Source organism: Aegilops tauschii, chromosome 5 (genome assembly GCF_002575655.3).
Source record: "Aegilops tauschii subsp. strangulata cultivar AL8/78 chromosome 5, Aet v6.0, whole genome shotgun sequence".
Taxonomy (NCBI): domain Eukaryota; kingdom Viridiplantae; phylum Streptophyta; class Magnoliopsida; order Poales; family Poaceae; genus Aegilops; species Aegilops tauschii.
The window spans coordinates 455,482,419-455,543,623 of NC_053039.3; the positions used below are offsets into that span (position 1 = coordinate 455,482,419).

Here is a 61,205-nt window from a genome sequence, read left to right on the forward strand (position 1 = left end):
CTTCATATTCATGCGCTTGTCCTCTCTCACTGCTCAACAGTTTCAAAAGATGTGACGTGGCAAATACACAAGGTTAGGAAATTTTTTTGTTGTACTCCCTCCATCTTACAATAGTAAGAATATTTTTCAAGCTATGTTAGCTTAAAAACTAATTTATATTATACAATGGAGGAAGTAATTTACAACTATCTATTGGTACTATATGAATAAAATTAGGCTGGCATTTTGCAAACGTAGCACCAGAAAAAAAAATCAATTATTGTTTGTTTAAATGTTGACTTGCAATCTAAATTCATATAAAATCTAACTTCTGACAAGGCAAAGCATAGAGCCGTCGCCACGAGGCTTGAGACCTAGCTTACCACTAGTACTATATAGTCTCACATTTTTTCGGAAAATGCTATACACTCTCTACATTCCAATAAACAAGACGAGTACACTTTTCTAAATTCTATTTTGACAATAATTATATCAATAATATATATTTTATGACTTAAAAATTATATCATTGAAAATTTCTTTCGAATATAAATTCAAGGGTATAACTTTTATCACATATAACATGTATTTGGTCATTCTATTTTTTTTGTCAAAAGGGAGCGAGTATACCTCTTTTAACCGCACGAGATTAGATCACTGTTGTAAATCCCAAAGTTTATAATATCTCTCGATATAAAATCTTGTGTCATGTTATGGTGATTTGATCTTCTTTTGTTTTTTCATTGCTTGTCGTATCTCTGATATTAAATACGAAAAATGGTCACCGCAGATTGACGATATGCCCCCGCAGGTGTTCCAGGTATGACATGCATCCGCAGATGTTTCTAGGTACAACATGCCCCCGCAGGTGTTCCTGGTACAATATGATGAGAATGCACCAGTAGATATTTCGTATACAAATTTGGTTGTGCCATGCGCGGAACAACCCTCACAGTAGCGTGGTGCCCCGTCCAAGGTGCAGCATGCCCCTGCAGGTATTCCAGGTATAACATGCGCCCGCAGGTGTTCCAGGTACAACATGATGGGAATGCACCAGTAGATGTTCCGAGAACTAATTTGGTTGTGTTGTGCCCGGAACAGCCCTCACAGTAGTGTCCGACAATCATCCCAGGTACAACATGCCCTTGCAGGTGTTCTAGGTACAACAAGCGCCCGCAGGTGTTCCAGGTACACCATGATGAGAATGCACCCGTAGATGTTTCGGGTACAAGTGTGTTTGTGTCGTGCCCAGAACAACCCTCACAGTAGCGTGCACCCCATCCCAGGTACAACATGCCCCTGCAGGTGTTATAGGTACAACGTGCCGCCACAGGTGTTCCAGGTACAACATCTACTATATAGTCACGAGGCTTGAGACTAGTGGAGCGGTACAGATCAGTTTCGACCTACCTCACCACTACTATATAGTTTCACATTTTTTCCGGGAAATGCTATACACTCCCTCCATTCCAATAAACAAGGCGCACACACTTTTCTAAATTCTATTTTGACCATAAATTATATCAATAATATATATTTTTGTGACTTACAAATTATATCTTTGAAAAGTTCTTTCGAATATGAATTCAACGGTATAACTTTTATCACATATAACATTTATTTGGTTGGTCTACTTTTTTGTCGAAAGGGAGCGAGTATACCTCTTTTAAGTCACCGCACGGGATTCGATCAATGTTGTAAATCCCAAAGTTTATAATATCTCCCGATATAAAATCTTGTGTCATGTTGTGGTGATTTGATCTTCATTTTTTTATTGATTGCCGTATCTCCGATATTAAATACGAAAAACGGTCACCATAGATTCACAATATGCCCCCGTAGGTGTTCCAGGTACAATATGCCTCCGCAGATGTTTCTAGGTACAACATGCCCCCGTAGGTGTTCCTGGTACAATCTGATGAGAATGACCAGTAGATATTTCGGATACAAATTTAGTTGTGCCATGCGTAGAAGAACCCTCACAGTAGCGTGGCGCCCCATCCCAGGTACAACATACCCCTGCATGTGTTCCATGAGAATACACCAGTAGATGTTCCGGGTACAAATTTGGTTGTGTCGTGCCCGGAACAGCCCTCACAGTAGCGTGGACACTCGTCCCAGGTACAGCATGCCCTTGCTGGTGTTCCAGGTACAAGAAGCGCCCGCAGGTGTTCCAGGTACACCATGATGAGAATGCACCTGTAGATGTTCCGGGTACAAGTGTGGTTATGCCGTGCCCGGAACAGCCCACAGTAGCGTGGCAGCCCGTCCCATGTACAACATGCACTTGTAGGTGTTCCATGTACATGATGCCCCCGCAAGTGTTCGAGGTACAACATGATGAGAGTGCACTAGTATATGTTCCGGGTACATGTGTGGCTGTGTCATGTCCGGAACAGCCCTTATAGTAGCCTGGCAGCCCGTCCCAGGTACAACATGCCCCCGCAGGTGTTCCAGGTACAACATGATGAGAATGCACCCGTAGATGTTCCGGGTACAAGTGTGTTTCTGTCGTGCCCAGAACAACCCTCACAGTAGCGTGCACCCCGTCCCAGGTACAACATGCCAAAATTTATGTACTAGTGCACTCCGTAGGTGTTCCAGGTACAATATGCCTCCGCAGATGTTTCCGGGTACAACATGCCCCCGTAGGTGTTCCTGGTACAATCTGATGAGAATGACCAATAGATATTTCGGATACAAATTTAGTTGTGCCATGCGCAGAAGAACCCTCACAATAGCGTGGCGCCCCGTCCCAGGTACAACATACCCCTGCATGTGTTCCATGAGAATACACCAGTAGATGTTCCGGGTACAAATTTGGTTGTGTCGTGCCCGGAACAGCCCTCACAGTAGCATGGACACTCGTCCCAGGTACAGCATGCCCTTGCAGGTGTTCCAGGTACAAGAAGCGCCCGCAGGTGTTCCAGGTACACCATGATGAGAATGCACCTGTAGATGTTCCGGGTACAAGTGTGATTATGCCGTGCCCGGAACAGCCCACAGTAGCGTGGCAGCCCGTCCCATGTACAACATGCACTTGTAGGTGTTCCATGTACATGATGCCCCCGCAAGTGTTCGAGGTACAACATGATGAGAGTGCACTAGTATATGTTCCAGGTACATGTGTGGCTGTGTCATGCCCGGAACAGCCCTTATAGTAGCGTGGCAGCCCGTCCCAGGTACAACATGCCCCCGCAGGTGTTCCAGGTACAACATGATGAGAATGCACCCGTAGATGTTCCAGGTACAAGTGTGTTTGTGTCGTGCCCAGAACAACCCTCACAGTAGCGTGCACCCCGTCCCAGGTACAACATGCCCCTGCATGTGTTATAGGTACAACGTGCCGTCGCAAGTGTTCAAGGTACAACGTCTACTATATAGTCACGAGGCTTGAGACTACTGGAGCGGTACGGATCAGTTTCGACCTAGCCCACTACTACTATATAGTCCCACATTTTTCCGGGAAATGCTATACACTCCCTTCATTCCAATAAACAAGGCACGCACACTTTTCTAAATTCTATTTCGACCATAAATTATATCAATAATATATATTTTTGTGACTTAAAATTTATATTATTGAAAAGTTCTTTCGAATATGAATTCAACGGTATAACTTTTTATCACATATAACATGTATTTGGTTGTTTTTTTTTATCAAAGTGGAATTTTAAAAAGCCTCCACGCCTTATTCATGAAAGGAAGCATGTATACCTCTTTTAAGTCACAACACGGGATTAGATCATTGTTATAAATCCCCCGCAGGTGTTCCAGGTACAACATGATGAGAGTGCACTACTATATGTTCCCAATACAAGTGTGCTTGTGCCAAGCCGGAACAACCCTCTTAATAGCGTGGTCACCCGTCCTAGGTACAGCATGCCCCCGCAGGTGTTCCAGGTACAACTAGCGCCCGCAGGTGTTCCAGGTACACCATGAGTAGAATGCACCCGTAGATGTTCCGGGTACAAGTTTGATTGTGCCGTGCCCGGAACAGCCCTCTCAGTAGCGTGGCGGCCCGTCCCATGTACAACATGCCCTTGTAGATGTTCCAGGTACAACATGCCCCCACAGGTGTTTGAGATACAACATGATGAGACACTGATGTCCAGCGTCTTTGAGGATACGTGACCGTTCTACGTTTTCATGCCTTCGTGTAAATAAATGCGTCTAGAGAGCAAACTGTGGCAGAAGTAATATAATGTGAGAAATTAGCCATTGATCCAAACTGGGTTCACTAGTAGAAAACAGGGCTTTCGTTTGGGCCTGGCCAGCCCATTAGTCCCGGTTCTGCACGAATCGGGACCCATGGGGTCCATTAGTCCCGGTTTGTGAGCTCAGGGGGCCGGCCGGGGCCTCGTTGGCATTGGTCCCAGTTCGTTTCGACCCATTTGTCCTGATTCTAGGCACGAACCGGGACCAATGGGCCTCGCTCCTGGCCCACAGCCATTGGTCCCGGTTCGTGGCTCGAACCGGGGCAGAAGGGGGAGCTTTAGTCCCGGTTCTAGCCACGAACCGGGACAAATGAGTTGCCTATATATACCCCATCGCCGCAGCAGAGCACTCCACAGTGCTCTGTTTTTTGCTGGCCGACGAGGGGGAGGGCATTGGGTGGTCTAGCTCACCTCCTATGCACATAAGGTGTTCGATGAAATGCCCGAGCCACACTAGTTAAGCTTTCTCCTCTCGAAGCTCGACCTCCGAGCTCCATTTTTCCCGAGATTTGTCTAGGTTTATATTAGCGGTCCGTCACGCCCCGTCCCCGTCTTCACCGCTGTCGATGGCCCGCGCCGATCTCGTCGCCGGCACCACCGTGGTGAGCCTCTTGTTCTTATCTTCTTTCTGAAAGAAAAAGATTCATACTTTACATAGATACTTGTCTAATTTTCTTACTTTTGACACACATAATTATATATAATGCACGCAGATGAACCGGCAATGGATGTACGGTGATAGACACACCTCCGAGTATATTAAGGGCGTGCATGATGCGAGCATGAAGAGTTATTATTATGATGATGATTCCACCTCCGAGTAGAAGTTGTATGATGATGATTAGTAGGACTTATTATTATGATGATGCATGATGCAGGCATGAAGAGTTATTATATATCAGTGGATGAAATGAATATGGATTGGATTGAAGTGAAGGCAACAAGCATGTGGTGCATGTCGAAAGTAGTACTGATCCAAACTTTATCAAGTTAGGATTAGTATTACTTTCGACATGCACCACATGTTGCCTTCACTTTAATCTAAGCTATGTTTAGGCATATCAGTAGCGTTGGTAAATCAAGCATGGAAATAAGAGAGGACACTTCTCTCTATTAGCTAGCTAACACACCCTAAATTACCCCCTAAACCACCCCTTTTCAGAAAAAAAACAAAAACCTCAGCTCCTGCCAGCTGCTGACGCGTTGATGCCTATTGGTCCCGGTTGGTGCCACCAACCGGGACTAAAGGCCCTGCTGCCTGGGCTCGCTGCACCGGCCACGTGGAGGCCCATCTGTCCTGGTTTGTGTAAGAACCACGACTAAAGGCTTAGGGCATTAGTAACGACCCTTTAGTCTCGGTTTAAAAACCAGGACAAAATGGGCCTTATGAACCGGGACAATAGGCCATTTTTCTACTAGTGGTTGTAGTCATGGTCAATGCATAATTTTATTCTTAGTATTTAAGAGAAATGCTGGTACACACTGATTGAAATTAGAGTCCCCGGACAAAGTCATGGATCACACACTTTCCCTAGACCAGACGACTAGACGCGTATAGACTATAGACTAAGGCATGGATGCTGCTTTCAGAAGAAGAAAAATGCACAGCAGGGGCATCTATTTGGTTGAACGATGCGGCGCCTTGCTCTATGCACACGCCCGCCAGCTAATTGGATTCTGCGTGACACGAGGCATCCACGTGACCTTGTTTCATTTCTCTGCATTGCATGCATGCGGGTCATGTGCAGTCATGTCGGGTTGCCGAGAATCTATTTTACAAAGCAGACCGGGACAAAAGGAGACAGACGACGGCTGATAGCTAAGACTTTTTTCTCTTGGTAAACTTGTCGATTTACATTTACCAACGGCGACGCCACGCTGTGCTGTCAAGGTACTCGCTCGCCTCACACTCATGTTCCAGGAACAGCTGTAGTTCCTGTCCCATGTATAGCATGCATCACACTTCTGTTCCTGGCACAACTCCCGTTTCTGTTCCATGTACATCATATTCCTATTTCGCGGGAAGTGTACATCATATTCCTTGAACAAGAATAATCCTCTCCTCGTCCCTACCTGTTCCAGGCACACCACACCCATATTGTTCCGGGTACAGTACTTGGGCAAGATATTCTCGGATCAGGTCGTCATGAGGCCAGGACAAGACATGCCAGCCTGGCGATCCTTTTTATTTTTGAGTAGGAGTATATCTGTTTTTCTTATATAAGTGTAGGATTTTTTTTGAAACTCAAGTGTAGGATTTTTTTGATAAGAGTAAAAGTATATCTTTTAGTACGTGCACGTCTGCTTGCGCTGGAAGAGGAGGATTCCACTTCCACTTCTCTTCGAGGGTAAACGTGCCATGGCCAGTACGCCTTTGCCACGCTCGAGCCAGAGGCGAGTTACTAGCGTTTCGACAAGGGTTAGATATTGAAAAAAAATTGAACTAGGGTAAAATCATGCTTTTATTAATATGTACCTCGGCGGCGGATGGATTCCTGTAGCGGTGGCGCGCGCCGGGAGGAAGGCTGGGCAGCAGCGCGGACAAGGCGATGCTCTCTGCCTGATTTGGTTGGGCTCGGTGGTGCTCCTCGAGGCTGGCGCTACCTCTACATGCTCACAACGGGAGGAGGTGTGGGCGGGGCCTCCCTGGCGAGGTTCCACCCAGATCCCGCGCATGGGCTAGTCTGATTGTGCGCATCCCCGGCCCGATCTTGAGCGCGGCGGTGCGGGCCTGCCTTATTTGGCGTGTTCCCGTCCGGTTCCAGCGATCGACATTGTGGACCGGTTAGATTTCGGCACGGTCCCAGTGAGATCCAGCGTGCGGCGGTGCGTGATGTTTTCCGCCCAATGCCTGTCTGCGGCGACGCGGGTCTGTTAGATCCGGCGGGCTCCCAGCTTGTCCTGCGCGCGGCGGTGCGGACAGCCAGTCGGCGTGGCTTCCGCCCAACTCCGTCATTCAGTTCGGTCTCGGTGGTGCGTGTTCATCCTCCTTTTTGCTCGGTGACATTTGGGTGTCCCCAAAGGTTGAGATGGTCTGTTAGAAGCTCGACTTCGGATGAAAATCTCGCATCGACCTTGTCGACACCAGCGGCAATGGCATATGTGGATGTCGTTATCCTTCTTGAAGGGGTTGCTGTGGATCTTGATGTACCTCGACATCTCGTGTCTGATGGTCTTCAGGTGAAAACCTAAGAGTTGGCTATGCCGGATCGGGTGACGGTGGTGTCTGCAACATCGCTTCCTCCTTGGAGGCGTCACTTTGGAGACCTCGACGACGGCCTTCGAGGGTGTGCGTGGCTGTCGGTGGAGCTTGGGTTCGTGTGGTTGTCGGGAGAGTTGCTTGTAGCTTGTCACTGGCCGGTGGTTGCGATTTGTGGTGCTCTTGACCTAGTTTAGCTAGCGTTTTGCCCGTTTGTTAGGGTTTTAGCTCGGTTTTCTTTTAATTAACTGAGCGGTCTCTTTGTACCATTTCTCTTTGATCAATGAATATAGCAACTCTACTATTATCATTCAAAAAAAAAAAAGAGTTCCAACAGATAAACAGATGGCCTTCGGTCCTAGCTGGGCATCTAGTTCTAAATGTTGATGCTTCCTTTTCTGTTGGAACAAACTCCGGCGCTTGTGGAGCAATTATCAGAGATTATAAAGGGCATTTCATTAATGCTTCTACAGCTAGGCTTGAGCATGTGGATGCACTAAATCTCAATGAAGGCCATTCGATGACGGCATCGCCAGTGTTGGATGATTGCAGGAGTATATTGTGTGATTTTGGAAAGGTTACATTTGAGCATTGTTTTAGAGAGTCCAATGTAGTAGCTCATGAATTAGCTAAATGGGGATGTGTGAACGACCCTTCTGTTTGGGACGAGGCACCTCCTGGCTTCCTTGTTAAATTCTTAGCTGATGATGTAACCGTTATTTGAGTTAATAAAGTAATCTTTCCGTAAAAAAATAGAGTTCCAACACTTGCACGGCGATCGCTCATGTCAATGCCTGCTACGTAGAGACTAGGCGGGAATCTAAGTAGGCATGCTCGCGCGTTTCGTCTAAAAACATCACAACTTATAGGGATACTAAGGTACACGATTGTCACACGCAAGCACATTTGTTGACATCTAATGATAACATAGTTATAGATCTGCATACCACGTCCTAGTGTTTGCAAAAGACAAGGTGCCTGAATATAGTACAGCATTAATGTGCACATAACCGGCTGCTATGGCGTCCTCAGAAAGCCAGGAGCTTTCGAGCTTTCTGAAACAAAATACAGCTTTCTAATACGCCATATGATATACCATTCAGTTCAGAACCCGCGTTTCTTGCACGATGACCTATTATGACCTTCTCCCTTACATCTGCTACATTTGATAACCCTCTTGTATTGGGATATCAAATCATTATGATGGTCGCTAGAGGTGTTGTCTCTTCCGATTTCTGACAGAAAGTTTGGTTGATTGTAAACACTATCAACCTTCTTGCTCTTTTGCTGGAAGAGTGATACATAATCCATCCTTGATTTCATCCTTACAGTTGCTGTCCTACCTTTGGATTTCACTCGCTTTGGCGGATGCAACTGCTCACATGACGTGATGGCAATGAAATTATCTGCATCACACCGTCCTTCACCCGGCTCATTATGGCTTTCCTCCTCCAGCAATCGCATATGTCTAGCTTCGGTCCTCAGTTCCTGAAAAACTTTTAGTGTCTTGTCAAGCATGCCCTTGCAAAGGGAGGTCTCCTTCACCGTTTCTAGAGCGGCAATGTACAGGATATTTTGCCGGTATGAAGCATCGTCTGGCTGAATCGATGCATGAGGCAGAGCAAGGTTTGAAGGCTGCACTTCCTTTGCCATTTTGGTCCACCTCTTCACGATGTTCTTACTCGGGATTTTGAGTATGTCGTTTCGTATCAGAACCTGCTTGATCAATCAGGAAAAAGAACATTGATCAGCAACAAGCTGATAGAAACCTGCATAGGAAGAAAAAAATACCAAGGACACTAACCTTGATAGAGTGACAGCACAACATCCCACTATGCTGAAAGTATCCACAATCAGTCTATGAAATCACCACCATCTCTGATAGCAACCTTGTACCTCCTCATCTCGTATTCAGGCAAGTAATCCGGTCGGGCACGTGTGACCTCAAATTCCATATTGCTTATGCAATTAGATATAATAAACGATGCAGCTTGATAAAGCTCCTCTTCAAATTTAATGAACACACCCTTAGTATATATCTTGGCTGCATCAGCTTCCAAGGGGAACCCTCCGTTGAGTCTTCGACGTTTCTGCAAACAAACATACACACACAGAAAGCAGCTTGATTATACTAAGTTCAATCTTGCAACAAATTTTATGCTAAGCAAATGGTGCAAAAGCTTGTGAGGCATTACACTTTTTGTGTGTGGATTGAACAATCTAAGCTACAGGTTTGATGCATTTCGGGTTTGTATATCTTATGAATATTGATCTAGCGGTATATATATCAACTAAATAGACACATCAAAATATGCATATTTGGGCTTCTCACCATCTTTGTCATGTGTTGCTGCCTGCCCTCATCCGATGTGCGTGATTGGAGTAGCTTGTTGTACTGCTTGACAAATAGGTGCATAGGTGATGAACGAGGTATGTACTGTTTCAGCAGGTGGTTTGCGCTCTCGCTGCGTTGAGTACTTGTCATCCCAGCACAGAACACACTGGAGAAGTATGGTTTAGCCCACATGGTCCGCTTGCTATATAGATTCTCAAGATAAGGATTATCCTTCAGATTGTACTTATCTATAAGTTCAGCCCACTTTCCCTCAAATTCTGTGACACAAATAATATCATTTATAATTTTGTGGAACTCATGTTTGAATCCACTCTTCTTGCTGTATACAGGGCCAAGCTTCTCCTTTGCGCACCTCAATACATGCCACTTACACCACCTATGCTTCGTATTTGGCAATATGTTTTCTATTGCTCCTTCCATCACCTTGCACTGATCTGCACATAATGATTTTCATGTTAACATGGAAAAGATGCCAAGCATACATTATGGAAATTATCAAATTATTCGTGATATCTTACCAGTCAATATTGTGACTGGATGCTTTCCATTCATCGTGTCGACGAAAGTTTTGAAAGCCCACTCGAACCCCTCAGTAGTTTCATGACGCATCAGCACTCCACCGATATGACAGATTGGTAGTGGTTGTTCACACCAACAAATATACCAAAGGGCATATTGTACAGATTAGTTCGGTAAGTCGTGTCAAAGGTGACAACATCTCCGAAATATGCATAGTCTTCACAGTTCTTTCCAGTGCACCACAATATTGACTGAACGGAGCCTCCTTTGTCAACGTTGACATATACCTGAAGGTTAGGGTCAGCAGTTTTCATTTGATGCAAGAGATCAATAGTCTTATGTATGTCATCATTGATTGATTCTTGCGCAAGCCGTGAGCACAAATACTTCAGGTTCTGCTTACGGTATGGCACGCCTCCATTTTGACCATGTGTAGCGCAGAGGATGTTTTAAACCTTGCTGAGGCTGATATTGTTCTCTCGGAGATTCCGGATGAAGTCCGTCATCAAAGGATCTATGTAACTATGAGAATTCCATTGACGCGTCTCCTCATGCCCAGCTGATAGCGGGTGGTTGTGTACATTGTCAAACATAGTGACGTACCACCCATGGTCTCTAGTGCGCAGTAGACGAATCCTCGCTTTGCATCCTGTTCTGCATGTTTCGGAATTCTCTTTCTCACTCTTGCCCTGAACATATACACACCCAACGGATATTATTATAAATCTAAATGATGTCCAACATGATACCAAGTATACGAAATGAATCAGCTAAAAGTCAGTTGAAAAAGCTACGAATAATACGTACATGGCATTGGCATACTATCTCATGCATAGTTTTGTACTTCGCCTCATTTATCCTGGTCTTGCCATGCCGGATCCCAAAACCGTTCTCCCATGAAAAAATATTGTACATCTCATATGCTTCTTTACACGAGTCAAATGTAAAACCTTTAACCGGGGCAAATAGATTGTTATTGCTGTTATCGGTTGCTCTTGCGATACAGACTTGCAGATAGTTGCTTTTGCTCGGTATAATCCTTTCATCAGGTCCAGACACGCCTCTGAATCTGCATTTTACAGTAGATTCAGTTATGTCGCTATATGCATGTAACAGTAGATGGCCTTGACCAATACAATGTGGAGTGGATGGTTAACTGAATTTCAATTAATTTCTTGAATTGTCTCATTATCAGATTCTATCTATGGTTGAATCCTAACAGTAGCGTCAGTGTGACAAGGTGCAGAACTCCTGACGAGGTTTCAATGTCAACATAATCACAATCAAACATGAATATTGCTATGAATCAAAATATAACAGATGCCCAGACAAAACATTTATCCACATGAGTTGTCAGGCGTGTATGCATATATATAAACATATATGAGATTATACATGGAAACTTCCTGTGTCGATGTCACACCTCACAACAAATATTGGAAAATTGACCACAACGAATGCATAGTGTTATTTTCATTGTGCGATCCAACACTCTAGGCATCATATTCCAGCCGATTTATGGATAAAAAAACAGTGAAACGGCAGAATGAAACTACATGGAAGTCCACCAGATGGTTCCGCAAAAAAATCCAGCCTAAGTTAGGTGTTCGCTGGATCTGCAGAGACAACATTCGTACCTCTTCTTCCAATTCCTGACGACGGCCGTGGGTTGCTTTGCTGAGATAGCCGGGGTCTGGATGGCTCCGTCCGCTAACAGCCCGGGTCTGGATGGCTCCGTCCGCTCTGCCCGTTGAGATGGTCGGGGTCTGAATGGCTCCGTCGTCTGAGACGGCCAGGATCTGGATGGCTCCGTCCGCACTACAACCGCTGGCGGAATCTGATACAGCGGTGGTGGCGGCACAGCTCCTGGGAACGGGAAAATGAGAAATTTGTCAGGCACCACAACGTTTAGGCTTGGAATAAAACCGAAATTCGTCTCCCTAAAGATGAATCGGCCATGGATTGAGCTGACTGCATACCTTGATGCTGGCACATGTGTACCATTTCCCTCTCCACCTGGCCAAACTACAAGCTCGAACAGATCGATATATCGAGCGCTAGGGATCTGGTCGCCGTGCGGCTCTGCTACGGGCTTGATGCAGAAATCATCTGCTCCCCCATCCATCATCGCCCGGGAAGCAAGGTAGCTGGGCTCGGCTTCCATGGATTCTGCTCACATGGAAGACTAAGAATAGAGAGAGGGGACGGGGTGTGATGTGTGAAGGGAGCACTCACTGACGGCTTGGATATTGGGTGCACACAATTGAACGGGCTGGTTTGGCATCGCTGCTTTTGATGGACAGGGCCGACAGCTAGCAGTACATGTAAGGTCACATCAGTCAGACCGTGACGGTGAACAGTGAGCTATTTCAGCCCAGAACAATTTGAATCGGCCGTCTCTCCCGCGCGGGATTACTGTTCACGTACAGGATTAATTGTTTACTCGTTTGACTGTACTGGACGCATCTCGAGGTGAGGAAACACTCACAGACGGCTTGGATATTGGGTGCACCGTGGGTGCATTCATCTTGGGTATAGAAAAACCACACTCTATGTTATTTCAATATAATTCCGAGAATTTTCAAGTGCGTTTAAACATTTCAAATTCATTTAAATATTATTTCAACATGATTCTAAAAATTTGAAATGCATTTCAGTTTGTTCCGGTTATGCATTGCAATAGGAGTAAATTACAGTCTTAGTTCAATAACATTTTGATATTGAATGAATTTGAAATGTATTTCAGTCATGATTTAGTCAAAAATCCAAATATTCATTCCAAGTAATTTCAATCATGATTCAATTATTACTGTTTTAATTACGAGTGTGATTTAGTTAAATGGTTTTTTTTTTCAAATGCATTTCAATATTTCGATGCATTTGATGTACATTTCGGTCATGGCTCGATATAGTTTCAAATGCATTTTGGCCAAAATGTCTTATAATACAGAATCAGGACTAAAATGTATTTCAAAAATTGAAGTGGAATTATAAAAAATGGTGCATTGCATTTAAAAAAGATTGGGAAACCCAAGGATGACCAGAATGCATTTCAAAATGCTGAACTGTATTTCACACATGTTGTGAAGTGTATTGTTGAAATATTATTAAATCACATTTTGGGTAAACGATCATGATCAGGTGGGCCACGCATCACACCAGTCGTGTGCGAGCTATTTGATCGGAAGTGACCAGACGCTCCCGCTTGCGCCAAGTGCGCCTACCTTATCTCCAAATGAAGTGTTGTCATACACTCGTTCCACCCTCGTGCCACCCCCCCCCCCCCCCCCCCGCGCGCAATGCTACATCAACGGACATTTACGGGCGTTTTATGGGGTGAGGATTAGTTGGCAATCTCTGTAACTGGATCAAGGGGGGAGGGAGAGGGCAACTTTAGTTGGTTGGGAGGGTCCGTTGATTCCCTGTATAAGTCCGTCAATCTACCATTTTTGCTCCCCCCCACCCTCCCCACAAACACACACCTCTCATAATTTTCTCCTCCTTCCCGTCGCTCTTGGCCGTTGACCTCTATCCTTCCGAAAAGCAAATCCGTCATGGATTTCCCAAGCTTATATCCACCATGGATTCCCAAAACTCATACACACTCCTCCTGGATGCTTCCCACCCCCCCTGCTGCAAATCGATTGCCACAGCTGCCACATGTAGCCATGGCACCGCACAAGTCATGACGTCCGATGTAGTCGGTTGTTGTAGAGGAGAGGAGGCCGGGAACTGCGACGGGCGCATGCAGCTCAGGAGGATGTCATGGCCGCTGAGGCCAGGAGCTACAACCTGCGTGGAGGAACAACGATGGGGGAGCAAGATGTGCGTGAAGATTGCTATGACTGGCGACTCCATGATGTTGGGATGGACGACTCGCGGTGTTGGGACCGATGATGGCCCATGTCGCAACCGTGTCGCGCAGATGCTGGAACAGCGAGGGTGGCATAGCTACAACCAACAAAGATGCTGGAACCAGTAGGAACCACTTGAACCGGCAACCATAGGCGCTGGAGACGGTGGTCACCGGCGCTTCAATTGTCACAACATTGAGCTACAACCGATGAGTTTTTTGCTAGGGCTGGCACCGGCAAGCCATTTTTGCTGGACCGGTGAGCATTTTTGTTGGGGCCAGCGAGCATTTTTGTTGCAATGGGCAACTACTAGAGCTGCGAGGGGGTGATTCGTGGTGCTACGACCAGCGACTGCAGCCAACTACTGGAGTTTTCTAGGACTGGCGACACCCAGTGCTGGCACCGGTGGCGGGATGAACTACAAACTATGGTGATGAAAGCTTCCACCAGCACGTCGGCGAGCTGCATTGACCTACAGAAGAAGTTGCAAAGGCATGCAGACCACGAGGTGTTGGGACCATAGCCCGCAGTGTTGCGGTCAACATACGGTGACACCAGGACCGCCCGACAAGGATGCTGAAAACGTAAGATGAGGATGTTGCGGTGCTTGATGCTAACGGGGACAACCCAATTGGTGTCGCGGCGAGCCGACGATGGTGACCGCGTGTCGTGGGATGGTGGAGCTGCAGGCAGTGATTTCTCGTGCTAGAAACAGCTGACGGCAAAGCCACGATCGCCGATCGGCTTCCTCGGTGCTTTCTAGCGGCCATGGCCACCATAATTGAGGGAAGGGGGGACGTGGAGGGGACGGCCTATTACAAGCGATGTGATGTCGTGCGATGAGCTGGCGGAGGCAGCACAAACGCGAGGGTGGGAACGCGAAGGCGATATTGGTGGGGCATTTTTTGAGAAAGAAGCGTGAGAAAGAAGATGCGAGGAAAAAAATTGTTGATGTACAACAGACTAGACGACTGACGCCTAGCTCTGAGCTATGTTGTGTGAATTGTTTTGAAATATTACTAAAACTAAGTGAAATTCATTTTGAAAATAACTAAATATTGTACTCATGAAAATTCAAATCAAACAATTGAAAAGATCTTTTCCAAAATATGTATATCTTTTAAAATATTAACCTTCAATTATAATTTTATCTGTGCGCACGTATGTATTTTTTTATGTCTCCTGCATCCCTTTAAATACTATAAAAGTATTGTAGTGCATTCAATAAACGGGAATACACCGCACCAATCTCAAAGCTTGCACAAAATGACTGTCAAGTAGCACGCAAGCTAGAAAATCAGCACTCCAACGAGTATGACATTCGACATCTCGTACTAAAATCTAAATCATATTTTGATTCCTTAAAATAAGAATTTGAACAACCACTCAGTGAATAGATGCCATGTTACTCGCAAAAAACAAATATATCCATTGGGGTGTAAAATTGATGCCACCATATTTATAAAGAAATGAAAACATAAATATATAAATAAAATTATGTTGTTCAAGGTTTGCCCGGCTCCGGTGAGGGAGGGGCGATGACAGCGGCGCGCCTTCGGCTCGCTTCAGTGTTTGTAGTCGTTACTAGGTAGTCTACGGATCTGGATGTAATTTTTATTATTTCTAGAGTTCGTTGTACTACCATGATTGAAGATGAATAGATTGAAAGTTTTTCCGAAAAAGTTGATCAAGTTATATTTTTTTTTCTTGATAGGGAAAGGGAAACCGAAGAAACTCACTAAAAAGAAGAAAGAAGAGGAAACTGCCGCCGGGCCGCGGCCAGCTCGGCCCGGCACAGCCGCTTCCCTTTCTCCGCCCTCGGCTACACCACAGCTCTAGCGCGACCACTTTTCTCTCTGAAACTTGTCTAAAAAAACTGTTCTCTCTGAAACTAAAGCAGTGTGTCCGTCCCGTGAGCAGTGCGTCCGTCCCATGCGTGACGGTTAGGGTTTGCGTCTGGCGATCGTGAGGCAATTCGTCCTCGTCCCCAGAACCACGTCGCTGCTAGGGTCTCTCCTGCAGATTTCCAAACCCACCTCGATCCTCATCACCATCGTCCTTGCGTGGGAAGGATCGCGGCACCCCTCGCCCTCCGTTTCCTGCACACCCAAACCTATCCACCAGAAGCCTTCCGGGTGTGCTAGGGCACCCGGTCGTAAAACACCCAACCTAGATCGTCTCTGTTTGGTTTCTCTCGGCAGAAGATCAGAGGAGGAGAATGGAGGGAGTGGAAGGAAAGATGAAGAGGATGAATCTGTCGGAAGCGGAAAGAAAGGGAGTAAAGATTGGATGGAGGAAGGCTATACAGAAGCACAAGGAAGGGGCGGCAGTTAAGGCAATGGGGAAACTGATGTCAGATCGGCCAGGGTATACGGCAGGGATGGAGATCGCACTGGGAAAGGCTTGGTGCCCGATGCACAGATTGGAGGTAAAGGACATGGGGGGGAACAGATTCCTCTTTATTTTTCAGCACGAGGCAGGAAAGAGGAAGGCAGTGGAGAATGGACCATGGACTTTTGGGAAAGAGCTCTTGGTTGTGGAGGAATTTGATCCAGCAAAAACAATTGATGAATACTTGTTTGAGAAGGTTCCTATCTGGGTGCGTATCTACAACGTGCCACTAGGTATGATGTGCAAGGAACTAGCTGAGGATATGGGCGAGCAAATTGGCGAGCTAGTTGAAGTGGATACTGGTGGAGATGGTACTGCTTTAGGTCAATGCCTCAGGGTGAAAGTGAGAATCAAGGTAGTTGAGCCGTTGATGAGAGGAATGTTTCTTGACGATGATGAGGATGAAGATGGGGATACTATTGTGAAGGAGCCGGGGAAGAAGAAAGAAGAAGAGGCGAAGAATTGGTGCTACTTCCAGTATGAGTTTCTACCAGATTTCTGCTTCACTTGTGGCATAATGGGACACACAGACCGGGAATGTAAGAAGAAATTGAAGAAAGGTGAGGTAGCTGAATATGGGAGGTGGCTGAGGTACCTACCTAAGGGTAACCAAAGCTATGAGGATAGGAGGAGAGGGGGGACGGAGTATGGGAGAGGGTCTACAAGGAGAAGATATGGATGGCCCAGCAATGGCAGTAAGTCAGGAAGTGATGGTCCTTCTTGGAGAAAGCAGGGACAACAGGGTTCAGATGTATCAGAGAAGGGGAAGAGTGGGGAGGAAGGTGAGGTCACTAGTCCCTTGAAACTGAAGCAGATAGGGGAGAGGGAACTGAACGACAAGGCCGATGGAGGAGGAAGGAAGAAAGCCTTGTTCATCAATGGTGAGGGGGCGACACAATCCGAGGGAGTGCACACAACCACTAATGGAGGAAGGAAGGGTAAGGGGGTGATACAAGGGCCACAGTGGATGATAAGCAGAACTCGGGTAAGGTGGAGAACCGAAGGGGTGGTGAAGGGGGAAAAGACAAGGGGGTGCAGGTGGAGGCGGACGACAAAACCTGTAATGCTAACATACATGGGGACGGGGAGGCTAGCAGTGAGCAGAGTGCAGGGGGTCTCGAGCCACCAAAGGGGAAGGGAGGGAGGTATAAGAAGAAGCCCATAGAGGAAAGGTTGACGGGTGGGGAGGCAGTGACACTGGAGAAGAAGAGAGGGGCGGACGTGATGGAGATAGATGATTCAGGGGTGCCGAAGAGAAGCCGACATGAGGAGGGTGCTGGAGTGCAGGAGAAGAATGCCACAAAAAGTATCGTGAGGCTGTCAGAACAGCCCTGCGGGAACCAATGAGACTTATATCTTGGAATTGCCGGGGTTTGGGGAATGGCCCGGCGATTCGTGGTCTTCTGGATCTCCAGAAGAAGGAGGACCCCAACGTTCTTTTTCTGTCCGAGACAAAGATGGAGCAAATAAGGTTGGAATGGCTGCGGTGGAAAATGAATATGACATGCATGTTGGTGAAGAATTGTGAGGGACAGAGTGGTGGACTTGCCTTGTTTTGGAAGAAGGGAGTGAACCTACGAGTGGTGGGGTTTATGTCCAAGTACCACATCGACGCGGAGATCACTGAAGATGATGGGTTTAAATGGAGATTCACGGGCATATATGGTGAGCCTAAGATGGAGAAGAAGGTAAAGACGTGGAGGCTGCTGAGAAACCTGAAAAACCAAAATGACAAATCGTGGTTGTGTGCGGGTGACTTCAATGAGGTGCTGCATGTATGGGAGAAGGAAGGTGGGGCGCCGAGAAACCAGGGATATCTGGATAGGTTCAAGGACGCCTTGGAGTGCTGCGAGTTAGGCAACCTCGGCTATGTTGGTGATACCTTCACATGGAGAAACAACAGTCACACTGCTGAAAATTACATCAAGGAGAGGCTTGATAGGGCGGTCGCTACTCGATCATGGTGCAATCGATTCACTGCATATCGGGTTACAAATGGTGATCCCCGTCACTCTCACCATCGCCCGATCATCATTGACACGACGGGAGCAGCTGCGGCACGGAGAGGGGCCCCCCGAGCCAATAACCCGAGATTTGAGGCAAGATGGCTGGAGGAGGAAGGATGTACAGAGATTTGAAAAATGTATGGGAGAAGGAGATCTCGGTAGAGGGGAAGGAAGTGTCTGGTGCGGTGAAGGGGGTTATGAGAGAGTTGATAGAATGGAGCAGAAATATTTTGGGGGATCTTGAGAAGCGGATACATCGTCTTAAAAAAGAGTTAGAAGCGGAGAGGAGGAAGACTATCAGTGAGGTGCAGGTTAACTGTGAGCAAGTACTCCGTTTCAAGCTGAACCGTTTGGAAGAACAGTTGGAAACTTACTGGAAGCAGCGCGCTCATGTTAACTGGATGAAAAGAGGGGACCGTAATACGAAGTTCTTCCATGCTGCAGCCTCCGAGAGGAGAAGAAGAAATAGGATCAGAAAGTTGCGGAAGGAGGATGGAACTATAGTGGATAAGGAGGATGATATGAAGGCAGTTGTAACTAACTACTTTTTGAACCTCTTCACTTCCCATGCAGGTGTAAGGCAAGATGAGCTGCTGGCTTGTATTGACACTCGGGTTACTCCTAATATGAACGAGCTACTTCAGAAGGAGTACACCCGTGAGGAAGTCTTTGAGGCCTTGCAAAGTATTGGTGATTTGAAAGCCCCTGGTCCGGACGGCATGCCTTCAATCTTCTACAAAAAGTGTTGGAATGTGGTGGGCGACAACATTGTGGCTGAGGTGTTGAATGTCCTGAAAGGAGGACCGATGCCGGAGGGATGGAACGAGACATGTGTGGTGCTGATTCCTAAGGTAAAAAACCCTGACAGCATGAAGGATCTTAGACCAATTAGCCTCTGTAATGTGGTTTACAAGCTCATCTCCAAGGTCCTGGCCAACCGGTTGAAACAGATTTTGCCTGACATAATCTCCCCAAATCAGAGTGCATTTGTACCTGGACGCCTGATCACGGATAACATCCTTCTTGCCTATGAGTGCACACACTTTATAAAGAAGAAAAGGGGTGGCAAGGAGGGGTATGCAGCAGTGAAGCTCGATATGAGTAAAGCCTATGACAGAGTCGAGTGGCATTTCCTGGAGAAGATGATGCGAAGGATGGGGTTTAATGAGCAATGGATTAATCGTATCATGTTGTGTGTGACTTCAGTATCCTACAAAGTCAAGGTGAATGATGATTGCACGGAGGTGATCGTACCACAACGCGGATTGAGACAAGGGGACCCTTTGTCGCCCTATCTGTTCCTTATTTGTGCAGAGGGATTCTCCTCACTGTTGAACAAGGCGGAGGTGGAGGGAAGTCTGGCGGGGATTCGAATTTGCAATGCTGCACCGAGGTTTAACCATCTACTGTTTGCGGATGACTCACTAGTACTCATGAAAGCGACTCGTGAGAGTGTTGTGGCTCTGCAACATGTGCTACAACTGTATGAGGTTTGCTCGGGGCAGATTGTAAACTACGAAAAGTCCTCGGTTATGTTCAGCAAGAATACAAGGCATTCACAGAAAAAAGAGGTGTTGGACACTCTTAAGATTCGAGCAGAAGCTAGGACTGAGAGGTACCTGGGCCTCCTGGTCTATGTTGGGCAAGCTCGGAAGAAAATCTTTGAATATTTGAAGGATAGAATATGGCAGAAAATCCAAGGTTGGCAGGAGAGGCTACTGTCAAAGATGGGAAAGGATGTTCTTATTAAAGCTTGTGCGCAAGCTATCCCAACCTTTGCAATGTCATGTTTTGATCTCACTAAATCTTTGTGTGAAGAGATTGGCATATGATGATCTGTAGGTTTTGGTGGGCTAAACAGGAGAAGAACAATACATTGCATTGGCTCAGCTGGGAGCGGGGCCGTCCTATGTACCCTGAAAGAGAAACTATGTGATAGAAGCCCGCTTTCCCTCTCTTCTATCCCACCTAACCACTTCGGGTATCAGTGGCCTCGTGATCTCCATGAACAGAGATCACTACACAAAAACAACTATATGAAAAACTTGCTTGCTTCTTCGAATCTCGAAATAACAGAACATATAGAAAGTGTTTCTGTGATGACAAGGCCGAAGAAAGATGGGGGGATGGGATTCAGAGACATCTATGGATTTAATTTAGCCATGTTGGCCCGACAGGCTTGGCGCATGCTGTCCACGCCGGATTCCTTGTGCGCCCGAGTGCTAAAGGCAAGATATTTCCCAAACACTTCCATTCTTGATGCAATACCACACCCGGGCATCTCCTATACATGGAGGAGCATTTTGAAGGGGGTGGCACTCTTGAAAGAAGGCCTGATCTGCAGGGTGGGGGATGGAACTTCTATAAAAATTTGGTCTGACCCTTGGTTGAACAGAGAGGGATTACGCACTCCGAAGACCCCTCGTGGACGATGCCTACTAACCAGAGTGTGTGAATTGGTTGATCCAGACACACATCAATGGGATGAGAGCCTTGTAAGGGACATATTCATAGAGGATGAGGCGAAAATTATATTAGCCACCCCTGTTCGGGAGGATTATGATGATTTCTATGCTTGGTTTTATGATAGCAAGGGTCAGTTCTCGGTGAAGTCCGCATACAAGCTATATGTCAATGCAAGAGATCAAGGGCAGCCGGAATCATCTAACATTCCCCAGAACAATTGGGAATGGAAGGAGATCTGGAACTTGCCTTGCCAACCAAAAATTCAGTACTTCTCTTGGCGTCTTGCTCATAACAGCCTGCCCCTGAAACTAAATATGAAGCGTAGGGGCATCGACTGCGACACTATCTGTGTTTGCTGCAAAAGACTGGACGAGGATGGGGCACATCTCTTCTTCAGATGCAAGAAGGTTAAACAGGTGTGGCGTTCGCTGCAACCGGAGGAGTTAAGGGAAGAGATGTGTGTATGCAGAAATGCTACGGAGGTCATCCACGTAATCCTTCGGCTTCCAGAGAGTAGAAAGCTACTAGTTGCATGCCTCATGTGGAGGTGGTGGACCTGGAGGAACAAAATCAACGCAGGCGACAAGCTGGGGCACTGGAGAGCTTACCTGGAGATGTTAACTACTGGGCTACAGAGTCTCTCTCTATGCCATAAACCTTGTACTGAACAGCGTCGGTGCAGCAGTGGAGGAGACCTGAGGGAGAATGTCTAAAGATTAACTGTGATGGGGCCTTCTCAGCAGCGACTGGCACTGGAGGTTGGGGCTTCGCTGTGAGAGACCAAGCTGGCGATGTACGAGGATCTGGTGCGGGACGCCTGCAAAACATCGCATCGGCTGTGCAAGCTGAAGCGGAAGCTTGTGCAGAGGTTCTTAACGCTGCTTCCAGTTGGGGGATGACTAATGTTCAAGTCGAGTTGGATTGCCAGGTTCTGGTGAAAGCTTTGCAGGGCAGGGACGCAGATCTAGCAGCAGAAGGATTATTGTTCAAAGAGATTCGTGACTTCGCCCGTCTCAACTTTAGTCGTGTTTCATTTTCTTTTGTCCCGCGGGCATGTAATAGCTTAGCGCATGCATTAGCTGCCTATGGCGCTTGTCAGGCTGTTGACAGGGGCCTGAGAACATTCCAGATGATGTAAATGTTCGGGCCAGTTTGTTGGCTGGACCTGTGTGATGTATGGAATCGCTGTGTTCCATTTCAATAAAAAAAAAACTTTAGCGCGACCACCTGGGCTCCTCGGCGCCTTCATCGCAGACCTCCGGCGGCCTCCACTCCCAGATTCGCCACGCCACGGCCGCCTACCTCCGCGCCTCCACCTCGCCAAGCACCAACGTCAAGGTACCATCTCCCCTCTCGCTCCTCTTTTGGGGCCTGTTTGGATGGAGGCCATACATGCATATTTTTTCTCAGGCAGCGATCTCAGCCTCAGGCTTAGGAAATCCAACGCGTGAGATTCCTGCCTGAGTCAGGCAGCTTTCTCTGGAAGGAAACCAAACGGGCCCTTGCTCCGGACACAAGGCATACGGCCAAAAATTTCAGCCCTTGAACCCCCAAATAGACTAGGGTTTTTTGGACATTCGGGCGTCCTGCCGCCCCCGTTCCCGCTTGATTCGGCCGGCCGCCGCCCAGTGTTTGGCCGACGGCGAGGCATCTCGGGCCCCCTCAACCACCGCGCGCCATCTCCAGGCGCTAGAGCCCGCCTTCCCCTGCCCCCGTCCGCCGGAAGATATGCTGCATTGCTGCCGTTCCTTCCCCTCCTCCTGTCCTCTGCTTTGCTGCTGCTCCTCTGCTTTGCTGTTACTGTTTGCTATGATGCTGCCGCCGCTGCTGCTGCCAAGTTGCTCCTCTGCCATGCTGTTGCTGCTTTGCTGTGCTGCTGCTCCTCTGCTTGCGCCTTGCGATATTGTTGTGTACCAAAATGTCTTAAATGTAAAATGTACTACTACATGCTACCGCTGCAAGTGCGCATGGCCTCAAAGAGTGCATCACATTTGGGGATGGGAATTTGCAGTCTTTGTTGATCCATCAGATTGACAGAGAGCAAGTTGAATTGCTGGGAGCCTAGGATATACTCCGTCTGTAAATTAATATAAGAGCATTTAGATCACTACTTTAGTGATCTAAATGCTTTTATATTAGTTTACAGAGGGAGTACATCAAAATATAGCTATATGTGGGCGTTTAACCTACCGATTAATTCTCGAGAGATCAATTCAGTCAATTGGCCGACCAAAACCCCAAACTTGTTCAGTTCTAGTATTTCAGTGCGATATTTCCATTTCTGAGGTCATCAGTTCTGATCGTACATTGCTGAGACCTGTGGTGATGTAGATTGTAAAAGACTTGTTATTCCTCAGAATCTTGAGATATTACATCGTGCGATTGACTTGGTCTCTGCCTGTCTTATCTTGGCTCTGAGGCGGGGAGTACGTTCGAGATGGTGGCCAAGAACGAGATGTGGGCAGCTAAAGACGCAGCAACGAGGGCACGGGCAGTTGACGAGTCGAAGAAGTACAAGAGGTCGCTTGTGGAGATCGGTGTGATGCTGTCGATCAGCGCCATCTACATCCTCCTGAGCTTCCTCGTGCCGGGGATGTCCTGGCAGCACCAGATCATGTGCTGGCAGAACGCGATGATGGCCTTCGCTTTCACCATGATGTTCACCTGGATGCACCTGAGGACCTTTCGCTGGTCCATCCACAAGACTGAGTTGCCTCTGGTTTAAAGGGGGCGGGGGAGGAGGGTGCCATGGGTGGAGGAGAATATGTAGCCTGATGGCCTGGAATATCTAATTATGTAAGGAGGTGTGCCATGATCATGGATTCAGGAATTTTATCCCTAGTTGCTCTAAGCCTTTGACTTCTGTACTTTGTTAGATGAGGATTACTTGGGTTTAATATGATCTTTGGTAATGTGGCTGCCCAGGTATGAGTGCATTGCTGTTCGAGGTCTCAATCGGTAACAACACACGGGAGTTAATGCCTATTATGCTCTGTTATGTTATGCCATGAATATTGTGATTAGCTTGGTATAATGGATCAGTACATGGTTGTGAAATTGCTTCCATGCAAACTCACTCCCATTATTATGGCCGTGAAATTGACTTATTTGAAATACTAGCAGGTACATATGTGTCTGAATCTTTAGTCTATGTACTGTGCAAGCTTAAGTTAAGTCTATTGTAGAGAACTTATAAAAGAGCTATTTTCGCCAACACTTTGGCAAACACAAGCATAGCTCTTCTACAAGTACCATCTCTCAGGCTTTGCATAGCACTTGGGTAAACTAAAACACTGCAGTATGCAGTTCGGGAAACAGAATATATAGCTCCCTTACAGACCAAAATATTTCCTTGGCCAATCTGCTCATCACCACCCATTACATGCTTCCTGTGAATTTCCTTTAACAACCTCAAGTTCTACCAGCGAAAACAAGACTCTAGCGTAACCAGATAACCTGTGTTCTATCAATTTGTGCTGTCAATACTTTGAAAGAAAAATGAAAGCAATGGTGCATGACGCTTCCATTTTTCTTCTTCTTCTTCAAACTTGTTAGTTACACTTGCAGTATGTTCAAGCGTTGCGACATAATTTCACTGGATCAGAGTGCAGTTATGAAACCTCTTGTACATGCACTGTCAAAGAAGAAATGATCCCAGATTTTGCACACCACTTTGGCAAACTAAAACATTGCAGTACACACTGAAATGTCTAGCGCATGATAAAGCTAATAATTCCTAGGTTTTCTCCCTGTTAGGAAATATAGCTTCGCTTTCACTTGGATCATAACCAGATTTCCGCTGCAAACGACAAAATAAACACACAAAGGGTAAGATACGCTGAGGAGGAGAAAACACCGCAGCAGAGCGCATGTGATGGTGGTAATCACGACAGGCCAAACAAGCAAAGTGTTTAGCTCGCTGCAAGACGCAACAGAACATTGACAATTTACAATGTGCAATAGGGCGAAACAGATTGTTGTGACAACTTAACAGCCTTTTCTTCCACTTTGAGCAAAGCATACTAATACTAATATGGAAAAAAAATCAGACTCTTCCAAGAACTGAATTACTGTTAACTCATTTGCTTTTATCATTATTTCTATGTCTCAGGCTCTCAGCCCTTTAATTTGTCTTCCAGAGTCCTCAATGCCAGCTTAAACTTGTATGCTTGCAGGAAGGACAACTTGCAGAAAAGGTTATAATAAATACAGTTAATACTGCTACCACGTACTAGAGGAAATGCAGTCACCTACTGCTCTTCCTTGATGCCGCCCTGGTCACTCTCGGCATAGGTGCCATCCATGAGCTTCCTGGTATAATTCTTCTCCCCATTGCATCTCTGTTTCAAAGTAAACATAACAAAGGTCAGGACGGAGATAATTAAGTATCCTAATATCAAATGGACAACAAAGACGACTGGCTAGTACAATGACAGGAAAATATTACGTACGCTAGAAAGTCAAAATGGCATTTATTTTTAAACTCCAGGGGTATAGGTTAAATGTCTTGATATCGCATACATGCAACTTTCCACTATACAGCACTGCAGTAAAACAAACCTCTAATCGTAGAAGAACAAATGACAAGCAATCACAAGTTAGCCACAGTCAACTTGTAGCATTGTCCACTGGAAGGAAAATTTTCACTACGATATATCTGAATTAGGAACCATGCATAAGAAATATACAATCCACTAAACAAGCATCCTTCCAATATATACATCATCATACTGAAAAAAAATTCTACTTTTGTAGTCCAAACATTTTAGTTTCGCATTTAAGTGCGACTGATAGTTTAGAGAACAGTGATGCAGCAGAATGATGGTCCAAGCTAAGATAACAAACAAGCCATTTTTCACCGCCACCATGAATTTACTACTCCCTTCGTCCCGAATTACTTGTCTTAGATTTGGTCTAGATACGGATGTATCTAGACACGTTTTAGTGCTAGATACATCTGTAGCTAGACAAATCTAAGACAGTAAATTGGGACAGAGGTAATATTATGAAACTGTGAGAAGAACAAATTCAGAAGAATGCCATACGTTGTGGAACACAAGTGTTAACAGAAGTAACCATTCCCAGTATCCTGCCTGTCGTAGTATCATACTTCAGTACATGTCAAGCAAACGACAATGACAGCCATCGACACTATCGAATCTAATTCTCTAACTAGTCTTGAGTCCATATAAATCCTTCCATTCTCTAAGAGCATCTACAGCCGGACTCCCCAAATTGACCAGGCGGACGCAGGACCACTGACCTGACAGGAGAGAGAAGGAAAAAGTTGATCCAACCGGACCCCACTCAAAGCCTCCCTAAACGTCCGGGCTGTCCAACAGTCCTCATATTGCCCCCATTTATCAACAGAACAAACACCTAAAGAATGTGGAGGACCTATGACATGCATGTGTCGATTCCTACGACACTGTGCATACTGATAATGCATAAATCAACATGTCTAATTTTGCAATATTTGTATAGACTCAGTGGCTCCATGTTTATGTTGTTTATTTTTTTCGTTAAACATTATAATGCTACAATGGATATAAAAAGTAAAAATTTTGTTCCAAAGTCATTATATATGTCACACATGGAAGCTTTTCAAAATGTTCTCATACATAAAATAAAGCATACACAAATTCTACCTTGGAAAACTGTCACCCCTTTCTGCAACAAGATGTTGCAGTCTTGACGAAGCAAATATATTTTTCAACCAATACAAAATTCTAAGCTATGGTGTCATGATGTGCCCAGCCTGTAAAAACGATGGATGGGTGTCTCACCCTCTTCTTCTTTCAATATAAGATACGCATACTCATGCGTATTCTAGAAAAAAAATCGAAGCTATTATCTTTATACATACAGTTTGCATGGGCCATCTAAAAATATGTTTCATGGGACCATTCTTGCTGACAGCTTCTTCTTTGTTGAGACTAGGGAGATGCATTTAAGATATTTACTACTCCCTCCGTCCCATAATATAAGAGCGTTTTTGACACTACTATATTTTATGGGACGGAGGGAGTAGTATCCAGAATTTGTTATCTGACCATTAACGCAAACTACTCATTTCACTAAGGAATTAGGAGTCAATTACTTGATATGACTGTTTAAAGCTCCACAGTTCACTTCACTAAGGATAGGAGAAGTCGGTTAGTTGATCTGACTGTTTACAGCTCCGCAATTTTTCAGAATATCCTAGCTCTCTTCAGATTCAGATATCTGAATGACTATCATGATACGCAAAAAGGATGTGAATTCTGAAATGCATGTTGTTATATGTTCTTAAACATTTAACAAGCTTAGGAAAAACATCGTCAAGCTTGTGACAAGAAAAGATGCGAAAACTCGCCATTATTATCATCCCTTGATCTTTTAGGCTTGTTTAAGGAAATAAGCACGGCAAGATCACTTCAGGCAAAATGTGCAACAACTGCAGCTGAAGCCTGATTTTGAAGATTGCAAGTTGGTAGGGCGTCAGTTGTCATTAGGATCGGTCCACCTTTGCCATGTACTAATTTTCATATATATTATTTATTACGAGTTGTTCTTTTACTTGATTTTAGCATCTGTTGGCAGTCCTTATACCAAAAAAATAGCAAGCGTCAAATATATTGTGAACAAATCATGTTAGAATTTTTCTTTTCACTGCACTATTCCTTAGTACAAATGATACCCAAGCAGATTCTTTGCCTTAGGGGCCCGTCATATTTAAAGGGACTCTTGCGTAATCTTTTGGCAACTAGGAAAATTCTATTTTCTTTAATCTATCCACATGGTCCTTCTCGACGCGCAAGGGACACCCTCATCATCCATGCAACACCCGTATTACAAAAGTGTGCCCCCTATAATGAGCACCAATAAGCGCCATGTAATATTACCACAGTACACAAGTGATTTCAAATCTTCTTATGGCAAGCATTCTTATGGAAAACATATTGTTAAAATATCTCAAAGGAATCAATCATATACCTAACACATTTCGACAGTGTAATGGACATACATTACAAATTCTGTAAGCTCAACAACGGCAGTATACATTCATGCAAAAAAAAGGGCAGTATACAGATAATCCAAGGGCCAAAAGACAAACCTTGCAGCATCATACTTGAGCGTTGGGAATGTGGGAGGCCAGATCATCATAAAAGGATGGATATTAAAACCCAAACGACCATTTTTTGCTTCATACACCTTACGCAGTGTCCTGCACTTGATGTCCAACTGGAGTGCACATTCACCCATCTTCAAGAACACAAAGTCACCATAGTCCACCACCTGGTTCAGTGTTAGGAGTCTATTCATCCTCGATTGTGCAACATGAATTCCTCAAGTTAGCACACATCTCACGCAAAAAAAAGGTATCCACCAGTGACCAGTTTCCCCCCTTGTAGAGCCAGATGCGAAGTTGAAACTCCTCAACATGGATGAGATATACACCAGAAGCATCATGAGCACGTGCCAACATAGTGGTGCCGGTGACGCCATGCGCCACACCTTGCGGAAGCCGAATTGTAGAGAGACTCAAGTCCGACAAATCCAAAACAATAATGGCACTCTCGGCAGCCGCCATGTAGATTTTATTATCAACGAGCACAGCTTTCAGTTTCCATCGTGGTTCAGGGAAGTTGTCTATGTCCAAGAGATGATGCGTCCATCGGGAACCATCTTGCAACATATATACGTGTAGGATAGATTCTGTTTCTGCGCGCCTGCTAGACTCCACATACAAGTAGTAGTAGGACATGCCATCCCCTTCTTCTTTGGAAAGAACTTGTTTGAAAGTGCAGTTACGCTCGAGTCCAGGGCGTGGGAGTTGTGGGAGGTTGGATAGATCTCTCTCGGGGCACAACAGGCAGTGCACTCTGGCTGAGTTTCCGCTTCTGCCATTGTACAAGGTGAAGAAGATGCTGCCGTTCTGGCAGTCCTGGATTGTAGCAGACCTGGCATTGTTGGTTTCCAATTTGAAGCTTGCACGGCGGACGACAACAGCAAGCTCTGGGGGCTGAGGCAGCACTGGGACAACACTGATGTCAAGCCGGGCGGAAGATCAAAGTCGTCGATGTAGAAGCCGAGGAGGCGGGGCGGGTGGAGCTCGCGGAAACGGCGAAGGAAGGCGCGGTCGGAGGCATGCCCTAGCCAGCGCTTGCAGACGAGGGCGGCGCAGACGAGGGTGGTGGGGAAACCGACGCGGAGAAGGATTTCGATGAGGAGGTCGTCATCGTCGAGCACCTTGGATACGGTGACTGCTGCGGCCGCCGGTGGCTGCCTCTCGCCTCCCATTTCTTTATTGGCGTCCGTGGGGAACGGGGTGGAGGAAGAGGAAACTGTCTGTATACCATTGCAATTTTTATCAATCTCTAAAATACCACTAAATATTTCGCTGTTGCGAAAATACCACTACTTTGAAAGTTCACATCCAAAATACCACTAAATATGTACTAACTGAAGCTAGCAGGGCATGGAAAAGACAATTCAGCCGTACCTGTTCACAAGATGGATTCTTCATGCCTTGTCTCCTTTTGTCACATCAATTTTCAGCAGCATAACGGCTGTATAACAGCAAGATGACATACCTAAACCCTAACATTTTAAAGACGATATAAGCGCAGCACCTTTAACAGAACTACAAAAGGACTGTCCGATGTTCAGAGTTCACACACACAAGCAAAAGACACGACAAATAAACTCTAGAAATGAAAGAGGAGGAGAAAGGGATTCACACTTGGCCGAAATTTCTTCCAAGATCGCCATGGACGAAGGCTGCAGCGCTTGTGGGGCGACGGTGGAAGAGGGCCTGGGGCCGGTGCCGAACAGAGGGGTTAGCGGCCGCCCCTCGTCGACTTGTAGCAGAGGGCTTGGGAGCTGGAGGTCAGGCTCCGCCTCCGCCTCGCCCAGCGAGATCTGTGGGTAGGCGACGCTGGCTGGCTTTGTGCGGCGGCGGGATGGGGAAGAGGGCACCAGCACCACCACCACCATGGGGATTGGGGAAGAGATGTGTGACATGTTCATGGGCCTAGCGTGACAATTCCGGCCCATCAAACTGTTAATCCAACTCTCCCTAGAAAAAAGGTCACTGTCAATGGAGATGAATTTCCTACTTCTGCTTTCACTACTGTATTTGAGTATGTGTTGCATACCTCAAGTCTAACAGTTTGATTGTTCGCTCTTAAAGTACATACTCCCTCCATCTCAAAAATAAGTGTCTCAATCTTATTACGAAATTGTTGTGCGTACGATGAATAGTGTGTACGACTTTGTACGATGTGATCTCACTCGTACGTCCAGTTGATCGAATGGCTGCTGAGGACTGTCGTACGCAAAATCGTACAAATTCATCGTACGTGTAGCAGTTCTCATCTTATTACAACTTTATACTAGAGTTAGTACAAAATAAAGACATTTATTTTAGAACGGAGGGAATATATGTGTACGCAAGATATTTATCATGATGTTTCCAGAATGAATTATTTAACCCGAGGATAGAAACATGACCTTCTCTTAATTTCTGGGCTCCTATAAAAGAGCTAACCATGTTAGCTTCCCTCTTATGAAGTACTCCCTCCGTCCCCAAAAAATTGTCTTAGATTCGTCTAGATACGGATGTATCTAATACTAAACCATGACTTGATAAATCCATATTTAGACAAATCTAAGACAAGAATTTTGGGACGGAAGGAGTACTCTAATACACAGTTTACCGCGTGGAATCGGAAGATGAAGATTTGTCATGGTCTTAACCCGCTGTTGGAATACCAGTCTGCCATAATGGGGGATACTTTAAGAACCAAGAAGATGAACACTAAAAAAAAAGTCAACTAGATGCATATGTTAATTTGTTTTCTCAGGTTTAACCAAAGTATTCCCCCTTGACTTTGTAAGACTACCAACACCACAAAGTAGCACTCCCTCTGTAAAGACGGAGGGAGTATTTAGCAGCAATGGACTGGCAGAAGCTCAAACTATTATGCTTGAAGCTGTGGCACGAAGGAAGGTCCATCCAAGTGCTTACTGTGACCGATTATTACACATTAAACTTGTGACCGATTATTACATATATTATCATAACACATGGAACTTGCAACAACCTGTTTCATACAAGGTGCTTCCAAATTGATTGCACGTAATAACAGATCAATCAACTAGTATGAAATAAGTATTACTTCCTGCGTCGCATAATATAAGACGCAGGTAGCAAAAACGTCTTATATTATACTCAAAGGACGGAGGACGGATGGAGTAGCTGAAAATTCATCCTACTCGTTTCGAGGGTAGTCTCCACTCTCGTATCCATAGTCTCCGGCAGCAAACTTGTCCTCGGGGTAGAACCCTGCAACAATCCGCCTCTCGGCCCACCACCTGCGGTGCATCCTCCTCCTACAACGGGTCGAGCCATGGTGGCACGAGTACTCCAGGAACACCCTTCCGACCCCTGCGACCACGGGAGCGCCCGCCAGGGCTGGGCCGTGGGATGACGACCCTCACTAGGTTGCCATATTTGCGCGCCCAAATCATGACATCCCGTAGGAAGTCCTGGTAGAAGTCGTCCTCCTCGATGTGGTCGTCCGATGAGAGCATCCGAGTCAGTAACACCACCTTGGTCGCGGCTCCGTCATACTGGTCCTCCTCTCGATATTTTCTCATTTTTGTCGGGCGTCCGTCATGCTGGTCCTGATCATCTCGGTATTTTCTAGTAATTTTTTCCATGCGTCGGCGTTGTGGGTGGCCTGGCGGGTAGTAGCCAATCTGCCAGCCCGAAGCAGCATCATATCCGACGGCTGCTGACAAACCAACATTAAGTTAGATTTTGTACTCCCTTCGTTCAAAACTAATTGAAAAAATATGCCTAGATTTACAACATCAGGTGTTTATAAGACGGAAATGTATCTAGAACGTATTGACATTTTTCTAGATTAATTAATAACTACTCCCTAATTTCATAATATAATAGCGTTCTTAACATTAGTGGGTGTAGGACCGATTGACATCAAGAAACACCCGAGTAACAAAAGAACTCCCCAACTATAAGCCCTAAGTTTCAGATCCCGCAATCAGGTTGGGGGGGTCGAAGAAAAGAAAAAGGGTCAATTCGTAGTACAAGTAGATAGAATAGAGAGGGAAACGGAGACGGTGACCTTGAGCTGCTCGTAGCTATAGTAGTCGGGCGTGGCATCGGGGAGTGGGTGGCAGAGGGAAGTTGGGCATGCCGGCAGATTGAAGGCGTCGTAGACCTTGCAGTCGACCACGCGATCGATTCGATTCCGGCGGTGGGGAGTGGGATCCATCGCTCGATCAATCGATGCGTGGGATTTGTAACTTCCCTGCCCTCGTAGTCAGATCATATATCCGGTGTAGGTTAGGCGAGGAGATAGCCGGTCTGGTCGGGTTGCTCCTATATATCCAGGCCGGGCCGAGCGAGAGTCGGTTTGGTTGCGCTCCAACATGCATCTTGTACGAGTACTACTCAGATATTCCTCAAAAAAAAAGTACTACTCAGATCAGAGAGCTATTCACCTCAAAAAGAAAAGATCAGAGAGCTATAATAAGGCCCTGTTCGGATACTATCCGCTCCGCCCCAACAACTCCCGAAGCGGACGGAGCGCCAGCAATATTGCTGGGAGCGGCTCAGACCGCGCTCCTCGCGCGGAGCGGAGTTAACAGACGGGAGAGTCGGAGAGATTCCGAACACGCCTTAAGTAAAACCCGGATCCCACATTCACCGAAACTTCTAGTCTGTTGGACTAATTTTCATAAGCGAGCTCCACCATCCGATCTCGGCCTTGAGCAACCTCGCCCTTTTGATGTTTCACCGATCCATGTGACCCATTGGAATTTTTTTTAAGATGGCATTGGTGGGCTATTCGGTGGTTTGGCCGGGATAAAGTCAGGATTTTACATAGAGACATATAAGAACCCCTCGTTCTAGTGAGAGAACCCTAGCTGCCTCCCGCTTCCTCCCCCCCCTATTCACCCACACCTCCTCCACTCGCCCGCTGTCAACACCAACCACCCTGCCCCATGATCGCAGCAGGACATCGACACTCGCTCTCCCTCTCCTCGCAGGTCACTGCCACTCGCCCACCCCTCTGAGCGCAACAGACGGCCAAAAAGAGGGGCACGACACCACCCCTGGTCGCAACCCTTGGGAGCTCAGCCCCCCCCGTCTCGCCCTCTTCGCTACCGCCGCTTCTCATCCCTTCTCGCAGTGCCAGACCTATAGAATCGCAAGCTTGGAGTGCAACAGTTCAAAGTTTACACTAAACATCATCATAATCTCAACAAATACTCTTAAAATAACAAAAACTTGATCTATATTTAGTGTTAACTATATAGTAAATTTTATTATAGAAATCTGGAGGGGGTGTCATGGCACCCACGACACCCCCACTAAATCCGCCCCTGCCCTCTCGTGCTCCTCGCCGGTGTGCGCCGCCACACCCGCGCCACCCTAGCTCGCACGTCATTATCTCAGCCAGTAAGCTTGACACACTTCTTAGTGTTGTTGGAGGCACAAGTGAAGTTTTCTTTTTGTTGCGGAACTTATTATTGGTTTAGGAAATTTGTACTTACGCGAATTGATACCTTGATTTCTCACTGAAGCAAAATCTTGTTACTTCCTATGAACCCTTGCACTTCACTAGTAGAAAAAGGGTCAAATGTGAAGCACATTAGTGCCGGTTTGATTTTGAGCCGGCACTAATGTGTGCATTAGTGCCGGTTCCAACGGCTAGCCGGACGCTCTCATTAGTACCGGTTCGTGGCGAACCTTTAGCACCAGTTCGTGCCACGAACCAGTACTAAAGTGAGTGGTGGCAGGATGTTGTCAGTCTGGGGCCCCTCCAGCACCTTTAGTACTGGTTCGTGGCATGAACCGGTGCTAAAGGTCATCCTACATAAACCCTTCGTCCACCCGAGCTCGCTCTGTTCTTCCCCTTTCCCCTCTCCTCTTTGTTCTTCCCCTCTTCCTCTCGAGCTCATCACACATTTTGCCCAAAATTTGACAAGATTTGAAGGCCCTCATCCATTCAAATGATCACAAAGGTTAGCAACTTTGTCCTTTCATCTCTCATTGCTAGATTAGCTCTTGCAATGCTTTGTATAGTGAATAATTTGTGAGTTTAGTAATTTGGGAGGAATTATATGTGCTAGTATTTGATTTATATGCAATTTGAGGTCAAAAATAACACTTAGTTTGCATATGTAGGTGTGGTTTACTTAGTGCCTTCTAAATCTCCGTCGTAACCACCGTCGATCGCCCGCACCGTCCCGTCGCCGGCACCACCTTGTGGTGAGCCTCTTGTTCATGAATGTTTTACATTACCAAATTGATGTTTGTGTGATTTGGATATATAGTTACTCGTATAATTATCTTACCCGTACGTTGTTTGTTATACATAATGCCATGGTTTTGATATCCGTCCCCGTCGGCCCTCGTCCTTGTTATGATTCGGATGTGGTATATTCTCTTTTAAAACTAGTTATTGCATTTCGTGTTTATGACAAATTATGCCCATCAAGTTGACATAGATATTTTTATCTAGGAGGTATGTGAACCGGAAATTCCAACCGACCCTATTGTCGAGAGGTTAAATTTAGTTGAAAGAGAAAACGAGTATTTGAAAGAAAAATTGAAAAGAATTGAAGGGGAGAAGATGGAATTGGAGTTGCATGTTGCCGATGTCGTCGATGATCACAAGATCAAGATGGAGAAAATGCGCTTGAAGATTAGAAAGATTAGAAAATATGCCATTGATAGTGAGGCTTGGTATCATTATGCTGTTGGATCAATTGTTACCTTAGTTGCGATCTTGATCGCATTTGTTGTTGCATTTAAATGCTTTAGCTAGAGAGTTATTTGTTTGTTGCATTTAAGTGTTGTATGAACTATATATATGTATGAACTTGTATTAATTTGGTCTTTTCGGTGTTGTGTAATGAAGATGAGCCGACAATGGATGTATGATGACCGATACTCTCCCGAGTTCATTAATGGCGTGCATACTTTTCTGCTTGCGGCTGAGGCAAACAAGCAGGCGGATGGTTTTATGCCTTGTCCATGTGCTGTCTGTAAGAATGATCACAATTACTCTACGTCAAGAACCATTCACGTCCACCTGTTTAAGTCCGGTTTCATGCCCCACTATAATGTTTGGACCAAGCACGGAGAAAGAGGGGTTATGATGGAAGACAATGAGGAAGAAGAGGACAACGACAGCTATCCTGGACATGGGTTCCCTGAATACGATGATACAACAATGGGGGAAGAAGCTGAGCCGGCAATGTGGGAAGAAGCTGGAGAAGAGGCATCAGATGAGCCCGCTAAAAATCTAGGTCGGGCCATATCCGATGCAAAGAGAAACTGCGCAAGTGATTTGAAGAAGAAGAAGTTGCAGCGCATGTTAGAGGATCACAAGAAATTGTTGTACCCGAATTGCGAAGCTGACAAGAAAAAGTTGGGCACCACACTGGAATTGCTGCAATGGAAGGCAGAGAATGGTGTATCTGACAAGGGATTTGAAAAGTTGCTGGTAATGATAAAGAATATGCTTCCAAAGGACAACGAATTGCCCGAGAGTACGTATGAAGCAAAGAAGGTTGTCTGCCCTCTAGGGTTAGAGGTGCAGAAGATACATGCATGCCCTAATGACTGCATCCTCTGCCGCGGTGAGTACGAGGATTTGAACGCTTGCCCGGTATGCGGTGCATTGCGCTATAAGATCAGCCGCGATGACCCTAGTGATGTCGAGGGCGAGCGCCCCAGAAAGATGATTCCTGCCAAGGTGATGTGGTATGCTCCTATGATACCACGATTGAAACGTTTGTTCCAAAACAAAGAGCATGCCAAGGCGATGCCATGGCATAGAGAAGGCCGTAAGAAAGACGGAAAGTTGAGAGTACCCGCTGACGGGTCGTAGTGGAGAAAAATCGAGAGAAAGTACGGGAAGGAGTTTGCAGATGACGCAAGGAACGTATGGTTTGGTCTAAGCGTAGATGGCATTAATCCTTTTGGGGAGTAGAGCAGCAACCATAGCACCTGGCCTGTGACTCTATGTTTGTATAACCTTCCTCCTTAGTTGTGCATGAAGCGGAAGTTCATTATGATGCCAGTGCTCATCCAAGGCCCTAAGCAACCCGGCAACGACATTGATTTGTACCTAAGGCCATTAGTTGAAGAACTCTTACAGCTGTGGAATGGAACAGGTGTACGTGCGTGGGATGAGCACATGGGGGAAGAATTTGACCTAAAGGCGTTGTTGTTCGTGACCATCAATGATTGGCCTGCTCTCAGTAACCTTTCAGGACAGACAAACAAGGGATACCGCGCATGCACGCACTGTTTGGATGATACCGACAGTATATATTTGGACAATTGTAGGAAGAATGTGTACCTGAGACATTGTCGATTTCTTCCGAGCAGGCATCCCGTAAGAAAGAAAGGCAAGCATTTCAAAGGTGAGGCGGATCACCGGACGAAGCCTCGCCACCGTACTGGTGCTGATGTACATGGGTCAAGGATTTGAAGGTAGTCTTTGGAAAGGGTCCTGGTGGACAACCTGTTTCAAATGACGCTGATGGACGCGCACCCATGTGGAAGAAGAAATCTATATTTTGGGACCTGCCCTATTGGAAAGACCTAGAGGTCCGCTCCGCAATCGACGTGATGCACGTGGCGAAGAATCTTTGCGTGACCCTGCTTGGCTTCTTGGGCGTGTATGGGAAGACAAAAGATACACCTGAGGCACGGGAGGACCGGCAACGTATGCACGAAAAAGACGGCATACATCAGGGTCATGCCAGCTACGCTCTTACCAAAGAAGAGAAGGAAATCTTCTTTCAATGCCTGCTCAGTATTAAGGTACCGTCTGGCTTCTCGTCGAATATAAAGGGAATAATAAACATGGCAGAGAAAAAGTTCCAGAACCTAAAGTCTCATGACTGCCACGTGATTATGACGCAACTGCTTCCGGTTGCATTGAGGGGGCTTCTACCGGATAACGTTCGATTAGCCATTGTGAAGCTATGTGCATTCCTCAATGCAATCTCTCAGAAGGTAATTGATCCAGAAATCATACCAAGGTTAGAGAATGATTTGGTGCAATGTCTTGTCAGTTTCGAGTTGGTGTTCCCACCATCCTTCTTCAACATCATGACGCATGTCCTAGTTCACCTATGCGAAGAGATTAACGTTTTGGGTCCTATATTTCTACACAATATGTTCCCCTTTGAGAGGTTCATGGGAGTCTTAAAGAAATATGTTCATAACCGTGCTAGGCCAGAAGGAAGCATCTCCAAGGGCCATGAAAATGAGGAGGTCATTGAGTTTTGTATTGACTTTATTCCTGACCTTAAGCCGATTGGTGTTCCTGAATCGCGGCATAAGGGCAGACTGGATGGAAAAGGCACACTAGGAGGGAATCAAATAATATGTATGGACGGACATTTTCTCACTGAAGCACACTACACAGTTCTACAGAATTCCGCCTTGGTGGCTCCGTATATGGACGAACACAAGAATTTTCTACGCTCCAAACACCCGGAGCGGTCTGATGACTGGATTACACGTGAACAAACCAGGAGATTCGCCGGCTGGTTGCAGACACGTACCATGCATGACGCCTCTATTGAAGATGACCTGTACTCGCTGTCCCAGTTACCATCTTCGAATATAATGACTTTCAAAGGGTACGAGATAAATGGTAATACATTTTACACGATCGCCCAAGATAAGAAGAGCACCAACCAAAACAGTGGTGTCCGCTTTGATGCAACAACCAAGACGGGAAAGGAAACATATTCTGGTTACATAGAGGACATATGGGAACTTGACTATGGACGTGGTTTGAAGGTCCCTTTGTTTCGGTGCAAATGGGTCAATATGACATGAGGCGGGGTAACGGAAGACCCGCAGTACGGAATGACAACAGTCGATCTCAACAATCTTGCGTATGCAGACGAACCATTCGTCCTAGCCAATGATGTGGCATAGGTTTTCTATGTGAATGACATGTCTACCAAGCCGAGAAAAAGAAAAGATAAGGAAGCAAATGCATCATACGATGAGCCAAAGCGCCACATAGTTCTTTCTGGGAAGAGAAACATCGTGGGAGTGAATGAAAAGACAGACATGTCAGAAGATTATGAAAAGTTTGATGAAATTGCTCCATTCAGAGTGAATATTGACCCAAGCATCCAGTTAAATGATGAAGATTTTCCATGGCTACGGCGCAAAGGGACACACGCGAAGAAAAAGTTTCACACCCAAAGATCTGGGATGTGATCGGCTTCACTATCATCACTTTCTTCTGTTTTTCACACCCAGGAGGGAATCTCTGTAATAGTTAGGGTAGTTATGTGTTTTGGCATTTGAAACGCGAAGAAATTTTATGTGCAAACAAATTCTTTCATGCATTTACTGATTTTTCAGCTAAATGACCCTGGAATTGAAAAGCATTTCAAATGAACTCAGAAAAGGTTAAAAGTTGGCATGGTATCATAATTTCACCCACATAGCATGTGCAAAAAAGTAGAGAGGGTTACCGCAAAAACTGGATGCACTTCGTGTACAAAATGGACAATCTCTTTCGAAGTATCAGGGTTTCGGACGAAAACTCATCTGTTACAAAGGCATTTCATTTTTTAAATAACCTAAGCATTATCAAATTGAATATAATGATAAAACACACTAATATTAAACATAGAAAAAAGAATCACTGAAAAATCTATTTTCAAAGTTAAGTTATTCACAAACTAGTGATTCACACAAATTTCAAATAATTCAAAATTTAAATTATACAAATTTGAAAACTACCGGCACTAACAGAAAGTTTGTAATTTTTTGTACGTAAAGCAAAAATATTCACAAAGAAACTCTAAATACAGAAAAAAAAAACTCAAAAATAAATAAAACAAAAATAAATAAAGCAAAATAAAAAAGAAAATAAAAAAGCCCGCCTACTGGGCCAGAGCGGCCTGCATACGACTAGAAACCGAACGTGTTGTTGGGCCAGGACGCAGGCCCGCAAAGGCCCAGTAGGCCCACAGGGCAGCACAGAACAGGTAGGCCCAGTAAGCCTGCTTTGGAGAGGAGCTTGAAAGAGCTACCGCAATCCAATCATTTAAAAAATGTTACTTTTGCGGGCATATAGTATTTGTTGTCGACGATGCCCGGCCCGCATCCTCGCCGTCGACCCATTCGCGACGACGTCCGGCTGACCCATGTCCGGGACTGGGCTCCGCCGGGCTGGCACTGGGAGGTGCTGAAGAAAATATGCCCTAGAGGCAATAATAAAGTTATTATTTATTTCCTTATATCATGATAAATGTTTATTATTCATGCTAGAATTGTATTAACCGAAAACATAATACTTGTGTGAATACATAGACAAACAGAGTGTCACTATTATGCCTCTACTTGACTAGGTCGTTAATCAAAGATGGTTATGTTTCCTAACCATTGACATGAGTTGTCATTCTGCTATTGCTTTCTTCATGACTTATACATGTTCCTATGACTATGAGATTATGCAACTCCCGTTTACTGGAGGAACACTTTGTGTGCTACCAAACGTCACAACGTAACTGGGTGATTATAAAGGTGCTCTACAGGTGTCTCCGAAGGTACTTGTTGGATTGGCGTAATTCGAGATTAGGATTTGTCACTCCGATTGTCGGAGAGGTATCTCTGGGCCCACTCGGTAATGCACATCACTATAAGCCTTGCAAGCATTGCAACTAATGAGTTAGTTGCGCAATGATGTATTACAGAACGAGTAAAGAGACTTGCCGGTAACGAGATTGAACTAGGTATTGAGATACCGACGATCGAATCCCGGGCAAGTAACATACCGATGACAAAGGGAACAACGTATGTTGTTATGCGGTTTGACCGATAAAGATCTTCGTAGAATATGTAGGAGCCAATATGAGCATCCAGGTTCCGCTATTGGTTATTGACTGGAGATGTGTCTCGGTCATGTCTACATAGTTCTCGAACCCGTAGGGTCCGCACGCTTAAAGTTTGATGACGCTTATATTATGAGTTTATGTGTTTTGATGTACCGAAGATAGTTCAGAGTCCCGGATGTGATCACGGACATGACGAGGAGTCTCGAAATGGTCGAGACATAAAGATTGATATATTGGAAGCCTATATTTGGATATCGGAAGTGTTCCAGGTGAAATCGGGATTTTACCGGAGAACTGGGGGTTACCGGAACCCCCCGAGGGTTTAATGGGCCTACATGGGCCTTAGCGGAGAAGAGGAGAGGCGGCCAGGGCAGGCCGCGTGTTGGGAATCGTAGCATAATTTTAAAATTTTCCTACGCTCACCAAGATGCATCTATGGAGTATACTAGCAACGAGGGGAAAGGAGTGCATCTACATACCCTTGTAGATCGCGAGCGGAAGCGTTCCAATGAACGTGGATGACGGAGTCGTACTCGCCGTGATCCAAATCACCGATGACTGAGTGCCGAACGGACGGCACCTCCGCGTTCAACACACGTACGGTGCAGCGATGTCTCCTCCTTCTTGATCCAGCAAGGGGGAAGGAGAGGTTGATGGAGATCCAGCAGCACGACGGCGTGGTGGTGGATGTAGCGGGTCTCGGCAGGGCTTCGCCGAGCTTCTGCGAGAGGGAGAGGTGTAGCAGGGGAGGAGGGAGGCGCCCAAGGCTGAGATGTTGCTGCCCTCCCTCCCCCCCTTTATATAGGCCCCCTGGGAGGGGGGGGGCGCCGGCCAAACCCCATCTAGGGTGGGGGGCGGCGGCCAAGGGGGTGCCTTGCCCCCCAAGGCAAGTGGGAAGCCCCCCCACCCTAGGGTTTCCAACCCTAGGCGCATGGGGGGAGGCCCATGGGGGGGCGCCCAGCCCACTAGGGGCTGGTTCCCTTCCCACTTCAGCCCTCCGGGATAGGTGGCCCCACCCGGTGGACCCCCGGGACACTTCCGGTGGTCCCGGTACAATACCGGTAACCCCCGAAACTTTCCCGGTGGCCGAAACTTGACTTCCTATATATAATTCTTCACCTTCAGACCATTCCGGAACTCCTCGTGACGTCCGGGATCTCATCCGGGACTCCGAACAACTTTCGGGTTTCCGCATACACGTATCTCTACAACCCTAGCGTCATCGAACCTTAAGTGTGTAGACCCTACGGGTTCGGGAGACATGTAGACATGACCGAGACGCCTCTCCGGTCAATAACCAACAGCGGGATCTGGATACCCATGTTGGCTCCCACATGTTCCACGATGATCTCATCGGATGAACCACGATGCCGAGGATTCAATCAATCCCGTATACAATTCCCTTTGTTACTCGGTATGTTACTTGCCCGAGATTCGATCGTCGGTATCCCAATACCTTCTTCAATCTCGTTATCGGCAAGTCTCTTTACTCGTACCGCAATGCATGATCCCGTGACTAACGCCTTAGTCACATTGAGCTCATTATGATGATGCATTATCGAGTGGGCCCAGAGATACCTCTCCGTCACACGGAGTGACAAATCCCAGTCTCGATCCGTGCCAACCCAACAGACACTTTCGGAGATACCCGTAGTGCACCTTTATAGTCACCCAGTTACGTTGTGACGTTTGGCACACCCAAAGCACTCCTACGGTATCCGGGAGTTGCACGATCTCATGGTCTAAGGAAAAGATACTTGACATTGGAAAAGCTCTAGCAAACGAAACTACACGATCTTTTATGCTATGCTTAGGATTGGGTCATGTCCATCACATCATTCTCCTAATGATGTGATCCCGTTATCAATGACATCCAATGTCCATAGTCAGGAGACCATGACTATCTGTTGATCAACGAGCTAGTCAACTAGAGGCTTACTAGGGACACGTTGTGGTCTATGTATTCACACATGTATTACGATTTCCGGATAACACAATTATAGCATGAACAATAGACAATTATCATGAACAAGGAAATATAATAATAACCATTTATTATTGCCTCTAGGGCATATTTCCAACAGTCTCCCACTTGCACTAGAGTCAATAATCTAGTTACATTGTGATGAATCGAACACCCATAGAGTTCTGGTGTTGATCATGTTTTGCTCTAGGGAGAGGTTTAGTCAACGGATCTGCTACATTCAGGTCCGTATGTTCTTTACAAATATCTATGTCTCCATTTTGAACACTTTCACGAATGGAGTTGAAGCGACGCTTGATATGCCTGGTCTTCCTGTGAAATCTGGGCTCCTTCGCAAGGGCAATAGCTCCAGTGTTGTCACAGAAGAGAGTCATCGGGCCCGACGCATTGGGAATCACCCCTAGGTCGGTAATGAACTCCTTCATCCAGACTGCTTCCTGTGCTGCCTCCGAGGCTGCCATGTACTCCGCTTCACATGTAGATCCCGCCACGACGCTTTGCTTGCAGCTGCACCAGCTTACTGCTCCTCCATTCAAAATATACACGTATCCAGTTTGTGACTTCGAGTCATCCAGATCTGTGTCGAAGCTAGCGTCGACGTAACCCTTTACGACGAGCTCTTCGTCACCTCCATAAACGAGAAACATATCCTTAGTCCTCTTCAGGTACTTCAGGATATTCTTGACCGCTGTCCAGTGTTCCATGCCGGAATTACTTTGGTGCCTTCCTACCAAACTTACGGCAAGGTTTACATCAGGTCTGGTACACAGCATGGCATACATAATAGACCCTATGGCCGAGGCATAGGGGATGACACTCATCTTTTCTCTATCTTCTGTCGTGGTCGGGCATTGAGCCGTGCTCAATTGCACACCTTGGAATACAGGCAAGAACCCCTTCTTGGACTGATCCATATTGAACTTCTTCAATATCTTGTCAAGGTATGTACTCTGTGAAAGACCAATGAGACGTCTCGATCTATCTCTATAGATCTTGATGCCTAATATATAAGCAGCTTCTCCAAGGTCCTTCATTGAAAAACACTTATTCAAATAGGCCTTTATACTTTCCAAGAATTCTATATCATTTCCCATCAATAGTATGTCATCCACATATAATATGAGAAATGCTACAGAGCTCCCACTCACTTTCTTGTAAACACAGGCTTCTCCATAAGTCTGTGTAAACCCAAACGCTTTGATCATCTCATCAAAGTGAATGTTCCAACTCCGAGATGCTTGCACCAACCCATAGATTGAGCGCTGGAGCTTGCATACTTTGTTAGCATTCTTAGGATCGACAAAACCTTCCGGCTGCATCATATACAACTCTTCCTTAAGGAAGCCGTTAAGGAATGCCGTTTTGACGTCCATCTGCCATATCTCATAATCATAGTATGCGGCAATTGCTAACATGATTCGGACGGACTTCAGCTTCGCTACGGGTGAGAAAGTCTCATCGTTGTCAACTCCTTGAACTTGTCGATAACCCTTAGCGACAAGTCGAGCTTTGTAGATGGTCACATTACCATCTGCGTCCGTCTTCTTCTTAAAGATCCATTTGTTTTCTATGGCTCGCCGATCATCGGGCAAGTCAGTCAAAGTCCATACTTCGTTTTCATACATGGATCCTATCTCGGATTTCATGGCTTCTAGCCATTTGTCGGAATCCGGGCCCGCCATCGCTTCTTCATAGTTCGAAGGTTCACCGTTGTCTAACAACATGATTTCCAGGACAGGGTTGACGTACCACTCTGGTGCGGAACGTGTCCTTGTGGACCTACGAAGTTCAGTAACTTGATCCGAAGCTTCATGATCATCATCATTAACTTCCTCCCCAGTCAGTGTAGGCACCACAGGAACATTTTCCCGCGCTGCGCTACTTTCCGGTTTAGAAGGGGTGACTATCACCTCATCAAGTTCCACTTTCCTCCCACTCAATTCTTTCGAGAGAAACTCCTTCTCCAGAAAGGACCCGTTCTTGGCAACGAAGATCTTGCCTTCGAATCTGAGGTAGAAGGTATACCCAATAGTTTCCTTAGGGTATCCTATGAAGATGCATTTTTCCGACTTGGGTTCGAGCTTTTCAGGTTGAAGTTTCTTGACATAAGCATCGCATCCCCAAACTTTTAGAAACGACAGCTTAGGTTTCTTCCCAAACCATAATTCATACGGTGTCGTCTCAACGGATTTCGACGGAGCCCTATTTAAAGTGAATGCGGCAGTCTCTAAAGCATAGCCCCAAAATGAGAGCGGTAAATCGGTAAGAGACATCATAGATCGCACCATATCCAATAGAGTGCGATTACGACGTTCGGACACACCATTTCTCTGAGGTGTTCCAGGCGGCGTGAGTTGTGAAAATATTCCACATTTCCTTAAGTGTGTACCAAATTCGTGACTTAAATATTCTCCACCACGATCTGATCGTAAGAATTTTATTTTCCTGTCACGTTGATTCTCAACTTCACTCTGAAATTCCTTGAACTTTTCAAAGGTTTCAGACTTGTGTTTCATTAGGTAGACATACCCATATCTACTTAAGTCATCAGTGAGAGTGAGAACATAACGATATCCTCCGCGAGCCTCAACACTCATTGGACCGCACACATCGGTATGTATGATTTCCAATAAGTTGGTCGCTCGCTCCATTGTTCCGGAGAACGGAGTCTTGGTCATCTTACCCATGAGGCATGGTTCGCACGTGTCAAATGATTCGTAATCAAGAGACTCCAAAAGTCCATCTGCATGGAGCTTCTTCATGCGCTTGACATCAATGTGACCAAGGCGGCAGTGCCACAGATATGTGGGACTATCGTTATCAACTTTACATCTTTTGGTATTCACACTATGAACATGTGTAACATCACGTTCGAGATTCATCAAGAATAAACCCTTGACCAGCGGGGCATGACCATAAAACATATCTCTCAAATAAATAGAACAACCATTATTCTCGGATTTAAATGAGTAGCCATCTCGAATTAAACGAGATCCAGATACAATGTTCATGCTCAAAGCTGGCACTAAATAACAATTATTGAGGTTTAAAACTAATCCCGTGGGTAGATGCAGAGGTAGCGTGCCGACGGCGATCACATCGACCTTGGAACCATTCCCGACGCGCATCGTCACCTCGTCCTTCGCCAGTCTCCGTTTATTCCGTAGTTCCTGTTTTGAGTTACAAATATGAGCAACCGCACCGGTATCAAATACCCAGGAGCTACTACGAGTACTGGTAAGGTACACATCAATTACATGTATATCACATATACCTTTGGTGTTGCCGGCCTTCTTTTCCGCTAAGTATTTGGGGCAGTTCCGCTTTCAGTGACCACTTCCCTTGCAATAAAAGCACTCAGTTTCAGGCTTGGGTCCATTCTTTGACTTCTTCCCAGTAACTGGTTTACCGGGCGCGGCAACTCCCTTGCCGTCCTTCTTGAAGTTCTTCTTACCCTTGCCCTTCTTGAACTTAGTGATTTTATTCACCATCAACACTTGATGTTCTTTTCTGATTTCCACCTCCGCTGATTTCAGCATCGAATATACCTCAGGAATGGTCTTTTCCATCCCCTGCATATTGTAGTTCATCACAAAGCTCTTGAAGCTTGGTGGAAGCGACTGAAGGATTCTGTCAATGACCGCGTCATCCGGGAGATTAACTCCCAGCTGAGTCAAGCGGTTGTGCAACCCAGACATTCTGAGTATGTGCTCACTTACAGAACTATTTTCCTCCATTTTACAGCTAAAGAACTTGTCGGAGACTTCATATCTCTCGACCCGGGCATGAGCTTGGAAAACTAATTTCAGCTCCTCGAACATCTCATATGCTCCATGTTTTTCAAAACGCTTTTGGAGACCCGGTTCTAGGCTGTAAAGCATGCCGCACTGAACGAGGGAGTAATCATCAGCACGTTGCTGCCAAGCGTTCATAACGTCTTGGTTCTGTGGGATTGGTGCATCACCTAGCGGTGCTTCTCAGACATAATCTTTCTTGGATACTATGAGGATGATCCTCAGGTTCCAAACCCAGTCCGTATAGTTGCTGCCATCATCTTTCAGCTTGGTTTTCTCTAGGAACGCGTTGAAATTGAGGACAACGTTGGCCATTTGATCTACAAGACATAGTGTAAAGTTTTAGACTAAGTTCATGATAATTAAGTTCATATAATCAAATTATTTAATGAACTCCCACTCAGATAGACATCCCTTTAGTCATCTAAGTGAAACATGATCCGAGTTAACTAGGCCGTGTCCGATCATCACGTGAGACGGACTAGTCAAGATCGGTGAACATCTCCATGTTGATCGTATCTTCTATACGACTCATGCTCGACCTTTCGGTCCTCCGTGTTCCGAGGCCATGTCTGTACATGCTAGGCTCGTCAAGTCAACCTAAGTGTATTGCGTGTGTTCTGAGGCCATGTCTGTACATGCTAGGCTCGTCAACACCCGTTGTATGTGAACGTTAGAATCTATCACACCCGATCATCACGTGGTGCTTCGAAACAATGAACCTTCGCAACGGTGCACAGTTAGGGGGAACACTTTTCTTGAAATTATCATAAGGGATCATCTTACTTACTACCGTCGTTCTAAGCAAATAAGATGCAAAAACATGATAAACATCACATGCAATCAAATAGTGACATGATATGGCCAATATCATTATGCTCCTTTGATCTCCATCTTCGGGGCACCATGATCATCTTCGTCACCGGCATGACACCATGATCTCCATCATTGTGTCTTCATGAAGTCGTCACGCCAACGATTACTTCTACTTCTATGGCTAACGCGTTTAGCAACAAAGTAGAGTAATTTACATGGCGTTATTCAATGACACGCAGGTCATACAAAATAATAAAGACAACTCCTATGGCTCATGCCGGTTGTCATACTCATCGACATGCAAGTCGTGATTCCTATTACAGGAATATGATCAATCTCATACATCACATATATCATTCATCACATCTTCTGGCCATATCACATCACATCACACATGCTGCAAAAACAAGTTAGACGTCCTCTAATTGTTGTTGCAAGTTTTTACGTGGTTTGTAGGTTTCTAGCAAGAACGTTTCTTACCTACGTATGACCACAACGTGATTTGCCAATTTCTATTTACCCTTCATAAGGACCCTTTTCATCGAATCCGTTCCGACTAAAGTAGGAGAGAAAGACACCAGCTAGCCACCTTATGCAACTAGTGCATGTCAGTCGGTGGAACCTGTCTCACGTAAGCGTACGTGTAAGGTCAGTCCGGGCCGCTTCATCCTACAATACCGCCGAAACAAGAAAAGACTAGTAGCGGCAAGAAGAATTGGCAACATCAACGCCCACAACTGCTTTGTGTTCTACTCGTGCATAGTAACTACGCATAGACCTGGCTCATGATGCCATTGTTGGGAATCGTAGCATAATTTTAAAATTTTCCTACGCTCACCAAGATGCATCTATGGAGTATACTAGCAACGAGGGGAAAGGAGTGCATCTACATACCCTTGTAGATCGTGAGCGGAAGCGTTCCAATGAACGTGGATGAAGGAGTCGTACTCGCCGTGATCCAAATCACCGATGACCGAGTGCCGAACGGACGGCACCTCCGCGTTCAACACACGTACGGTGCAGCGACGTATCCTCCTTCTTGATCCAGCAAGGGGGAAGGAGAGGTTGATGGAGATCCAGCAGCACGACGGCGTGGTGGTGGATGTAGCGGGTCTCGGCAGGGCTTCGCCGAGCTTCTGCGAGAGGGAGAGGTGTAGCAGGGGAGGAGGGAGGCGCCCAAGGCTGAGATGTTGCTGCCCTCCCTCCCCCCCTTTATATAGGCCCCCTGGGAGGGGGGGCGCCGGCCAAACCCCATCTAGGGTGGGGGGCGGCGGCCAAGGGGGTGCCTTGCCCCCCAAGGCAAGTGGGAAGCCCCCCCACCCCAGGGTTTCCAACCCTAGGCGCATGGGGGGAGGCCCATGGGGGGGGCGCCCAGCCCACTAGGGGCTGGTTCCCTTCCCACTTAAGCCCACGGGGCCCTCCGGGTAGGTGGCCCCACCCGGTGGACCCCCGGGACCCTTCCGGTGGTCCCGGTACAATACCGGTAACCCCCGAAACTTTCCCGGTGGCCGAAACTTGACTTCCTATATATAATTCTTCACCTCCGGACCATTCCGGAACTCCTCGTGACGTCCGGGATCTCATCCGGGACTCCGAACAACTTTCGGGTTTCCACATACACATATCTCTACAACCCTAGCGTCACCGAACCTTAAGTGTGTAGACCCTACGGGTTCGGGAGACATGTAGACATGACCGAGACGCCTCTCCGGTCAATAACCAACAGCGGGATCTGGATACCCATGTTGGCTCCCACATGTTCCACGATGATCTCATCGGATGAACCACGATGTCGAGGATTCAATCAATCCCGTATACAATTCCCTTTGTTACTCGGTATGTTACTTGCCCGAGATTCGATCGTCGGTATCCCAATACCTTGTTCAATCTCGTTACCGGCAAGTCTCTTTACTCGTACCGCAATGCATGATCCCATGACTAACGCCTTAGTCACATTGAGCTCATTATGATGATGCATTACCGAGTGGGCCCAGAGATACCTCTCCGTCACATGGAGTGACAAATCCCAGTCTCGATCCGTGCCAACCCAACAGACACTTTCGGAGATACCCGTAGTGCACCTTTATAGTCACCCAGTTACGTTGTGACGTTTGGCACACCCAAAGCACTCCTACGGTATCCGGGAGTTGCACGATCTCATGGTCTAAGGAAAAGATACTTGACATTGGAAAAGCTCTAGCAAACGAAACTACACGATCTTTTATGCTATGCTTAGGATTGGGTCATGTCCATCACATCATTCTCCTAATGATGTGATCCCGTTATCAATGACATCCAATGTCCATAGTCAGGAAACCATGACTATCTGTTGATCAACGAGCTAGTCAACTAGAGGCTTACTAGGGACACGTTGTGGTCTATGTATTCACACATGTATTACGATTTCCGGATAACACAATTATAGCATGAACAATAGAGACAATTATCATGAACAAGGAAATATAAATTAACCATTTATTATTGCCTCTAGGGCATATTTCCAACACCGCGCGCCCCCTCCCCCTCTAGCCCGAATTGGACAAGGAGGGGGCGGCGCCCCCCTTTCCTTCCTCTCTCCCTCCTCCTTCCCCCTTCTCCTACTTCAACTAGGAAGGGAGGGAGTCCTTCTCCCGATGGGAGTAGGACTCCTCCTGGCGCGCCTCCTCCTGGCCGGCCGCCTCTCCCCCCCTTGCTCCTTTATATACAGGGGCAGGGGGCACCCCATAGACACAACAATTGATCATTGATCTCTTAGCCGTGTGCGGTGCCCCCCTCCACCATAGTCCACCTCGATAATATCGTAGCGGTGCTTAGGCGAAGCCCTGCGTCGGTAGAACATCATCATCGTCACCACGCCGTCGTGTTGACGGAACTCTCCCTCAAAGCTCGGCTGGATCGGAGTTCGAGGGACGTCATCGAGCTGAACGTGTGCTGAACTCGGAGGTGCCGTACGTTCGGTACTTGATCGGTCGGATCGTGAAGACGTACGACTACATCAACTGCGTTGTGCTAACGCTTCTGCGTTCGGTCTATGAGGGTACGTGGACACACTCTCCCCTCTCATTGTTATGCATCACCATGATCTTGCGTGTGCGTAGGAAAATTTTGAAATTACTACGTTCCACAACGGTGGCATCCGAGCCAGGTTTTATGCGTAGATGTTATATGCACGAGTAGAACACAAGTGAGTTGTGGGCGATATAAGTCATACTGCTTACCAGCATGTCATACTTTGGTTCGGCAGTATTGTTGGATGAAGCGGCCCGGACCGACATTACGCGTACGCTTACGCGTGACTGGTTCTACCGACGTGCTTTGCACACAGGTGGCTGGCGGGTGTCAGTTTCTCCAACTTTAGTTGAACCGAGTGTGGCTACGCCCGGTCCTTGAGAAGGTTAAAACAGCACTAACTTGACAAACTATCGTTGTGGTTTTGATGCGTAGGTAAGAACGGTTCTTGCTCAGCCCGTAGCAGCCACGTAAAACTTGCAACAACAAAGTAGAGGACGTCTAACTTGTTTTTGCAGGGCATGTTGTGATGTGATATGGTCAAGGCATGATGCTAAATTTTATTGTATGAGATGATCATGTTTTGTAACCAAGTTATCGGCAACTGGCAGGAGCCATATGGTTGTCGCTTTATTGTATGCAATGCAATCACCCTGTAATGCTTTACTTTATCACTAAGCGGTGGCGATAGTCGTAGAAGCATAAGTTGGCGAGACGACAACGATGCTACGATGGAGATCAAGGTGTCGCGCCGGTGACGATGGTGATCATGACAGTGCTTCGAAGATGGAGATCACAAGCACAAGATGATGATGGCCATATCATATCACTTATATTGATTGCATGCGATGTTTATCTTTTATGCATCTTATCTTGCTTTGATTGATGGTAGCATTATAAGATGATCTCTCACTAAATTATCAAGGTATAAGTGTTCTCCCTAAGTATGCACCGTTGCGAAAGTTCTTCGTGCTGAGACACCACGTGATGATCGGGTGTGATAGGCTCTACGTTCAAATACAACGGGTGCAAAACAGTTGCACACGCGGAATACTCAGGTTAAACTTGACGAGCCTAGCAAATGCAGATATGGCCTCGGAACACTGAGACCGAAAGGTCGAGCGTGAATCATATAGTAGATAAGATCAACATAGTGATGTTCACCATTGAAACTACTCCATCTCACGTGATGATCGGACATGGTTTAGTTGATTTGGATCACGTGATCACTTAGAGGATTAGAGGGATGTCTATCTAAGTGGGAGTTCTTAAGTAATATGATTAATTGAACTTAAATTTATCATGAACTTAGTACCTGATAGTATTTTGCTTGTCTATGTTGATTTTAGATAGATGGCCCGTGCTGTTGTTCCGTTGAATTTTAATGCATTCCTTGAGAAAGCAAAGTTGAAAGATGATGGTAGCAATTACACGGACTGGGTCCGTAACTTGAGGATTATCCTCATTGGTGCACAGAAGAATTACGTCCTGGAAGCACCGCTAGGTGCCAGACCTGCTGCAGGAGCAACACCAGATGTTATGAACGTCTGGCAGAGCAAAGCTGATGACTACTCGATAGTTCAGTGTGCCATGCTTTACGGCTTAGAACCGGGACTTCAACGACGTTTTGAACGTCATGGAGCATATGAGATGTTCCAGGAGTTGAAGTTAATATTTCAAGCAAATGCCCGGATTGAGAGATATGAAGTCTCCAATAAGTTCTACAGCTGCAAGATGGAGGAGAATAGTTCTGTCAGTAAGCATATACTCAAAATGTCTGGGTATAACAATCACTTGATTCAACTGGGAGTTAATCTTCCGGATGATAGCGTCATTGACAGAATTCTTCAATCACTGCCACCAAGCTACAAGAGCTTCGTGATGAACTATAACATGCAAGGGATGGATAAGACGATTCCCGAGCTCTTCGCAATGCTAAAGGCCGTGGAGGTAGAAATCAAGAAAGAGCATCAATTGTTGATGGTCAACAAGACCACCAGTTTCAAGAAAAAGGGCAAAGGGAAGAAGAAGGGGAACTTCAAGAAGAACAGCAAACAAGTTGCTGCTCAGGAGAAGAAACCCAAGTCTGGACCTAAGCCTGAGACTGAGTGCTTCTACTGCAAACAGACTGGTCACTGGAAGCATAACTGCCCCAAGTATTTAGCGGATAAGAAGGATGGCAAGGTTAACAAAGGTATATGTGATATACATGTTATTTATGTGTACCTTACTAATGCTCACAGTAGCACCTGGGTATTTGATACTGGTTCTGTTGCTAACATTTGCAACTCGAAACAGGGACTACGGATTAAGCGAAGATTGGCTAAGGATGAGGTGACGATGCGCGTGGGAAATGGTTCCAAAGTCGATGTGATCGCGGTCGGCACGCTACCTCTACATCTACCTTCGGGACTAGTTTTAGACCTGAATAGTTGTTATTTGGTGCCAGCGTTGAGCATGAACATTATATCTGGATCTTGTTTGATGCGAGACGGTTATTCATTTAAATCAGAGAATAATGGTTGTTCTATTTATATGAGTAATATCTTTTATGGTCATGCACCCTTGAAGAGTGGTCTATTTTTGTTGAATCTCGATAGTACTGATACACATATTCATAATATTGAAGCCAAAAGATGCAGAGTTGATAATGATAGTGCAACTTATTTGTGGCACTGCCGTTTAGGTCATATTGGTGTAAAGCGCATGAAGAAACTCCATACTGATGGACTTTTGGAACCACTTGATTATGAATCACTTGGTACTTGCGAACCATGCCTCATGGGCAAGATGACTAAAACGTCGTTCTCCGGAACTATTGAGCGAGCAACGGATTTGTTGGAAATCATACATACAGATGTATGTGTTCCGATGAATGTTGAGGCTCGCGGCGGGTATCGTTATTTTCTCACCTTCACAGATGATTTGAGCAGATATGGGTATATCTACTTAATGAAGCATAAGTCTGAAACATTTGAAAAGTTCAAAGAATTTCAGAGTGAAGTTGAAAATCATCATAACAAGAAAATAAAGTTTCTACGATCTGATCGTGGAGGAGAATATTTGAGTTACGAGTTTGGTCTTCATTTGAAACAATGCGGAATAGTTTCGCAACTCACGCCACCCGGAACACCACAGCGTAATGGTGTGTCCGAATGTCGTAATCGTACTTTACGAGATATGGTGCGATCTATGATGTCTCTTATTGATTTACCGCTATCATTTTGGGGTTATGCTTTAGAGACGGTTGCATTCACGTTAAATAGGGCACCATCGAAATCCGTTGAGACGACGCCTTATGAACTATGGTTTGGCAAGAAACCAAAGTTGTCATTTCTTAAAGTTTGGGGTTGCGATGCTTATGTGAAAAAGCTTCAACCTGATAAGCTCGAACCCAAAACGGAGAAATGTGTCTTCATAGGATACCCAAAGGAAACTGTTGGGTACACCTTCTATCACAGATCTGAAGGCAAGACTTTTGTTGCTAAATTTGGATCCTTTCTAGAGAAGGAGTTTCTCTCGAAAGAAGTGAGTGGGAGGAAAGTAGAACTTGATGAGGTAACTGTACCTACCCCCTTATTGGAAAGTAGTTCATCGCAGAAACCGGTTCCTGTGACACCTACACCAATTAGTGAAGAAGTTAATGATGATGATCATGAAACTTCGGATCAAGTTGTTACTGAACCTCGTAGATCAACCAGAGTAAGATCCACACCAGAGTGGTACGGTAATCCTGTTCTGGAGGTTATGTTACTAGACCATAACGAACCTACGAACTATGAAGAAGCGATGGTGAGCTCAGATTCCGCAAAATGGCTTGAGGCCATGAAATCTAAGATGGGATCCATGTATGAGAACAAAGTGTGGACCTTGGTTGACTTGCCCAATGATCGACAAGCCATTGAGAATAAATGGATCTTCAAGAAAAAGACTGACGCTGACGTCTATAAAGCTCGACTTGTTGCAAAAGGTTTTCGACAAGTTCAAGGGGTTGACTACGATGAGACCTTCTCACCCGTAGCGATGCTTAAGTCTGTCCGAATCATGTTAGCAATTGCCGCATTTTATGATTATGAAATTTGGCAAATGGATGTCAAAACTGCATTCTTGAATGGATTTCTAGAAGAAGAGTTGTATATGATGCAACCTGAAGGTTTTGTCAATCTAAAGGGAGCTAACAAAGTGTGCAAGCTCCAGCGATCCATTTATGGACTGGTGCAAGCCTCTCGGAGTTGGAATAAACGCTTTGCTAGTGTGATCAAAGCATTTGGTTTTATACAGACTTTTGGAGAAGCCTGTATTTACAAGAAAGTGAGTGGGAGCTCTGTAGCATTTCTGATATTATATGTGGACCCGTTCGCGACGACGTCCAGCTGACCCATGTCCGGGACTGGGCTCCGCCGGGCTGGCACTGGGAGGTGCTGAAGGAAATATGCCCTAGAGGCAATAATAAAGTTATTATCTATTTCCTTATATCATGATAAATGTTTATTATTCATGCTAGAATTGTATTAACCGGAAACATAATACTTGTGTGAATACATAGACAAAGAGAGTGTCACTAGTATGCCTCTACTTGACTAGCTCGTTAATCAAAGATGGTTATGTTTCCTAACCATTGACATGAGTTGTCATTTGATTAACGGGATCACATCATTACGAGAATGATGTGATTGACTTGACCCATTCCGTTAGCTTAGCACTCGATCGTTTAGTATTCTGCTATTGCTTTCTTCATGACTTATACATGTTCCTATGACTATGAGATTATGCAACTCCCGTTTACCGGAGGAACACTTTGTGTGCTACCAAACGTCACAACGTAACTGGGTGATTATAAAGGTGCTCTATAGGTGTCTCCGAAGGTACTTGTTGGTTTGGCGTATTTCGAGATTAGGATTTGTCACTCCGATTGTCGGAGTGGTATCTCTGGGCCCACTCGGTAATGCACATCACTATAAGCCTTGCAAGCATTGTGACTAATGAGTTAGTTGTGGGATGATGTGTTACGGAACGAGTAAAGAGACTTGCCGGTAACGAGATTGAACTAGGTATTGAGATACCGACGATCGAATCCCGGGCAAGTAACATACCGATGACAAAGGGAACAACGTATGTTGTTATGCGGTTTGACCGATAAAGATCTTCGTAGAATATGTAGGAGCCAACATGAGCAGCCAGGTTCCGCTATTGGTTATTGACCGGAGACGTCTCTCGGTCATGTCTACATAGTTCTCGAACCCGTAGGGTCCGCACGCTTAAAGTTTGATGACACTTATATTATGAGTTTATGTGTTATGATGTACCGAAGATAGTTCGGAGTCCCGGATGTGATCACGGACATGACGAGGAGTCTCGAAATGGTCGAGACATAAAGATTGATATATTGGAAGCCTATATTTGGATATCGGAAGTGTTCCAGGTGAAATCGGGATTTTACCGGAGAACCGGGGGTTACCGGAACCCCCCCCCGGGGGTTTAATGGGCCCACATGGTCCTTAGTGGAGAAGAGGAGAGGCGGCCAGGGCAGGCCGCGCGCCCCCTCCCCCTCTAGTCCGAATTGGACAAGGAGGGGGGCGACGCCCCCCTTTCCTTCCTCTCTCCCTCCTCCTTCCCCCTTCTCCTACTCCAACTAGGAAGGGAGGGAGTCCTACTCCCGGTGGGAGTAGGACTCCTCCTGGCGTGCCTCCTCCTGGCCGGCCGCCTCTCCCCCTTGCTCCTTTATATACGGGGGCAGGGGCACCCCATAGACACAACAATTGATCTTGATCTCTTAGCCGTGTGCGGTGCCCCCTCCACCATAGTCCACCTCGATAATATCGTAGCGGTGCTTAGGTGAAGCCCTGCGTCGGTAGGACATCATCATCGTCACCAGGCCGTCGTGCTGACGGAACTCTCCCTCAAAGCTTGGCTGGATCGGAGTTCGAGGGACGTCATCGAGCTGAACGTGTGCTGAACTCGGAGGTGCCGTACGTTCGGTACTTGATCAGTCGGATCGTGAAGACGTACGACTACATCAACCGCGTTGTGCTAACGCTTCCGCTTTCGGTCTACGTGGGTACGTGGACACACTCTCCCCTCTCGTTACTATGCATGACCATGATCTTGCGTGTGCGTAGGAAAATTTTGAAATTACTACGTTCCCCAACAGGTGCTACCTGGAGGGGCGCGCCGCTTGGTGAGGAACCCAGCCTCGGGTCCCGTCGTCGACCCTGATCTCCTTTGGTGGCGTTCGCGTGGGCCACATTCGGTGCAGTGGGAGCCGGCCCCGCCGGAGGTGGTGCGTCGCCGTGTCAGGGAGGACGAGCACGTCCATCGCTACATGGCTGCTATGGACGTCAGGTTCTCCAATACCTGGCAGGTTCTTTGGGCAGATGACCGGAGATATGATCCTGTGATGGTTCCTTCTCTTTGGGTGTCCACCGCCCGCGCCCCAGGAACCGCGAGTGGCCTAGATTCTTCTGTAGTATTCGATCTTTATTAGCTACCTAGCCAGTGATTTAAACGATATATAATATTCGAGACGATGTTTTCGAGATTATATATATTATTAGAGATGATGTACTCGAGATTATATATTATTCGAGACGATGTATTCGAGATTATATATTATTCGAGACGATGTATTCGAGATTATATATTATTCGAGACGATGCATATTATGTACTATATGATTCAGTTTTTTCCTTATTGATTGCATCCATGCATTGTAATTTGAATACTAAATTGTTTTATATTTCTTCTGTCATAGTTAAATAAAATCTATGGCAGACAATACCGGCAGAGAGGGAGAAGAGGCCCTGTTCGAGATCATACGCAGCCCTAACAGGCCAGATGATCTGAATGAAGCAGATGACGGCTCCCAATATCTGAACAATACCGGGGAGGGTGATGATAAGATATTCGATCTCGACGACCGAGCTGATGAAGTCATGAACTATGATTATGATTATGATGACGCAGACAATGATTATGATGACGAATACAATGTTGATCTTGAAATAACAAAGACTAACGGCGAGGTATATTTATATAAGCAGGCATCTAGTGATCATCACATGTTTTTTTTATTTGAAGATATATTAACGAATCGATCTTTTTTCTTTCAGCCCTCCGGATCGAGCAAATCTGCTTCTACAGACAGCAGGAAAAAGCGAGGCCCGGGCAAAAAGTTGAAGGAGGGTGTAAAGTACAACATCGATTCCATCAAAGCTAGTGGCGAACCCCTCATGCCTAAGAACATTGAGAACAAGTTCGTTCGTCAGTGCGGAGTTCTTGTGAAGGACCAACTCCCGATCTCCATTCAAGAATGGAAAGAGCCAAAAACTAAACGTCCAGATGTTACTTGGGTCAACGACAGAGCAAAAGATAAGCTTTGGGAATCTCTGATGGAACATTTCACCCTACCAGATTATTTCACTGATGCAGATGTGCAGAAAGTCAAGGACGCTGCTCTTAAGAAGATGGCATTCAACACCCACAAGAAAACTGTATGGGCCAACTACGTCGCTGCAAAAAGGAAGACTCCAGAATTCAAGGGAAGACTGGAGAAGCAAAGAGAACACTGGCCCGCTTTCGTGAAATTCAAGGAATCAAAATTATCTAAGGAACGGTCGAGAAAAAACAAGGCCAATGCCGCAGAAAAGACGCAGTTCCATAGGCTGGGGCCAGGTGGCTACGCGGTGGCAATGCCTAAGTGGGATAAGTCTGAGCAAGAGATGGAGGATGCAGGGGTCACTCCGGTTACTAGGAGCTGGCCCCCCAGGTGCAGAACTTGGTTCTATGCGCATGGGGGGCATTGGACCCAAAGACAGGCCTGGTTTCGAAGAAGGCAAGTCTAAAAGGAGCCGAACAAAAGTTACTTGACGCAATAGAAGATGCTCGAAAGGGAGTGTTCATGCCCAACAGAAAGAACGACGAGCTTACGCGCACCCTGGGAAATCCTGAACACCCGGGAAGAACACGAGGCAAGGGCGTTATTCCCTGGTATGAGGGCTTTTCGGAATGGAACGACGACTAGAGGAGCCGTGCAAGAAAGAAGATGGAGGAGGAGAAGAAGAGGAAGCTGGAGGAGGAGCAAAGGAAGCAGGACGCAGAACGCCTTCAAGGCCTAGAAGCAAGGCATGCGGACTTGGCACTCAAATTCCAGCAGCAGCAGCAGCAGATCGACTCACTTAGCCAGGAAAGGGGGGTCTCAGCAGCGGCAGCAGCAAGCGGATGATCGTCCAGCATTGGATAGCACCGTCCCATCCATGCCGAGAAGCAGCGTTGGTTCCGCCCCGGGCGACGCACTGCTGGATACATACCCTGTGGATGACATCATAGAGAACACTAACTGTGAGCTACACTTCAAAATGAAGAACATATCCATGAAGGTGGCGGACGCCGTTGCTTTTACAAATACCCCCGAAGCAACCTTCCATTGCACCCCGATTAAAGCGGGTTATGCTCGTGTCTTGGTTGATGAGGTGGTGGACCAATATTCGGGGCTAGAGCTTGACATTCCTGGAGGTGACGACGAGCACACACTGGGAGAGGCCATACATCATATCATCCTATGGAGAAAGGATTGCATCATCTTTCGAAGGCCACCGACGCCGCGTCTGCCGACTCCTCCTCGAAGTCCGCCACCGAGTCAGTAGACCCCCGCTCCTCCAAGTCCACGAATGCGTGATCCGACTCCTCCTCGAAGTCCGCCACCGTGTCAGCAGACTCCCGCTCCTCCAAGTCCACGAACGCGTGAGCCGACTCCTCCTCGAAGTCCGCCACCGTGTCAGCAGACTCCCGCTCCTCCAAGTCCACCAATGCGTGAGCAGACTCCTGCTCCAACTCAGCCACGTCAGCCGTCTCCGCCGCCTCAGCAATCGCAAAAGAGACACGTCGCAGCTATGGTGCGTAGCGGTACGAGTCGAGGTAGTACATGAGGTACAGGCGGAGATAAGCGATATAAATATGGTCCAAGACTCGCTCCTCTTCCTTAGAGGCCTTACGACATGACCGAGGAGCAAAACGACGCCATAGTGAAGGCCCAAGTGGACGCCCATTTTGGACCAAAACCGGCACCGCCGCCGAGGGAGAAAGTGCCTGAAGAAAAGATTGACCACTTCATTCGTATGGCTAGACCACCAGCTCCCAAGCCTGTTGACTCAGACTATGAGCGCCAAATCAGGAAGGCACATCGAGCACGACTACAGAAGGAAGCGAGCTCTAGCTCGAGCCAACAAGCAGCTGGCAAAAAATGCGGGAAAACCGTTCCCCAGCTGGGAGAACAGGCGGCGCAATCGATCCCCCCGCTTGTTGTGCCAACAACACATGAGAGTACGCGCATCCTATATTATTGTGGGCAAACCGTTCCCCAGCTAAACAATCTGGTAATAACCGAGGAGCATATAAGCCAGGCTAAAATGCTCAATATCAGTGTTGGACAACTCCTCGAGATCGAGCCCATGTCTCCTCTTAGAGAGGAGAAAATAAAATGGAAATATGTCCGGGGCCAACCTTTGGTCAAGCCTGACGAGGTCAAGAACCTCCCAACGAGAATGTATGAATTGCATCAGTGGTACATGAACACTACCAAGATTTGCAATCGAGAGTCCCTCATGATGAATGTCAAGCAGGAGCATTACTTCCATGAGAAAGCTCTGTCCGTTGAGTATTCATAACTATTTCAGTTATACAATCAAGACGCACTCGACAAATCTCTCGTCAGTTGCTATTGTCTGTAAGTGATTTCTTTCTGTAATTTAAGTCTCAAGCTAGCTGTAGTGATCATTTTGATCAATCATTACCTGTAATTAACCTCATTATATTCTTTTCTGTGGTATTATGCAGGATGAAGATGTATGAAATGAAAAAATCTGCACGCTGTGGCATTGGGTTCATTGACCCAAATACCGTTAATGAACACACATGGAATATTCCAAGTTCTCGAGCAAGTTTAGAGGAAAGCATGCTAGAGTTCTTCAAGCGCCTCAATACTAATGAAGATATACTACTTCCTTACAACTTCCTGTGAGTCACACTGTCTTGTACTACAAATTCTGTTTTTGCTTAGTAGCTAGCTAGATGTTAATAATTAAGTGTATAGGATTTAGGGTAGTTGATTAGTGTTGTGCACATGCCCGCTTAATTAAGACATGCAAACGTGTGCGCATGCAGTTACCACTGGATCTTGTTAGTCATTAAAGTTGATAAAGGAACAGTTGAAGTACTGGACTCACTACTTAAGGAAGAAAGTGACTTCGCTATCTTGAAGGGGATACTCGACATGTAATTTCAATCATTATTAACTATATCTCGCCAATTTAATTAGTTCGTCATTTCCTGATATCAACTATTTAATAACCCCTTTATTCATTTTCTTTGCTGCCGGGCAGGGCTTGGGCAAAGTTCATCAAGGTGACTCCAGGCAAGTGGAAAAAAAAGTTGTATTGGTGGCGACCCAAGGTAAGTAATTAAGTAGTACTAGCTAGCTAGTAACATCTCTTTAATTCTTATTTCAATACCATTAATTAATTAACATGCTTGATTAATCATTATCTAATTAAATTCCATTCTCGTAAAGGCCCTGAAGCAGGCGCCGGGGACTGATCTGTGTGCGTACTACGTTTGCGAAAACATTCACATGATGGCGTCCGAAAGAAGCAGATCTCAAAGACAGGACTAGGTACGTTTGTCAGAAACTATTCACAAATTTTTACACCATTATCGATATCTAGTCACACAACTAATACACATGCATATTGATCTCCTTCTTAACAGTTCAGAGAGGTGCGGGAGCAGCTCCTATCAACGGAGCGCATACTAGCACTTCAAGAGGAAATAGCGAGATTTTTGCTCGACTAGGTCATAGATCCCAAAGGAGAATACTATTACCCGCTACCGCCCCCATGAACCACTTGTCATCGTGCTCCGAAGGCACCAAGGCAACATGTAGGAGAAATTGTGTATATATATATACATGTGTATGTGTGAATAATTAATGGTGGTTGTGAGACATTCGATGATATATATAAATAGATTTTCTCGTATAACCGATCATATATATATATATATATATATATATATATATATATATATATATATATATATATATATATATATATATATATATGCATAACGTGTACAATATGTAGTATCGTAAAATACCAGCAAACAAAATAGAATTAAATGGAAAACACAAAATAAAAGGAAAAATAAAAAATAAAACCAAAACCCGCACCCGGGCATGGCTCGTGCCACGTGGTGGCACTTTAGCGCCGGTTCGTGATGAACCGGTAGTAAAGGGGGGGGGGGGCTTTAGTCCACACTCTTTAGTGCCGGTTGTGGAACCGGCACTAAAGGCCCTTACGAACCGGCGCTAAAGCCCGGTCCTGCAGTAGTGCTTGGTGGGCTCAATTACGTTATTTGGCTATAACTTGGTAACAATCTACCCCTTTTCTCGAGAAAAAGGAAGGTCGAGTTCATGGTTAGTAGGCAAAGAACTCACGCACACGCACACGCGCACACACACACACGAGTCGCCGGGGTTTTTCCTCAGACTGCTTTTAACTTGGTTCCTTCGTAACCATGACCTCGGCCTACCTAAAGAGGCCATTCACAAAATTCTCAAACGTGTAAATTGGAATATTGTATAATTAGAGTGCCAAATCCTCTTGAATCCTATAAGATAAAAAATAAAGATTATTGGATAGAAAAGTTCTGAAAGCA

General features: G+C 46.0%; 2 protein-coding genes, 1 long non-coding RNA gene and 1 pseudogene across 3 annotated transcripts; 1 reads left to right on the forward strand and 3 right to left on the reverse strand.

Moving 5' to 3' along the window:
* Nucleotides 1-8,423: 8,423 nt before the first annotated feature.
* On the reverse strand, nt 8,424-10,360 carry LOC109772302 (protein FAR1-RELATED SEQUENCE 5-like). Its single transcript, XM_020330986.2, has 5 exons — nt 10,270-10,360; nt 9,728-10,185; nt 9,285-9,485; nt 8,569-9,111; nt 8,424-8,450 (listed from the first exon to the last, which is right to left on the reverse strand). The coding sequence occupies exons 1-5, from the start codon at nt 10,358-10,360 to the stop codon at nt 8,424-8,426; spliced, it is 1,320 nt and encodes a 439-aa protein (XP_020186575.2).
* Nucleotides 10,361-11,029: 669 nt separating this feature from the next.
* Nucleotides 11,030-12,132, reverse strand: LOC120964072 (uncharacterized). Its single transcript, XR_012183730.1, has 2 exons — nt 11,908-12,132; nt 11,030-11,339 (listed from the first exon to the last, which is right to left on the reverse strand). It is a non-coding gene; the product is annotated as an uncharacterized lncRNA (long non-coding RNA).
* Nucleotides 12,133-17,972: 5,840 nt separating this feature from the next.
* LOC141023002 (uncharacterized) lies at nt 17,973-22,125 on the forward strand. Its single transcript, XM_073499306.1, has 4 exons — nt 17,973-18,461; nt 18,863-20,345; nt 20,598-21,500; nt 21,659-22,125. The coding sequence occupies exons 1-4, from the start codon at nt 17,973-17,975 to the stop codon at nt 22,123-22,125; spliced, it is 3,342 nt and encodes a 1,113-aa protein (XP_073355407.1).
* A 2,107-nt stretch (nt 22,126-24,232) lies between these two features.
* Nucleotides 24,233-30,002, reverse strand: LOC109772277 (uncharacterized; annotated as a pseudogene).
* Nucleotides 30,003-61,205: the final 31,203 nt, after the last annotated feature.

Excerpts from the sequence above, each read along its gene's own strand:
- LOC141023002 (XM_073499306.1), top strand. The coding sequence starts at position 17,973 with ATGGAGCAAATAAGGTTGGAATGGCTGCGGTGGAAAATGAATATGACA. Across the intron at positions 18,462-18,862 it reads AGGAGAGGCTTGATAGGGCG|CTGAACCGTTTGGAAGAACA; the intron begins GTCGCTACTCGA and ends CTCCGTTTCAAG. Across the intron at positions 21,501-21,658 it reads AATCCTTCGGCTTCCAGAGA|CGTCGGTGCAGCAGTGGAGG; the intron begins GTAGAAAGCTAC and ends TGTACTGAACAG.
- LOC109772302 (XM_020330986.2), bottom strand. The coding sequence starts at position 10,360 with ATGCGTCATGAAACTACTGAGGGGTTCGAGTGGGCTTTCAAAACTTTC. Across the intron at positions 10,186-10,269 it reads TCCAGTCACAATATTGACTG|ATCAGTGCAAGGTGATGGAA; the intron begins GTAAGATATCAC and ends CATTATGTGCAG. Across the intron at positions 9,486-9,727 it reads AGCAACACATGACAAAGATG|AAACGTCGAAGACTCAACGG; the intron begins GTGAGAAGCCCA and ends GTTTGTTTGCAG.